Raw genomic sequence first — 72,089 nt, 5'->3', positions numbered from 1 at the left:
CTAATTCAGTTTTCTTCGTTCGTTTACGCCAATTTAATAGTGTGTTTATACCTGGGAATGGCAAATATTTGCCTCCACCTAGAGCGCTTCGATCCAAAAGAATTGCCGTATTTGACCTATTAGAATCGAAATAATTGATGGGGGCTTGAATATATCTAGATTTTACCAATGGTTGTCCCTTTATGACGATATGTTACCCCTCGCTATCGCTCAGGGTAAAATATTTGTCATAAAGGGCCAACCCGTGGTAAAATCACGATATATTCAAGCCCCCATGAATTATGTCTTAATTATAGACTCTGTGAGTACATCACTTAATGGATTGTCCATGCTGAGTACTCGATTAGTGAATGATCATTCAGTTTACATCCTTGCCATGTGGGCATTAACTGGTTTTCTGGTCTTACGAATGTGAAAGGTTCTATGATATATTTCGCCATTCTGTAAAAACGCACCAAAATTTTCTTTTTATTTGATTAGAACTGTTGGAACACAATGACCAGACCATCTGATAATAGAGTTCAGAAAGTCAACCGTACTTACAATACAGAGTACCACGAACTTATCCAATATCTAGGATAACTATATGTTAAAATGAATTTCATGATTTAATCTAGTTAATGCGATTTCTTTTTCTCAACATAAGGATAGAGAGTTATTAACCAAAATATAATTGTAAACAATACAATATTGTCATTTGAAGGAGCAGACAGAATCCTAATCAGAAGGAATAAAAAGCAAGCACAATTAAAAGAGAAAATACAATCTAGACACCTTTACACAGGAAGCTCAATCAAAGAAGTTAAATTTTTAATACCACGGAAACCTACGTCGTCAATGACATATGAAGGGTAAGCATTTTCTTCTCCAACAGTGGACCGGTCGTGTTAAAAGTGTTTAACTTAAAACTGAGGGAATATGATGACTCCTTAAGTATAATGCACATTTTAAAATTGTAATTGTATTGCACAACAAATTATTTGCGTTTCTATTTATTTAAAAAAAAAGAGCGAAAGATACCAGATGGACAGTCAAACTCGTAGATATAAAATAAACTGACAACGATATAGCTAGAAAAAAAAAACAAAAAAAAAACAGACAAACAATAGTACACAACACACAAAATAGAAAGTAAAGACTAAGCAACACGAACCCGCCAAAAACTGGGGAGGGTGATCTTAGGTTCTCCGGATGCTAAGCAGATCCTGCTCAACATGTGGCACCCGTCGTGTTGCTTATTTTATTATAAATCCAGTGAATAGTCTTATTATGTAGATTAGTGAAAAAGGAAGCGGACTGTAGTTACATAAGTAACATATCAAATATTATCTATACGATTATTCCATAACGGTAAAAAAAAATCGTGATGACGTCTATAAAAAACCACTAAGGAATGATTTCAAGTTCAAGATTTGGAACTCTTGGTTAAATGGCTTTCTTGTTAGCAGCAACGTTCAATCATGGAAAAAATTATAGTATATACAAAACCGGATATATCGTGTTTATTGGGAGAATTGTGCTTCGTATGCAGGCGCTGCTGGACCGTTGCTACATAGATATGGAAAGTTTACAATTGGCATGCTTAAATCATCTCTTTTGTCGTAAAATTTTGTTTTGCAACCTACCCTTATTGTCAATTTCGAGAAGTAAGCCAAGATATGAGACAACAACTTAGTAAATGTCATGATAGTGAAGCAGTTTTCGGGGAAAATCAATGTAACGGGGTCTTTCAGTAAACTGTATTTATATTTCAAGAGATAAAGCCTGCAATAATAGAGGACACGAAAATTAAGGAAGTATATAAGTGCATGTTGTTGTATTTCAGCATATTAGTTTTAGATCTAAATTTTCTTTCCTACTTTTTTCAAGTATGTAGTCATTTCAATTTAAGAAATAATTGTCGAATATTCGTTCCTTGGTTTTTACACTACTATACAGGGTAAACTATTGTGTCCGATGTCACCCTGACGTATACGTTAATAGTTCAAAAAAAGGTCATTACCACAATTTACATGATTATAGCAGATTATATAGATTTATTTTTTACGATTTGATTCAATCTCTGGCTTTGTTGATTCTTGCTTGATTCACTTGGAAACTCAACACATATACCCTGACGACACTTTCCAAAGAGAAAATCCTGGATAATCATATGTCTGTGCTATGTTCTTTGGAATTTCAACCTAAAATGAAGAACTTGATTTACCATCATGATATTGGATAACTAAATTAAAGTGTCCTAACAAACAACGGTTTATTGTTTGGTCTTCAAAGTGCGCAATGAAACCTCTTTCTAAATAATTATTAACATCTAGTTTATCAGTTATCAAAGCCGGGCTTCAAAGTTATTGCGAAACTGCTTATTCTAAAGGTGGCGTGAATCAGATGTGGATTCTAAAAAATTCCAAAGTTCTTTTAGAGTACACACAAGCTAAAACTCTCTCAGCTTGCAATAGTATTTAAACATTTGACTTTTCAACACCTAACACAACTATTTCCCATTCCAAACCACAAGACAAATTGAAATAGTTGGCATTGCTTTGTTTCATTTAAAAAAAAGAATGGCAAACGTAGATACAAGTATCTTGTCGCAGAGAGTGATAAATCATACTTTGTAAAGAATCACGCTGATTCAAACAAAACGTTCTCTCAAATTGACATTATCGAGATGCTTGATTTCTTGATTGACAGCATATTTGCAACATTTAAATGACGTGGGTTTCAACAGACTGTCGGCATTCCAATTGGAACCAACTGTGACCCTTTTTTTGCAGACTCGTTTCTTTATTTTTATGAGACTGACTTCATACAGGACCTTAGGAAGAAGATGTTTGCAATATCCTTTAACTTTATTTTCCGCTATATAGATGATGTTCTCTCACTACAAAAAATTGAACGCATCTATCCCATAGAACTAGAGATAAAGGATACAACAGATACCGTGAAGTCTGCCTCATATATTGACTTACATCTAGAAATTGAAAATGAGGATCGGTTAAAAACAAAACTTTACTACAAAAATAATGATTTCAGCTTCCCAATTGTGAACTTTCCATTTCTATGTATACGTAGCAACATTCCAGCAAAACCTGCAAACGGAGTAGATATCTCCTAATTTATACTATGCATGTATTCTCGGGCTTGTTTTTACTTTATAGAAGTTTGCTGCTAACGAAGAAGCTATTAAACCAAGAGTTCAAAAGGGTGAAGGTGAAATCATCCCTTCGTGAATTTAACAGACGCTATCACGAGTTTGTTGACCGTTATGGAATATCCGTTTCACAGATGACATCTCATATGTTCCTGATGTAACTACAGTGCCCCTTCCTTTTTCACGAACGTGACTTACCGAATTAGACTATTTAACGGTTTTGTAATAACATGAGCAACACGACGGGTGCCACCTTTCCGGAGCTCACGAGATCACCCACAGTTTTTGGTGGGGTTCTTCTTACTAAGAATTTAGTTGTCTATGTTGCGTCGTGCATATCCAGAAATCAACGCCACTTTGCTTATTTGAATATTATACTAAAGAAATCGGATACGGGTCACGGAAATTACTAAAAATGATAGGGAATTTTGAAAAAATTGTCTTTTTTAATTTTAATTTAAGTGATAGACAGGTTGCCGGGGCAGAAAATGAATATACACAACAATATACACCATTTAAACGAAACATTATGACTGTTGTTGCAAAAATACAGGTTCCTGAGCTATTTCAAATATCGAAGCGAGAGGCCTTTAACATTACAGTGTAAAATACAGGCTAAAATGGCTGAAACGTCAAATTTGCCAACTTCGTGTTGAAAATTGGCTTACAAGGTCATTACAAAAAAATGTTGCCGGGGTGGATTTTGAAACTTGAATTTCCAAAGAATAAGCGAGTCCAAACCTTGTATGTGTAGTCGTTGAACTCTAGGTTCCCACGTAAAATTAAAATGTCACTATTTCAAGAAGAATAAACTCACGAAAGCACGAAAAAATCACTAAATTCACGTTCATTGTTTTGATTTTGACCGCCTGACAACTTTACGGAAATATCAAAGTGATTGTAAATAAGGACTCTGTGACGGGCAACTTGTAATATCCGTGTTTTAAAGATTTTAATGATATCAAGCCTATCAAGCCAGTCCAGTTCAAACTACTATCACGTGGTACAATTCTCATTTACATATTGTGAATATTAATTAGCAAAACCACTACTCATTTCTGGCTATGGTGTACTATTATTGGTTTCTCATGTTGTAACTACAATCCACTTCCCTTTTCACCACGAATGTGACCTAAAAAATAGACTATTTGTCGGTTTTGTAATAAGATGAGCAACACGACAGGTGACACATGTATAGAAGAGTCTACTTCCCCTTCCGGAGTACCTGAGATCAACCCCAGTTTTTTGGTCCGGTTCCTGTTGCTTTAGTATTTAGTTTTGTATGTTGCATGTGTTGTGTCTTTTATTGATCTGTTTCACTGTTTGTCTTTTTATTTTTAGCCATGGCGTTGTCAATTGATTTTCGATCTATGAGTTTGACTGTCTCTCTCTGGTATCTTTCGCCCTTCTTTTATGTGGGATGCGTGTAAGAGTTCATGTTTGGAACAAGGATGTGTAACCTAGTTCCCGTCAATCGACACTTATAGCCTAAGATAAGAAAAATTTTGCATTATAAATACGTAGATTAACAAGGTAGTCTATACTAAAATACTATATATACTATATAAGGCAATGTCGTATTACAAGTACTTTATTTGTTTTTCCATTTTCGTTGTAGGGTCTTTTGCGTTTGATAAACGACTCCTTTTGAACGACCCGGATGTGATGACTGAATTGAAGGGATTGTCTTTGGAGGTACAAACTTTAAAACAGAAATCTTTTCAACTAGAACACGATCTGGCACAAAAATCAGCTGACGTTACTCAAATGAAACAAGAACTTGCCACCACTTCACAGGAGCTTGCAAACCATTAGTTGGAACTTACCAAAAATAAACTTTAACTTGCAACAATTAAACAGAGTATGATCACTTCAAACTCGGGTAAGTTTTAAATTAAAAACTTTCTTTCATTCCGTGTCCATTTATTTTGAAATACTTTGAAACATAGTGTTACATTGTGTATAGACACTTTCCGCACTGTTTAAACACTTTCTTTTGTTGTTACATAAAATTTGTTATCATCGTTAAATCAAATTCAGAAGAATAAGAATACAATAATATTTTGCTAATTATAAAAAGCCATATTTTGGTACAGTAATTGTTTATTTACCATAGTAACATTAAATATTGTGCATGAAGATTGAAATATCATGTCTACAGTATGATTGGTTTGAATCTTTAGCAATTGTTTATAAAAGGAGTAGGTCCAGTAAGGGCCGATTTTGGCCTCAAATTTCAGGTTCATCTAACGAAAGATTTTGGACACTTTTTAAACACTTAAGTGTCTATTTCAATTGATTCGATTAGTTTTTGTGCAAGATTTTAACTGATTTACGTCATTAAAAACGCTCCGATTCAAGCTTAACAAATGGAAGTTTTTAACGACCTTCACTGGCTATACAGCCCTTGCACGGTCGGTTCAAGCTTAAGGTAGATTGATGGTATACATCTTGGATTGTACAATCACATTACAAAGTCGGTCTAGGTATATGCCTAAATCTGCAAATTTGGAGTCAGATTTCCAATTCAATGATTAGACTCTTTTTTCTATATACAGAAAACTTGTTAATTAATTGTATTATACAAAATATTTTAACAAATATCATTTGTTTGGGTTAAAAAATCTTTTTTTTTTAAATGAGCCATTTAAGGGGAGATAACTCTTTTAGTACAAAAATTATACTGGACTACTAGGGATTTTTTTAAATTTTTACTTGTAGCAAGAAAACCAGTTTGGTGACACCATGTTTTCTTTTTATTTTCTTAAAACATATTATGAAACCTATCTTCTCACAATTTATTTCAAAATTCTATTTCATAGATTTTTTTTTATGCACACTAATGTGATTTTTCATGAACAAACTAACCAAATTGGCAACTTTCAACGACTCATAGCTTAAAAAATAGCATTGTGACCCATAACTTTTATCAAATTTTCGAAAAGAGCATAGCAAAATCTTCATTTTAGCAAATTATAAGAAAATTCTGTCTAAAAAAATATATACTTATGATCTACCTTAAATATGAAAAACTATCAAATATGCCGAAAAACGTCACTTTTCAGATAATTTTTTTCAAAAATTAAATTGGCCGCATCCGAGTTCATCCTCAACCTTTATATATGTTATGTATTACTATCAAATACAACTTACAATTCAATATTATGAATGAACACGAATGCGGCCACCTTCGATTAAGACGGAAACCATCTAAAATTTAACTGAAATGCTAAAATTGTGAAGATTTCAGTAATTAAGCATGACTTCATGATGCTAGTACCCGATATATGTGCATTGTATTGTCAAAAACAGCCCATATTTATGAAGCAGTACCATTATACTTTCCAATAAACAGCCAAAAGATTACATTTACACAATTTTGTAAAACTGCTATATTTTGGGGGCCAAATAGGGGTCTTACTGAACCTACTCCTTTATGATTCAAAAGTTGTATATATTTACAAACCCACATTTAAATTGATATATAACAGCATTTGCACATTTCATTTTTTTGTTTGTTAATACTTTAAATTTCTTACCCATATTTGTACCATTTATATCCAAATTTTTAATTATAAAAATACTTACATGTCCAACTTGTTGTAATAAGTTTAAGTGTTACTTGGAACAACGATATATTATATATACACGTTTAGAGAAATAAAAATAACTGTCGAGTACATTTCATACAAGTTTGATATGGATCAGAATTAAGTCAACAGTCATACTTTGGGAGAATCTCGAGTAGTTGTTCATGCAAATTAAGATATTTTTTTTTAACTTTTGGACCTTGGTAGTGATTTAGTCTGTAAAACCATATATTTTTTAATTTGATTCTATACACGACAACCTCATTACATAAACCATCTCAAAATAATACGCGAGAAGCAAGATTTGTGTATATGTCGTGTACAAGTTGCGATTTTGTACAGGTTATAACGTGTACAAAAATATTGTACATGTTATAACTTGTATAATGCAAAAATACAAGTTATAACATGTACAAAAGTACCTCGTACATGTTATAACCTGTACAAAATATTGCTTAAAAATGGTTTTAACTTGTACAAAATCGAAAAATAAGGATATGTTTCTATTATCGTAACAGACGTTATAAACCTCAATAATATTCTCATAACTTTTTTATTATTCCGTCATGTTAGTGTGTTTTGTCCTTTTTTATATAGTTAATGGCCAGTTACATAAGTGACATGCCACAATCATCATTGGATATATAGTTTAAAAATTGTGTCCGGTGACCTGGCATACCAACCAAGATGGCCGCCACGGCTAAAATTAGAACATAGGGGTAAAATGCAGTTTTTGGCTTATAACTCAATAACAAAGCATTTAGAGGGTTAAATTGTTTATCAGGTAAAGATCTATCAGCCCTGACATTTTTAGATGAATCTGACAACCTGTTGCTAGGTTGCTGCCCTTGAATTGATAATTTTAAGGAAATTTTGCTGTTTTGGGTTATTATCCTGAATATTATTATAGATAGAGATAAACTGTAAACATCAAAACAGTTCAACAAAGTAAGATCTACAAATAAGTCAAAATGGTCAATTGACCCCCTAAGGAGTTATAGCCCTTTTTAGTCAATTTTTAACAATTTTCGTAAAATTTGTAAATTTTCACTTACATTTCCACTGAAGCTATTGGGCCAAGTTCATTAACGATAGAGATAATTTTAAGCAGCAAGAATGTTTAGAAAAGTAGGATCTACAAACACATCCCCATCACCAAAACACAATTTTGTCATAAATCCATCAGTCTCCTTTGTTTAATATTCACATAGACCAAGGTGAGCGACACAGGCTCTTTGGAGCCTCTAGTTGTAGTTCTTTATGCATTGGTGAATTTAAATGTATATTTTACTTCATTGAGATTTATCTTAAATTTTGTACAAGTTAAAACCATTTTTAAGCAATATTTTGTACAGGTTATAACATGTACGAGGTACTTGTGTACATGTTATAACTTGTATTTTTGCATTATACAAGTTATAACATGTACAACATTTTTGTACATGTTATAACCTGTACAAAATCGAAACTTGTACACGACATATACATTGTATAAGACTCAACTAGCTACTTGTTCACATGTTGTTTTAAAAAGTATCGATATTTGCGGTTCGAAAGGTTAAAATCATTATTTTTGATCTTGAAACGTAGATCAGCGAGTTTCTAAAAACGTAAAAAATAATATGTATATGCATGTATAATACATATAAAAAGAAAAACAGATGAAACATTCATAAGCACGGCTGGTAATATACACACGCAGAACATTTGGAACTTATTGGTAAGATTGTTTGTTCATGTAACAAAAACTTGGCGATTTATTAATATTTCAAAATTCTTTCACACAATTTCATGCACACACATGTGTTTTTTTCATGAACAATTAAACAACATTTAGCCATCTTTTAACGACTCATAGCTTGGATATACAGATATGATTTCACGTCCCCTCACGCATTCACGATGTCCTCAATCAGAACCGATCCCCTCACGCATGAAATGATGAAAATATGAGGTTTTTAGATTTATGAAGTCGTCTATCAACACCGAACAGCGTACACGCCGCCTAAAACGACATTCATGTCCATTGACCGAAAAACAAGTTAAATTGAACTTGAAGGTCTGTTAATAGAACCATTTCAAAATTCAAATTTTGTAGGTAATTTCTCGTAGGACAACTGATTTTGTAGGAGTTCATCTCCATGTACATCAGTAAATGATACATTTATCTCTTCGTTAATGTATTCATCGCAGCATATAGCATTCTCCGATTTTCAATATTTTGATCAGTTGAATAAGAAAATTGCGATTTAGAAATTTACATTCCTTTTGAAGCGGTGACAATTACTCCACTCAAGCACAACCGGAAAATCCTCTCACAGTTTTCATTGCAGAACCAAATATTCTGCGTGTGTAGATTACCAGCCGCTTAAAGGGGGCAACAATTAAACTTTTTTAGTTTTCCGACACTATCATTCAAATCATATATTTTTCAAAGTTGAACACTATGAGGAATGGGAAAATCTGGATTTAGAATACTACTTTACTTAGGAGGGTAAAACATACGTGTTGTAGTGATGTCAACACAACATTGCTGATTCTTGAACTAGTGATATCATTCGAAATAATTAAAAATTTGTGGATTGATATTATACGTAATATAACCTGTGACATTGAAAAACGGAAATTATATTTCTTTGGAAAACTTTGTTAAATGGAAAACTTTTATCTTGCAAAACAAATCTTTCTACAAAGACCTTTTTCGTGCCTGTTAGATGGACGAAACCATATTGGATTTATTCCGGACATATTAAACATTCTATGTAAATACAATCTGTATGCATTTTTTATAACCTATATAAGTGATGGCTACTTTCCTAAAAAGCTGCAATGGAAACGTATAATTGTAAATGCAGTTGAATCAAAACCTGATAATGACTGGCTGATTCGCATTGATTCAGACAATGACTTTAGGAGGTTAAGTATATTCATAAATCCGTATCTGCAGCTCATGTGTGGAAATTCCCCTCGGACAGCTCTGAAATTCGCACTGCATTGTTTATTGGAAAACTTATATTTACCGCTCCAACCCATGTTTTCAAATTTTCACTGACATTTTCGTACATGCATGCTTTGGCTGTACGTGTACATCAAATATGCACAGCACTTGGATGGACTTAATAATAGAAAACTTTTGTCGCGACCTCTATGTTGAACTAAGTGAATGTGATGATGATTCCTTATATACAATCTGTCTAGGAAAAAACCCTTCAACCATGCTTAGTGATACCGACTTAGAGTCATTCAAGCGACTTTGCTACATCCATGTAACAACATCTGCATCCGAATACAATCACCAATTGATCAATATAGTATAATGCTAGCACATGTAATATCGACAGCACACGATGAAAACTCTTTTGCTCTTGAACTGATCTTTTTGAATTAAATGTAAATATTGCGTATTGCTCACAACTTTATCATTTATATGTTCTGTTATTAATGTTTTAATGTATTGTACGTGATTATATAATTCAGGTAATCTCTGTAAAGAGGAAATAAAGATATGAATGAATGAATAAATGGTAATATTGAAACTTGTATGACTGATTTTTAGAAAATTTTACATTATGTTAGCATTTGGAATTGAGATTTTGCAACCTTTAAATTTCATTATACTTTCATTTTGAATTGAAATTTTACACCATTAAAATTTTATTATATTTACATTTTGAGTGTTTATCTATTTAGTAGTAGGATCTGTTTATACTAGATGGGGAAGAGATGATTGTCCATCTAACGGAACAGAATTAGTTTATTTAGGTGATTAAACTAAGTAGTGAAGGGGGAGGGACATTACGGACAAATTAACCAATGAAAATACATTTGTTTTTAGAACTTCTTCTGAAATCAAATGTCCCTAGGGTATTAGAAATACAAATGGATCATGATTGGTTGGTTAGTTGGTTGGTTAGTTGACTAATGTAAATGTCTTGTCTTTTTTTCCTCAAATTAAACATAAAATAAATTTAAAGATAATAAAAATAATATTCAATAAAGTGAAGAAAGATTTAGGCAAGTTGCAGTAGCAGAATCTGCTTTCCCGAATATAAGAGGGTAAAAAACAAGCCAGTCAACTTTTGACGTCGGTTCATGGTGATATGCAAACAGATGTGCCTTTCCTGCATAATTTCCTATTGGATATTCTTGCCGTCATTATAGTAATTGAAAAGCTAAAAGTCTAGAATGAAAATTATACACATATTAAAAAACTACCAACAATATGTATCTATATTGTTAATCAAACATTCAAAAATATACATCCCTAAGGATGTACTAAGGTGAGGTTTTGGAATTTGTGTCAAATTTTCGGACTCCTTGGTGTTTTTCCATACAATACAATGTAAAATATTTTGCCCCATAACACCCATTTATTTTTTCACTTAATATCTCATGAAAGGTCAATTACCAAAATTTTAGAAGATTCTTAATTTTCTTTCTTTTGTTTTGAGACCTTATGATACCAATGCAAATATAAGGTTAAAGTCCGAGTCAGCCTTTTCCTGCCATATTTTAAATCTCAAATATCTCGAAAAGGAGGTCCATGACCTATCAATATTTTTAGCTTATTGTTATCCTTAATTGATGCTCTACCAGCTTAGGTTATCAATTTTAACTTCTTAATTTATTAATTTTCAACTTACCTCACCTAAGTACATCCTTAAATATAATTAAAACAAATGTTAAAGATACGACAATGAGACAGAAATCAACGACAAAATTAACAGCAAAACAAATCCCGCACCCGGAGGTGTACAGCAGGTTGTCCCTTTATAACAACATGTATGTACTAGTTCAGTGAACATGGACGTCATACTAAACTCCAAAACACATAGATGAACTATAATTAAAATCATTACAAGAATAACAAATCCAAGAGGCTCCATACTTGGGACAGGAGCTTAAATGCATACTCTTTTCTTTTATTAATACAGGGATAGCTGGTGGTGGTTGGTATGGTTACACAGGCTCTGCTGTAAACTATGTGTGTTTGCCTCACCATCCAGAATTTATCAAAGGCGACTCATCAGGCGGTGATGCGACGATATATGGTGCAGAATATCAAACCAATTATTTTGGTCAAGGTTTATATGATAATGATGTTCCCTGTGCTGTATGTGTGACAAAAATGCAGTTTAGGCATAAGACAATATTTGTAATTTATCGTTGAATTGTAATCCATGATTAATTACCCATTTGAACAATACGTTAACGAAAACTACATATCAAATCATCCTTTTATCCTCGGTTGTTATGAGATGCGTTAATTGTTGCTAGGGTGCTCTCTTCGAGGTCCGTGCTCATGGTATATAAAGACACCGATAGATGGTGCAAGTTCGCTCATTTATTAATTGGCCGTTGATAGTTAAACATCGGGAAGAAAATACCAGCAAATAAAGAAGTTAGAATTGAGAAGTTTGTAAACCTAGTTGAGTTGAAAGCGTCGTGGTTTTGAAGCAAGCGGTTTTTGAAGTCTTTACGATTGTTGCAAGCTACCGGGTTGTTCCGATACTGTAATTTCCCTCGGGAATGGTCGCAGTCCCTCGAACAGGTGGTTTGTGATAGTCTGGTGACTTTGGTGCTTCGGAGACTAGGTATTACAATTATTGCAAGCTACCGCGTTGTTCCGAAACTGTAATTTCCCTCGGGAATGGTCGCAGTCCCTCGAACAGATAGCTTGTAATAATCTGGTGACTTAAGTGCTCCGGAGACTAGGTGCTTCAAAACTAGTTGTCTCAGGAACTAGGTGCTTCAGAGACTAGTCATTTCAGGACTAGATGTTTTAGAGACTGGGTGTCTCAGAACTAGGTGTTTCAGGAACCTAGGATTTTTGAAGCTTGTTCTTAAGTTTAATATAATTGTTTGTCAAATCAGTTGGGACCTCGGAGTCGGTGAAAGGATCAAGGATAAATTGAGGTTATAGTTTTCAGACTACTTTTTGATACAAAGTTGTTTGTGTAAATAGTGTTATTCCTTTATTAAGTTTCAAAGTTGGTCTTGTAGTTTTGAGTCAAGCCTCCAAGTTGTAGTTAGGTTTTCGAGTTAACTGAAAGATTGATATTGGAGTATCTCAGATTCTGTGAAAACGGATACGAACATATAGTTCATAAGCCAAACACGTTACAAAATTGGTTAGCAGCGGTGGGATCTGAGAAACTTCAGTATTATATGTAAATAATCACATTGTTTGATTGTCATTATTTTCTATTTGTCATTGCAAGAAGCAACACACTGTTTAAATACATTAATTGTCAATTTGTTTAATAAAATATATTTGGAAAATTGTTAAATTTATTCTTGAAAATATGTCCCGAACATTCAGAGAAGATAAAATGTTGTATGACCCTTACAGTGTCGAAACAAGTAATTTGACCAGGGAGTTAGATAAATTAAACAAGGAAATAGAGTGCTTAAGATCTAAGAGTTTTGAAAATGCCCCTGACTTTGCTCAGTCAACTCCTTTTAGTCAAGCAACACGTCCAAGACAATCTGACTCTGGAATTGCTTCTGCTAGAATTTCAGACCCTGACTTTGGTACGGGCAGCAACATACTCCAAAGTACACACGTTGGGGTAGAGGCTAAGACAAAAGTTATGCCACGACCTGAAATACATAATAAAGATATTTCAGATTCTGTTCTTGAGACAAATTTTGTCACTGAGAGACGAAAGAAAGATCTCCAAAAACCACAAAACAAATTAGGTGCATTTAGGAGAGACAACAAAAACAAGAATATTATAAAACCCGCTACGTTTGATGGGCAGGGCTCATGGATAGATTACAAATCTCATTTCGAAGCTTGTTCAAGTATAAATGGGTGGACAGATACAGAGAAGGGTTTGTATTTGGCAGTTTCGTTGAGAGGACAAGCTCAGGGGGTACTAGGAAATCTACCCACAGATAAAAGACAAAATTTTAAAGAACTTGTCAGGTCTCTTGAAGAGAGATTTTCGCCTGCCAATCAAACGGAATTGTACAGAACACAATTACGGGAGCGTCGTCAAAAGGCTTCGGAAAGTCTTCCTGAACTAGGTCAGGACATAAGACGCTTGGCGAACCTTTCGTACCCCACGGCCCCGACTGACGTTAGAGAAACACTTGCTAAAGAGCAGTTTATTGACGGACTCATGAGTGTAGACATGAGGCTAAGGATAAAACAAGCTAGACCTGCTGACTTGAACGACGCGATTCGACACGCTGTTGAACTTGAAGCTTTTAATAAGGCCGAAATTAAGCAAGATAATGGGAAGGGCTATTCAAGGGCTATAACTAGAGACGGAACCAACAGTGACGTTAACGACAAAACAGTAGAGCTACTTAGAAACATGCAGACAGCTTTGACTGATCTACAGCAAGAAGTTAAAGCTTTAAAGCAGACTCGGGCACAATACCAGAATCACAAGAATCAAGGATGTTTCAATTGTGGAAAATTTGGACACTTCAAGAAAGATTGTCCCGATAGTAGTGTGAAAAGAGGACATTCAAACTCCCAAAACGTACCCGAATTTTCGCACGAAAAACAGAACGGTGTGATAGGAGTTAACAAATTAGCAAATGAGGCCGGTATGTTTATAAAAGCTAAAGTTAATGGTTGTAAAGCCAAGATGCTTATAGACACAGGAGCGACAGTATCTCTAATTTCAAAGAAATTATTTGACAGTATGCATTCGCCGGTTTTGTCAACAATGGACAGAGATATACTGACTACCAACGGTTCTCGTTTAAATGTATTTGGGAAGACCATTATTGACATTGAAATAAATGGTAATGTCTGTTCGAATATAGCTGTGTTAGCAGATCTTAACGTAGATGGTATACTTGGAATAGACTTCCAAAGGAGCCAAAGTTGTGTAATTGATATTACTAAAGGTAATATTTGGGTAAATGGAAGAGAGACCCGTTTACATTTTGAAGGTCAGATAGGCTGCTACGGGGCATATGTAGCATCGGCTGTACAACTTCCTCCTCAAAGAATCAAAGAAAAAGATAGTATTGTAAATACAAATAAAGGAATATTGGTTAAGAATCAGGAGAAGACCTTATCACATTGCTACCATTGTAGCAAAGTCTTTAAGAAGTCGGCTTATCGCAGACGTCATATGAAAAGGTTACATAGGCATAATGACGTTAAAATTATTGAGCTACAAATGGAACATGACGTAAACTCTAAAGACGGAGATGTGAACCGAGAAGAAGTCTCAGAAAATGACACCTCCATTAACGAAGATGATGATATTACAGAGCCTGAAACAAATGTTAAGACTTCTGATAAAGTGTGGAAGGACTTAGTAAAAGAAAGACAACACGACAAGAGAAAAATTTGGCTCCAAAGCAGAAAGAGTTATTGAAGTACAGAAAATACATCAAGTCTGTTAAAATTATGTTAAATAGAAATAAGGTTGAGGAGAAAATTCAGAAAGAATTTCAATCTCTGCTGGATTTTTAATCGGTTATTGTAGATAGCACTGTTGTTAATTTTTATTTTTTTTATAAAATAGTAATGTTATTTTTATTGTAAGTGTTGAGGTGTGTTGAAATACACTCAACACAGAAAAAAAATATATATCAATGTGAGTCCGTCGGATGGGGACGTTAAATCCGAGGCCCCATGTACAGGGACATGTCACGCCCTGTGCATGTAAAAGACCCCTTCTGCAGATTTCGTTAAGAGTAGGCTCCTTGGGGCCGCTGCAGAGGCAAAATTTGTTAGGAACCTTTTAAACTTATTCTTTGTGTTGATACAAATAGGAAATAAAAGTATGTAAGTCATGCGAGGACGCATGAAATCGGAGGCGTGGGTAATGTGACAAAAATGCAGTTTAAGCATAAGACAATATTTGTAATTTATCGTTGAATTGTAATCCATGATTAATTACCCATTTGAACAATACGTTAACGAAAACTACATATCAAATCATCCTTTTATCCTCGGTTGTTATGAGATGCGTTAATTGTTGCTAGGGTGCTCTCTTCGAGGTCCGCGCTCATGGTATATAAAGACACCGATAGATGGTGCAAGTTCGCTCATTTATTAATTGGCCGTTGATAGTTAAACATCGGGAAGAAAATACCAGCAAATAAAGAAGTTAGAATTGAGAAGTTTGTAAACCTAGTTGAGTTGAAAGCGTCGTGGTTTTGAAGCAAGCGGTTTTTGAAGTCTTTACGATTGTTGCAAGCTACCGGGTTGTTCCGATACTGTAATTTCCCTCGGGAATGGTCGCAGTCCCTCGAACAGGTGGTTTGTGATAGTCTGGTGACTTTGGTGCTTCGGAGACTAGGTATTACAATTATTGCAAGCTACCGCGTTGTTCCGAAACTGTAATTTCCCTCGGGAATGGTCGCAGTCCCTCGAACAGATAGCTTGTAATAATCTGGTGACTTAAGTGCTCCGAAGACTAGGTGCTTCAAAACTAGTTGTCTCAGGAACTAGGTGCTTCAGAGACTAGTCATTTCAGGACTAGGTGTTTTAGAGACTGGGTGTCTCAGAACTAGGTGTTTCAGGAACCTAGGATTTTTGAAGCTTGTTCTTAAGTTTAATATAATTGTTTGTCAAATCAGTTGGGACCTCGGAGTCGGTGAAAGGATCAAGGATAAATTGAGGTTATAGTTTTCAGACTACTTTTTGATACAAAGTTGTTTGTGTAAATAGTGTTATTCCTTTATTAAGTTTCAAAGTTGGTCTTGTAGTTTTGAGTCAAGCCTCCAAGTTGTAGTTAGGTTTTCGAGTTAACTGAAAGATTGATATTGGAGTATCTCAGATTCTGTGAAAACGGATACGAACATATAGTTCATAAGCCAAACACGTTACATATGTAGAGCCGTCGGAAAGTCATCTGTGCACATGATTCCAGGGAAAATAAATTGTTATGGTAACTGGCATCAAGAATGTTATGGTAGACTGGCTGCAAATGCAAACACTCATACAGCAGGTTCTGAATACGTATGTGTGGATCACGTGGCACAGTTCCGAGAAGGAGGTGGATCCAATGCTAATGGGAAACTATTTTTTAAAGTTGGAGCTAAGTGTGGTTCCCTGCCTTGTCCTCCGTATTATGACCTGGCACCCATGTCTTGTGTTGTCTGCTCTAAGTGATTCAATGCACGTCCCAGTATCGTTTTAAAAAAACATATACACGTATTCAGAATACCTGACAACAATCTTACCTTTTCTTTTGTTAAAAAGATGTTATTAAAGTTAACTTTATCGAATATAAACTAAATTTTGTTGAATATTATTGATTAAACTTGTAAAACAAATTGAAGTGTTTAACGATCTTGACTGGCTATACAACCCTTGCGGCTGTCGGTTCATTAAACTTGTATCTTGTTGTGATGCAGTACTATTTGTGATACTGCGTGTACTGCCATAAAGATCAATTGAAACTCTCCATCATTTTTCTTAGAATATAGTCACGACTAAAATATGTTTTTGTTGAAACGGTATTGCTATTTTTTTTTTTATCTTTTTGAACAGTTTCTCTCTATTATCTATATATATTATTTGCCCAAACACAAAAGTGTTAATTAAGGTCGTTATTCAGGTGTATTAGCTGCTATATACACGAAGACAACTGACAATTTCATCTACCAATACTTATGTTTGTTAGCTGACCCATTTTTTCAAGAATCTACCTTAAAGTATCTATTATAGCTTTCAAGATAATTGATAAACAATAAAAAAAAAAAAAAAGGGAAATTCGTCATGTGAGGGTAATATCCTACACACAAAAAAAACCGTCTGAGAGTTTCAATGTTAATATACAGAAGGTATTTCTCATCGTTTGGGACATGTGTGCCGTTGTCTGATTTTCCTATAGAGAGTTGTTTTCAAGATACAAAACTTACATGTTATCCCTATGTCGTTTAGTCGTGCTAGCCATATTGGTTGGCAGGTAAGGACAGATTTAAAAAAAACCTGCAAAAACCCAACGATAATTGTGGCCAAGTTTTGGTTTGGGCAATGTCATCTTTATACCAAATATGACCTTGAACTCAACTTTATCATACATCATAGAATATCAAATTGGACATATATATGATATATTTCAAAAGTGTTATTTCTAGGTTTAAGATATATCTTCATTAAAGTACATTATAGGTTTAATTTTATGATAGTTATGACACATTGTCAAACAGCGAGGATTTTTGTGTATTTTTCATCCTTAACAAGTTGAGGAAACCTTTCAACCTAGGATCCACAATGTTCGGTTGCCATAGTTCCATGCTTATAATGATGTTGAATCTCGACCTCTAAACAAAATCTTGTTCAGGGATGGCAAAATAGATTAAGTCAGAAATTGAATTATCACAAACTTGACTAGAACTGCATATATATATATACTTGAAGAGGTGCTATTTGCTTCGCATCTCGGTGCGGAGCTATTATATTTAGTCGAAATACATGTGACGCAACGTCAGATATTGCTACCATTTAGTGTAACATAAAAATTACGTTAAATTGGAAACACGCTTTATCTAATTCTTCCTGCTTTCCTTTTTGGGTAAATGCAAATTATAACACACAGGTATAAATGCCGGGAGAATCCAATCCAATATGATTTTATAGTTAACATAGGATATTCAATTTTACTGTTAGTAATTATGTGTTTTTGGAGGAATATTGCTGCATTATATATTCAACCCGAGTATGATTTTGTACAAGCAGTGGCATAGAATAGCTTATACTTGTGATACTGAAGTCTTCTTACTTTTTGACAGTCTTATAGATATGTATTTTTGTAATGTGTGCATCATTTCGTTTTGTTGAAGGCAGGACATTTACATTTATTGGAGGAAGGAACACGCAGTGCATGCCGTCCCTAGCATATTACGCTTGTATCGACGTCAAATTATGATAACGGACAAACTTGCAAGACATTTTCAATAATCCATATTTTTTATAGATAACCCTGTAATATTAATGTTATTTGGTGTAACAGCTTCAACTTTAAAAGTACTTTTTATTGGTGTAGTTATAAAGGCCGAAAAATAATCTTCACGAAATCAAATCTCCGTTTTTTTTCCGTAAAAGTTTTGTGAAGGCATGCAAGTTGAACTCGGACATTTCCGCAAGACATTGCAAATCTATTGTTTTGAATTCATTATGTAGCTCAATTTATTTTTCAGTTCGAATTTCGGGAGCAAACACTTAGTACAAAACGATCGTGCATACAATTCAATGAATTATCTTGTCAAAATTTTATTTTTGTACTGAAATGTTTTAAGTTTCCAAATTAAATTTCCGATGGGACATTTCCGTACATTACATTCTTTTGAAAATATGTATGCAAATTTTAAATGGAGACAGCCATGTTAACCAATACTGAAATATATCACGTCATAGAATGTTCATGCAAAATTTCGAAGAGTTGCGTGCACATTTCGCGAATTGTTCGAGTTTTATGTTTCGAGTTTGTTACATGGGACAACGCTAAGTAAACGTTTTTTCGGATAATCTGTGTTTTCCTATGCCTATGAATATTATATTTTATTTTTTTTCTATCATAATGTGAAAAATTAAGAATCAATCTTTATTTTTATGTATAATTTGAAATATTTATTTCAGCATTTCTATAAAAAAATTCCCGTCAAACATTTACTTAACGCTATTTTTCGCAGTGGTAGCAATATCTAACATTGCGTCATGTACATGCCAGCTTTAATCATCACTACTTATCACATCTAGATTCTGATTGGTTGCATTTTGATGCGGCTGAGATACAGCAATAGCTATTGGCTTACATGAGATAAAGAGATGTCCAGGATATAAAGAATCAAATGTCAGAAAATTAACTATGTGTATTTATGTTCCGATCAACTGTCATTAATTCATGTTCGTTTTATTTGCATATATATACTACTACTATAGAAGTATGATCTAGTATTTCACAGATAAATTCAATATCAAAATACCAATTATTAAAACGTTTTTATTTGCTTTGTTACTCTGCAATATGCAAAACTTGCTTTGCTTAACAATGTTCCTTTAAAACATGTATAATGTTTACAAAAATGCATTATCTGTATTTTATAACTTCTGACAATCTAGGCACACCTCCAGTGAGGCACACCATAAGAGTCGTGTTTATTTATAGTTGTTTAAATTTTCAACGAGCAATTTAATCTTTTTTTTAAATCATTGATGTAATAGGGTTCTTGTGGCGAATAAAAGGATTCGTCAAGTTTAATTATTCATTTATTCATACGACATAAATAAATCAACCCTGAAAGTACACAAATAACAAAACGTAAATACATAAACAGTACAGTGTACAAAGGGGTATAACTCTAAATCATAAAACGGAAAGTACATGTATAAAATACGATAAACTAGCTCTTTTCTGTAAGAATACAACCAATACTATTTAAGTGTATATTATAATTATATGAATTCAATTAAACTCAATTATAAACCAAGTCAGGATTAATTACTACATATGTCCAATTGTATTACGCTACTCATTCATAGATTTATGAATGAACTACAATTTCTTACTATAATGTTTACATGTAATAATTGACATACAGGTAACTACTATTCACAAGACACAAACAATACATATACTGAACTAAAATTAAATAGACAAACACAGACAATACAGTAAACTAAAAATACATGTAACACTGATCTTACCATGTATATGGTACAAAGGTCTATCTCCTGTTTAGAAACATCACCAGATTAATATAACATGAAGCTATTCTGGTCCTGTTAAAATACAAATATAACCTACATAAGTCTAATGAACTAACTATATCAGCATAGCATTTATATAAACAATAAGTTTAATGTTCAGCAAACATTACTTTGGACCTTTTATAATAATAAAATAACTGTACCAATACATGTATCATTAATATATCTATGATATATTATTTCTCTGAGTTCATGGAAATACTTCTTTAAAATAAAATATCTATCATTCATGCACAATCATTCTGACTTATTCAAAATACATTTTCTCTCAGATTCAAACTTAAGGAATACTGTGCAAATATTAAAGACTTAGAAATATTAGTAACTGACCTGATTAATATGGAATAAGTGTCCAGAATATAAACTATATAACTATTTAAATATGGCTGCTACATGTAAAGCTTTCTCTCAAGGTATATCAAAAAGAGTGGCAAAACCTATGAACTTAATGACTGTGACCAATAGTAGACCAGATAATATGACACATGACTGACTGACTAATGAACCAGAAAAATAGAGTAGAACTGTAATAAGAAGAAATAAGAGAATAGAAGAATTGATGAACTCTTAATATACATATAATAAAGCTACTAATTAATATTAATTATTCTAAAAGAAAATAAATATTAATGCTAAACACTCTACCACATACTCCCCTGGCATCCAAAATGACGTCCACGTCATTTCAGAGTATACAACATAATATCTATGAAAAATAAAAATGAAATAGTATTATATCTGAAGCTGCAATGTACTGATACTGCAATCACTAATAAATACAGTAGGAATCAATCAGGATAATCCACTGAAATATTATCAAATATATAAGATTAATAGTATCAATAGTAAAGCTAAAATATAAAACATCAATGATCGGTCAAAATGGCTAATAAAGCCTTCCCTGCTTCAAGCTCTATCCCTGAAAATAAACCTCTAGCAATACAGCTAGACAGGTAATCTGCCTTCTGTCTCCACTCAGCTACAGGTGTAACTACAGGTGTATCAGTAGGTGGAACTGCAGACTTCGTCACATAATCACCAGACTGTAACCACTTAGGTTGTGTCCTCTCTCGGCCTGACCGACGAGGCACAACTGGAGGTATATCATCATCATGAGCTGGATCTAGCGTCTCTGGTTCTAAAGACGACTCCTGCTCTTCATCCTCGTGTAAGGAATCTAGTTCCTGTACCTCTATATCTATGTCATGGGCGTCCCCATCTGACTCCGGAGTGTGTAGTACTTCTTCTTCGTGATCATCAAGACTATCTGTTTCATCATCACCAACACTGGATGAAGTGTTGTCAACCATTGGTCGTTGATGTACGAATATCTCATAATCATCATCACTTTCGATATCGGTATCCTCCATAGTACAGTCTGTGTTAGAGCTGATCTTCTTTTGCAATCTCGTTCTTGGTCTAGGGACTGGTTTAGGTAATGGTTCTGCCGTTGGTGGTTGACTTGAAATATATCCCACAGGTAATAGAAGATTCCTATGCAATGTACGCTTACGCCCCTCGCCACTATCTTTTTGTACAACGTACACTGGTATATCTTTATTAGGTTGTGATAATACTAAATAAATATCGTTCTCCCATTTATCACTCAGCTTATGCTTTCCATCAAATGCAACTTTCTTCACTAATACCTTGTCGCCTTTTTCCACCACTGCTCCTCTAACTTTCAGATCGTAATGTTCTTTTTGTTTCTCATTTGCCTTCTTTGCTGATTCTGAAGCAAGCTTGTAGGCATCCACTAGTCTGTTTTTCAATTCTTGTATGTACTTGGTGTGTGGTTTCCTATCTTTGTCCTTTACCAGTCCAAATGCTAAGTCGATGGGAAGCTTTGGTTGTCGGCCAAACATCAGAAAGTAAGGTGATTGTCCTGTTGCTTCATGACGAGTGCAGTTGTACGCATGCACTAACGGAGCTACGTACGCTTTCCAGTTGATCTTATCTTTTGGCTGTAAAGTCCCAAGCATTGACAGTAATGTACGGTTAAACCTCTCAGTCATGCCGTTGCCCATCGGATGGTATGGTGTGGTTCTTGACTTCTTTATCCCTGTTAGACGGCAAAGTTCCTGAATGATGTTACTTTCAAAGGATGGACCCTGATCTGAGTGAATTCTGTTAGGTAAACCATAATGCACGATGAAGTTGTTGAGCAATGCTTCTGCAGTTGTCTTTGCAGTCTGGTTGCGTGTTGGTATGGCCTGTGCATAACGTGTAAAGTGATCGGTGATTACCAAGATGTCTTGAATTCCTCCCTTTGATGGTTCTAGAGTAAGGTAGTCAATGCATATAAGGTCCATTGGCTGAGATGTTGTGATGTTGACTAGTGGTGCTCTTCCTGGATCTTTCTTTCTCTTAATACATCTTTCGCATCGTTGAATCCATTCTTCAATATCTTTATTCATCCCAGGCCAGTAAAAACGTTCTCTTATTAGACTGGTGGTTCTGTCTTTCCCTGGATGTCCCATTTCGTCATGTAATGCTTCTAATGCTAATTTGATGTGTGAAGATGGTATGATGAGTTGATGATGTATCTTTTCGTCGATGGTGATCTCTCTGTAAAGTACATCATCTATAAGTCTGAGATGGTTGAACTGTTTACTTAGTGGACTTGCTAATATCTTTCCTTTTACTGGTTTCTGTCCAGATTTCAGCTGTTTTTTCCATGCGTGGAGTAGTGGATCCATAGCTTGGACTTCTGACCAGTTGGTATCAGTTGAAACCTCTATGTGCATATCCAAATTACTAATGTCGATGGCATCTGGTGATATGGCATAAGAGTCAATCAATGGTGTATATATGCATCCACATATCGCTTTAATGGAATCTTTGCTGATAGTTGTCAATCTGGATAGTCCATCTGCATCTGCATTGGTCTTGCCTGGACGATAGATGATGTCGAAATCGTAAGCGGCTAGTGCAGCGAGCCAACGGTGTCCAGTAGCATCTAGTTTTGCAGACGTGAGTACATATGTGAGTGGGTTGTTGTCTGTGAGTACTCTAAACTTGTGGCCATAGAGGTAATCATGGAACTTGTCGGTTATGGACCACTTTAGCGCAAGAAATTCCATCTTATGTGCTGGATAATTCTGTTCTGCTTTTGTTAAACCTCTGCTAGCATATGCGATAACCCGTTGATGTCCGTCTTGCTCTTGGTATAATACGGCACCAAGTCCTTGACCACTGGCATCAGTGTGGAGTTCAAATGGTTTAGAGTAATCGACATATCCAAGTATCGGTGCTGATGATAAGTGTTGCTTTAATGTTGTGAAAGCTGTTTCTTGCTTATCAGTCCACTGAAATGCTTCTTGTTGTTGTTTCTTAGTCTTCTTTTCCCCTTTCTTTATATTTGAAGTTGGCATGATGGATGTAAGTGGCTTTGCTATCTGACTGAAGTTACGGATGAACTTGCGGTAGTATCCTACGAATCCGATGAATCTACGTACTTCTTCAGGTGACTTTGGAGTAGGCCAATTCATTACTTTCTCAACTTTCTCTGGGTCTGTCTCTACTCCCTCCTCAGATACAATATGTCCTACATATTTGACTTTTGGCTGGAAGAAAGAACATTTTGATGGCGAAAGCTTCAAGTTGGCTTGTCGAAATCTGTCAAAGACCATCTCAAGTCGCTCTAGGTGTTCCTCATAAGTTTTAGCAAATATGATGACATCATCAATAAATACGCAACATATACGCATGTGAAGATCTCTGAGGCAATCTTGCATAAGACGTTGATAAGTGGCGGGGGCGCAAGCAAGTCCGAAAGGCATACGGTTGTACTCGAAGAGTCCAAGAGGTCCTACGGTGAATGCTGTCCTCTCCTTGTGTTCCTCAAGTATCTCCACCTGATGATAACCAGACTTCATGTCTACGGTCGAAAAGTACTTGTTTCCAGCCATGCAGTCTAACATATCCTCCATTCTTGGCAAAGCATAGGCGTCCTTTTTTGTCTTTAAATTCAATTCTCTGTAATCTACGCATATTCTTAGTGTGCCATTCTTCTTCTTAACTAGAACAACGTTGGAGGCATACGGACTATGAGACTTTCTAATAATTCCTGCTCGGAGCATCTGGTATAAGTGGCTCTTAACATCTTCATACATTGAAGGCGGTATGTGTCGGTATCGTTGTTTGAACGGTCTATCATCTTCTAAGAGTATCTTGTGTTGTACTATGTTGGTATGTCCAATGTCGTAATCATCTTTGGAAAATAGATCCTGGTATGATGTAATGAAATCTTTTCCAAGTTGAAGTTGATCTGATGTTATGTTGTTGTTGGATATGTCTACCTGCTGTAATAATGGTGGTTCAAATTCTTTCTCTTTATTTAAAGGCTTATCTTGTATGAGTACAGGTTGTAGTTCAGCAATTATGGCGTTTGGTTGAATGGTGACTGTTCTTGTAGTGATGTTACAAATTCTGAGGTTGAACATGTCATTATGCTGGTATCTATAATCTATCAGTGATGGTTCAATATCTAAATCTGATGGTAATATAGATGACTTTGTTTGCTGCGTGATAGCAGATGTGGAGTGGTAAGGTAGTTCTTTGGTTGTCATAGCTTTGATGGATATCTGACTGTTTGGTGGTATAATGACTCTTTCATATTCAGCTGATTTAACTAATGCTAATCTGTTTTTCATCTTTTTAAGTTCTTTTTCTCTCAATAGTATACATCTAAACGAAGAATACCAGGGTGTTGTTAAATCTGATGTCTGAAGAAATCGGTTGCCAAATCTATCTTTGTAATCATCCATGATAGTTGTCAGTATATTTGTTCCCAACAGAACTGGAACTTTGGAGTGATACGGACTATCAGGTACAACAAGTAGTATGGTTGGATAATGCTGATCAGTTTCTTTCAGTTGAATGTTGGCCTCAATATATCCATGGTACGGTAATGAATTTCCATCTGCGCATTCAATGCTGATAATCTGTTCTAAAGGTTTGAGTGGTGTGTCAGTAAAGTGTTGAGTGTAGAATTCATGAGCTATTGTTGAAACAGTGGATCCTGTATCTAGAAGAGATGAAGTTTCAATGCCATTGATGATAATTTTTGATTCAGTTGGTTGTCCACAAAGTCCTGGTGGTATTGTTGATTTGCATAAATTCTGTTGTATAGGGCTTTGTATGTTCATGTCGATCGGCTGCCCCTTGTCGATGACATCATCTAGTTTAAAGGTTTGCCGTTGACATCAGTGTTGGCTCGGCATCCTCTGGCAATGTGCGAGTCTCTTCCACAACGGTAACATGTAATCGGTTGAGTAGACTGATGTTGATTCTGACCAAAACCTCTGCCATTACCTCTACCATAACCTCTGCCATAACCTCTGCCATAACCTCTTCCATAACCTCTATCATAACCTCTATTTCCTCTACCACCTCTATTATATCCTCTACCTCTAAACTGATTAAAAGTATCTTGGTACGGTTGTGGTTGTGTGTCTTGTTGTTGTTGATTTGATTGATCTTCAAATTGTTGCTTATTATGTTGTCTAGATTCTAAGTGCTCGAGGCGTGTGTTTATCTGCTTCAGTGTTGTAACAAGTTCAGATTCCTCCTCTTTCTCATTCATGTCATTAGCAATTGCCTGTTTTGATGTTGCTTTCACCTTTGGTAGTTCATCCAGATTATGTTCTTTCTCAATCTTTCTCAAAGCTACCCGCAAATGATCAAATGTCTTAAAGCGTTCCTTCTCATAGTGGCTAATATGCTTTATATCTGGTCTAAGTCCTTTCCAAAGCATGTCATGCATCATGGTATCTGCTTGTGGCTTACTGACTTTCCCTGAATGGATAGCTTTATCAAGTATTCCTTCCAAGCGACAACTCCATGCTGAAACATCCTCGGTTTCCTTCTGCTTTGCATTGTAAAAGTCACCCATGATGGTTTCAAGTTCATCTACATTGCCAAAAACGCTTTCCATCTTGCTCATGATCTCAGTTAATGATGCATCTGTTCCTAAACGCATTGCTACTAATCCTGCTTCCCCACGCAAAGCTCTACGTATGGCTTGGATAATAGCTTCCTCTGAGTGGATCTTATCCTTCATGAGTCCAAGTACTTCATATTTCCAAAGTTCGTATGTTGTTTCACCTCCTTTCTTTTCACCACTACCAGAGAAAAGGTTGATTCTAGGCGGCTGAGTATAATGGGATGACGTTGTTGTTGATGGTTCCTTCTTAATAGGTTGCGTCTGTTTTCCCATCTGTAGTGTTTCTAATGCGTAAGCCTCAATCCATTGTTGTAATGCCTCAGGTGTATCGGCCTTTGGTTTTATATTCATTTCCTTTAAGGTGTCGACAAGCTGTTGATATTCCTCATCGGCCATGATGTCAAAATATGAATGAATGTATAATAAGATATCCTATATCTACAAGAAATATAATAAATATTAGCACCTACAAAAAAAAACAAAGTATCTACAATAAATAAAGAAAATATGAGTATCCTACAAGAAATAGCAAATGAATGTTAATCACCTACAATAAAGAATGTGATTAAATTCCTAAAATGAATATCAAATGTATATATTAAGTACCTAAAATTAATATGAAACTAGAATTAATTACCTACAATGAATAAGAAATAATATTAAATACCTAAAATGAATATAAGCAATATTAAGTACCTTCAATGAATACAAGAATTTGTTAAGTACCTTCAATGAATACAATAATTTATTAAGTACCTTCAATGAATACAAAAATTTGTTAAGTACCTTCAATGAATACAAAATTATATTAAGTACCTTCAATGAATACAAAGTAAAGATAATGAATAGCTGAAATCAATACAAATGTATTTGACAAACCTATATAAATCTATCAGGTAAATCTATATAAATTTATCTCATACTCAAAATTAGTCAAAGTGAAAACAAATATCTGGTAAGCATATCCTGAAACACAATGCAATATGATATAACTATATGTATCGCCAGCAATCTAATATATATACTATATGATAAATATACAGCACTGAAAATTAAAGTAAAGATTAGTTTAAGTACAAATATGAAACAAAATATCAAAATCTGAAATTTAATAATAATTAATAGATCTGAAATATCAAAGTTAAGTATTAAATCTGGTACCAAGGAACTAAACAACTGTAAAAGAAGTTATGTGTAATGATTAAATACAAGTATCAAAATACAGAGAAAAAAAATAAAGTCAGCTATCTAATAATAATCTGAAATTATAAAGTATAATTAATTCCAAAAAAAAATTAATAACCTAACCTAAGTATGATAAACACAATATGCAAAGAAAGACAACTCAATAATAGTGCAGATTATCTACCCTGATGAAAAGTAATAAATAAGTTTATCCAAGTATGTAAATATCTAAACACAAGTATGAATATATATGAATTTGACACAAGTACTATATATACATAAATATGAACATAACTAAAGTAAAGATTAGTTCATCAATAGATCAAAGTAAAGTAGATAGAATATAAAGTAAAGTTAAAGTACAAGTATAAGTATAAGCAACAGTGACAACAAATACAACTAAGGTTGGACCACAACACAACTATACTAAGTTTTACTGTGTAACCGAAGCCTACTGTGTAATGTAAGTTTTATATGTATGGGCTTGGGTTACTTACATCAAATCATATCCTCGGATCAAATATCAAATATGTCTTCTTGTCTCAATCTATGAGTTCACTCAAATGTATCTATATATCGCTATCTATATCTGCTTCGCTTATAGACTATCAAGTGTATGTATGCTTTTAAATGTGTATAAAAGTGTATTAATTTACATGCACTGCAATGCACAAAGTAGGGTAAGTGTCGGGCAAGGCAAGGGAAAATTTATTAAAATGTGAAAGGTCAAGGTCAATCACAGGTTCATATCAACATTCAATCATACATACGCACACGTAGACATACAAATGAAATAAATAAACCTATACCCTCATATACTAAGTACAAGTACAAATGTATATGTAACTACCCTGTATAGCAATACACTGTCAATAAATACTAAGTACACATGTACTAAGCTAATACCAAACCAAAGTAATTTTTTTTTTTCAAATATGAAAATTAATCTAAGTACACTTTCTCATAAATAATACCAAATCAGTACAACAGTATCTCACTATTGATGTGTATGTGTGTTAACAAAGTGTAAGTGAATGTCAAAAACAAACACAAACAGATATGTAACACCTACCAATCAATAGTACACAATGTAAACAAATAAAAATGGCTAAGTACAAAACACAAAAGTCAAGTGTAAATACCAGCTGGATTTTCAAAAATTTTCTAAATTTGGACAAGCAGACCAGTTGTCAGTATTATTCAAACAAAGAAAATTTATAAACAGTACAACAATATACAATATCAACACAAAACATGCATGATAATGGCCAATTTCAAATTTTGGATGTTTTTAAAGTCAATGTTTTTCTTCAATAGTGGCTTTCTGATACCAAATATTTACAAAATATTTATATAGAGTGTAAACTATGTATATATTCTCACCATTTCATTACATAAACAATGTATACAACAGCAAATAGTCTGTACAATAAACAATTTTCAGCAACGTGTTCAATATTTTCGACTGATTTTTCCAATCTTCCGGTGGATGTCACGTCCTAGATCTTGACCTTCAGTGAGGCTCCAACAGGAAATATGTCGTCGAACGTCTAACCTACTAGTGGGCGCCAAATGTAATAGGGTTCTTGTGGCGAATAAAAGGATTCGTCAAGTTTAATTATTCATTTATTCATACGACATAAATAAATCAACCCTGAAAGTACACAAATAACAAAACGTAAATACATAAACAGTACAGTGTACAAAGGGGTATAACTCTAAATCATAAAACGGAAAGTACATGTATAAAATACGATAAACTAGCTCTTTTCTGTAAGAATACAACCAATACTATTTAAGTGTATATTCTAATTATATGAATTCAATTAAACTCAATTATAAACCAAGTCAGGATTAATTACTACATATGTCCAATTGTATTACGCTACTCATTCATAGATTTATGAATGAACTACAATTTCTTACTATAATGTTTACATGTAATAATTGACATGCAGGTAACTACTATTCACAAGACACAAACAATACATATACTGAACTAAAATTAAATAGACAAACACAGACAATACAGTAAACTAAAAATACATGTAACACTGATCTTACCATGTATATGGTACAAAGGTCTATCTCCTGTTTAGAAACATCACCAGATTAATATAACATGAAGCTATTCTGGTCCTGTTAAAATACAAATATAACCTACATAAGTCTAATGAACTAACTATATCAGCATAGCATTTATATAAACAATAAGTTTAATGTTCAGCAAACATTACTTTGGACCTTTTATAATAATAAAATAACTGTACCAATACATGTATCATTAATATATCTATGATATATTATTTCTCTGAGTTCATGGAAATACTTCTTTAAAATAAAATATCTATCATTCATGCACAATCATTCTGACTTATTCAAAATACATTTTCTCTCAGATTCAAACTTAAGGAATACTGTGCAAATATTAAAGACTTAGAAATATTAGTAACTGACCTGATTAATATGGAATAAGTGTCCAGAATATAAACTATATAACTATTTAAATATGGCTGCTACATGTAAAGCTTTCTCTCAAGGTATATCAAAAAGAGTGGCAAAACCTATGAACTTAATGACTGTGACCAATAGTAGACCAGATAATATGACACATGACTGACTGACTAATGAACCAGAAAAATAGAGTAGAACTGTAATAAGAAGAAATAAGAGAATAGAAGAATTGATGAACTCTTAATATACATATAATAAAGCTACTAATTAATATTAATTATTCTAAAAGAAAATAAATATTAATGCTAAACACTCTACCACATTGATGTATAATGCAACATTCTTAAAATACATTTGTTATATTTGTCAATCAATATCTAAAAATACCACATTAAAAATACTAAACAACATAGTAAATTTAATTATGATAGAGCGAAGCAATCCATAGCTTTTTAGAAAGCTCAAACTTGTTTAAAGTAATTTTGTATGTGATGTGCTAAAAAGAAGTGCATGCTGTGTTTTTGTAAGTTATATCTCGGATATTTCTGTGTGAATCTCAGTACTATTTAGTATTTAGCTAGTTTAAACCTTCCGTATATTAGTTTTTGATCTAAAGTTATAGGCGAAAGTTACCTTTACGCCCCTTTATCATGCCCCATGATTTACTATGGGCAATATTTTTTCTAGTCCGTCCGTTCGTTCGTCCGTCCTTTCGTCAGTCCGTCCATTCGTCAGCCTGTCCGATTTCATACTAAAGTTTTTGGTTAAGATACTTTTTGATGAAGGCTAGTGATAAAAAAAATTATTATAGGCGCCATTGAAGGCATCACATCGGGCGCAAATGAATGATCTAGTTCGCCCGTGTAACTTTACACTGGTAAGTTTTAATGTCTTACTCTTATGATTTTAACTTATGTGATTTTCAAAATTGAGTATTCAGGCCGATAATAATAATTTCTAGAACTCATAAGATCAAAACAGGCACAGAAATTAGGATGCACCGCGTTTAAATATATGATACATTGCAACTTTTTTCAAGGTACAACTAAATCGTTGCTCTCAACCTAATCTACGGAAGAATTCAGTGGTTTTAATAATTTGTGGTAACGGAATCATTGACTTAATATATGCATTGTAATTTACCGTTTACCATAATTTAAATCCAAATCAGGGGAACCAAAGAACATCACACTCCAAAAAAAAAAGGTCTATATAGCCATTTTAAGATACTGTCCCTGTTTTTATTTCGGTGGTAAACAAGGATTTGTATAGTAATATCCTTCTTCTTTGTATTTTAACAAAATAAATAAAATATTAAAATTCTTAATAGCGTTTTTAAATTTGATATTTAGTGATCAAACACAGGCACTTGTTTCTATCCAAGTGTGATCAAACCAATGATTTGTATATTATTACTATACAGCTCTAAAAATACTAAACCTAACGTGCAGTGTAATTTTTTTTAAATTTTTGATTAAGATATCAAAAAAGAAAAGGGTCGAAAAAAAAGGGGTAGGCTACCTGTAATTTACCATAAAAAAATAAATCTTCTTCTTCTTCGTATAAACTTCCAATTATGGAACCTCCGCAACAGAAATTATTCAGAAGGGAGTTAATTAAAACTTATAATGTATTGACTAAAAGTTAATTCATTACGTGAAGTTAAATCCATTACGTGAAGTTTGTTATTTTCCGGAAACTGAAATATATCCGGATGCAACCAGGATTGTATATGTTGTATCCAAACTTCCGGTTTCTGACACGACAACAATTTATTTACTTGAATTTTTGTTTACTAATAATGCTGAAAGCAATCATATTGATCGGTGGTCCTATCAAAGGTAAATATCATAAGCATTTACAAAGCAGTTGTCTCAATAAGCTTTTTTTTTAAATTGTCTTTGAACTGTAGACTAGAGACAGTAGACAGAAGCGGATAGAACTGAAATAGTTGTCAGCATATAAAAATAAGATTAAAAGATCTGTATCTGCATTTTCCCACTTGTGAAATTAGGATGGGTACGTCAAAATTCCTTTCGGCTATTTGTTTAAAGTCCATAATACATATAACAATATAGTCCAAGATTACTCTGACGTCCGACGGCTGTTTAGACAGACAAGCTGGGGCCGTGGGACGTCAGAGCTTGTCCCATATCAAAAAGTGGATATTAGCCCAACCAAAATAGATGCGCTACTTCCTCGCTTCTGGAGCCGACTGAGGGCATTGGAATTATATAAATTGGGTATCAATCTCTTCAGTTTTCATTTATCTCTTCATTTATGTAAGTTTCACCTACCTGCCAAACCTTCAATTTTCTATGTTTTAACATTTTTCACAGAGACCCATTATTTTTCCATTCTGCCTTTCATTTTGAAAGATTATCACGTGACCACGAGAAAACAGTGCCAATGACCATAATGTAACACCTTGTTCATTTACGCTGTAAGTTACCTAAATGTCCGAGAGCTGCCGATTGTTATCGTGGTCAGAACTAAATGTTATTTACCGGTCTCCTATAAAGGAGGTAAAAAAACGTGGTTGCTTCTAAATGTTATTCATCGATCTCCTATAAAGGAGGTAACAAAATATAGATATTTGCATATTTCAGTCTCGAGGCCACGAAATCTCTCGTACATGTAACTTGACATCCATTTGAAAGTGAAAGTCAAAAATGGAGAAATCATGGGTCTCTGTGAAAAATGTTAAAATATAGAAAATTAAAGGTTTGTCAGGTAGGTGAAACTAATAAAACTATGCCTTCACAGAAACATCGTCCATCTCAACTTGTGAGCGACAAACAGACGTAACCATGCTGGAAATTAATTGTGGAGTTACTTCCCCTGAAAAAGCTTAATTACATAATTGTGCTCCCAAAATATTATCTAGCACTCGAAGTAGGAAAAAATAACCAAATGAATACAAAATTATATAAGAATGAGACCTTAAGGATATTAACTGTCTTTGAACATACAAAAAAAATAATGCATTTTATTTTTGATAATCATATCCTTTGCAATCAATGTTTTATACACAATCAAGATTTGATTGGATGGTGTCATGCTATCAACTTACATAAATGGAATTGTGCAGTTATACTTTTATCACAAATAAACTTGATGAAGCTACACTAAATAATATATTCCTGGTTTAACCACAATGAAAAAAGGTTTAGAGGGCCAAGCTCTAGATGAAAATTTTGAAATACAACTACTGTATGGTAAACTATGAGATGTTTAGTTTATGTTCTTTTTTTTGGAAGGAGAGGGGTGGGGGAGAATAGTAAGTTTATTTTGCCTCTTTTGGTTAATAGTATGAATGTGAATTGCCATGTTTTATGAACATGTAGTATGAATGACTTTTCTTAAGCAAATTTTATAGAATAAATAAACTAAACAACAACTTATGCATCTTTATTAACAATATATACAGTAAAACAATATGTGAACTCATGATACACACAGGGACTTAGACAAAAGAAATGAGCAGTGCCTTCTCCTATCATAAAAAAGTGCCCTGCCCTCCACTGGCACCCTGCCCCTTTTGAATTCTAGCTAGAGCACTGATGCTGCTACAAAAATGTAATATCTGTGAAATTGGATGCAGTCTGTATCATGTATGAATTATTTTTGTCGAGCCTTCTACTTTAGTTGAAAAAGTGTTCAATTTATAAATACAAAATATTTAAAGTTTGATGGTGGACTCACCAGTTTCGAAAAATGGTGAGTCCAGGACTCATGGACTCACCTCAGTGAGAACTCTTCTGAGCTTCCACAAATATTCACTGTGGTTAAAGTTTTTGAAATTTTAATTACTTTCTTAAACTAAATGTATCCTGGATTTGTACCAATTGTGGACAGGAGCTGGTTTCTGATCATGATTTTTGGTAAAAACAAAATTCCATTATTTCTGCATTTTACTTACAAATGGACTTAAATTAGTTTTTCTGTTTGGAAACAATACATTCACTCTGAGGTTAAATTTTTAAAAATTTTAATAACTTTCTTATACTATTTTATCCAAAAAATATAAAAAAGGACCATAAGAGTTACAGTTCCGCAGCTATGCCAAAGACTGAAAGAGACAATTATGTCCGTTCTATCCGCTTCTCTACTGTCTCTAGTCTACAGTTCCGGTATACTATCATGACTATCCTTGATTTGTACTAAACTTGGACAGAAGCTTGTTTATGATTAAAAGCTAGTATCTAGAAGGAAATTTTGTTAAAATTTTGTACCTGTTTATTTATCTGTATTTTTCTTATAAAAAGGGTACAATGTAGGTACCGTAATAGGAAACATGCATTTTTTTTAATTTGGCCCAATCACTTTTCCTTTATTGGTGTGTATATATTGGTGGAACTCAGAGCTCTGAGTTTGAGTCACACACATAACAGAGAAAAAGAAGCACTTGTGTAAACATGGTAAAGAAACTCATGCTCTCTTGTAACAGTATGGTCAGACATTTTCTAATGTGTTGTCAAACAGAAAGTCTGTGATGTCCAAATTTATCATCATCACATGCTGGTGAAAAAGTGATGCAACCTCAAACAAACCCCATGAACAATGATGAGGGCCATATACCACAAAAAGCAAGCTTTGAACAAGTACTTTGTTGATTAATACATAAACATGATAAAGATAATTAGAGTAGATAAGATACAAGAACAGTAAAGTGTATCAAAATTGTTAACTTAATAGTAACATTTGTTTATCTGCTTTATTTAGGTACCAGATTCCGACCTCTATCACTGGAGTTAGCCAAACCTTTGTTTCCTGTAGCGGGCTTTCCTGTTATTTATCATCATATAGAAGCTTGCAGTAAGGTGAGTCAGTCCTAATGTACTACATGTACGATCATAATGATATATTGGTTTGTCGAAACCTTACCTAAAGGTAGGGACAGTGGGTAGCTAGGTCGGCTTAATTTATAAGCATCCCTTTCTTTTGATGGCAAAGAGAAATTCTATCAGATGTTTTTAAGTCTTCATGTTTATAAAAATTTCACATCAGGACAATACAAGATTTTGAATAGGCAGCTATTTCTTGGGAAGATACAGTCTGGGCAAATATTCTTTTTGCTGTTATTTTAACATTGTAGAATGCTAAAACCACCCTTTTTTCAATAATACTATTTAATTTGGTTAACTGGACTTAACAAGAATTGAACTTGTATTGCTTTAAACACTTTCTTCTATCATGACTGTTTTCTCTACATGTGAAAAAAATCAACCTTTTAAAATATTTTGTCTCTTTGTTTTAAATTTTGTATGAAGTCACTCCCAAATTCTTCTCTTTTTTGTAATGTATATGTATTATTCATAAAAAGTATAAACGCGATCTGTTGATTTTCCCTGACATCTTCCTGTTGGGCCTTCACTTCTCCCTGAAGTCTCCCTGTTGGGTCTTCACTTCTCCCTGTTTCACTGCCAAATTTTGCAGTGTGGTGACCCCTGTATATTAATGTATATAGATATGATAGGTTTTCACTTTCTTGCTATTTTGTTAACATTTGCCTCTCACTCAGAGGGAAGGTAACATATTGACAAAACATATCTCTGTGTCAACACTTTTTTTTACCTATGTTTTAATTTCTTTTCTAGGTACCAGACATAAAGGAGGTTATATTAATTGGATTTTTCCAGCCTAATGATGCCCTCACAAGATTTATCAATTCAGCACAGATGGAATTCAAAATTCAAATCAGGTTTGATACTGTTTTTAGATATATAAAATTCTAGAAGTATCAACCTTCAAAATCTTATTATAATGTCTATAATATAACACATTTTTATGTCTTTATATGAAAAGAAAAATGGGTGTTATGGGGCAAAATATTTTATTCTGTTTTGTACGACAAAAAAACCCCCAAGTAGTCTGAATATCTGACACAAATTTAAAAAATCACACCTTAGGCCACACCAATTTAATTTCTTGTTCTACGGATTTTTGGACTCCAAAATTTGGGGCGAGCGAGCGATTTGAAAATTTTAATAAAAAAATATTTAATTTGCAAATTTTTGAGGCGAAGCTTAAAAAGTAAAGGCGAACGATTTTTGTAACCATAAAATAGTAGGTTTTGACAATATTAAAACTTGATTTATCACTTGTACTTTGACATTTCTTTAATTTTTGAAGTATCTTTTCCCTGTTCACCAAGAAATAAATAAATCTATGTATGTGTGACTGACAATGAGACAATTCTCCATCCAAGTCATGATCAGTTTAGGGGAAACCCCTTAATGTTATAAATATCCCATTTACATGTTTTATGATGAGGGATCAATATAAGTTATAATATATTTGTTTGTTCAAAAGGTCTCATATTTTCTCAAAGAACTATTAAATGGTCAAAACATGTCCAAGAATTTTGTAATATTCCTGGACTTTAAACCATGTTAAATAAACACATTAACTTTAACAGTTTAATATTATTCAAAATAAGTGGACCCCTCTTTTAGAAAAGATGTTTCAAATATGATGTAACTTTCCTCTTTTTGAGTACAAAAGTTTAAGTTTTCAAAGGTTTTGTATAGAAGAACTGTACAAATCCTTGGTATTTCTATTTGCTTTTCTACATCAGTAAAATGACCCCTTGTCTGAGTGACCTGATAATAACAAACACAGGTAAAAGTACAACATTTTGCACAGGGCTTTGATACAGACCAAACAGCAAGCTATAAAGAACCCAGAATTATTATATATATAATTAGCGTACACAATTCAAAGAGAAAAACCAACGATCTAATTTATATTTCCTAACGGGAAAATACCAATGAACAACATCAACAAACGATAACTGCTGAACAACAGGCCCCTGAATCAATCAGGACAGGTGCATAAACTTGCAGCGGATATGGATATTTGTGTTTCCCCAGCATACAATATAACAGCAGTTGAAGGCAAATCCTTCAGAAGTTCTTTGTACTTTATTCTATCAACGAACATTTTTGGATAGGGAATATATAAGTAAGGGGGAAAGAAACCAATTTTTTGTTCTTTGCACACTGTTATAAATTTTTATGGGAGCACTTCACTTTGTATAAATAGATTTCATGCTGAAACAAATATTCTCACAGCTATTTACACAGTGTGCAGTGGGGTGCTATAAGTTTAAAATCGTTATATACAGGTTAGACTGTGATTTTAAAAACAAATGTTGATATCTTTTTATAATATTTACAAAAAAATACGGTGCAGGAAATGGACATGATTACATATCCGGATGCGGGAAGCAGGAATATATAAAAAAAAAAATCTGTTTTGAAAAAAATAGGTGCGGGTAGGTCCGTCGAACAAGGAATCAAATTGGTGTGGCCTAAGCACATCCTGAATTTAAAAAAAAAACCAAACAATTTTATGTCTATTACTTTCCTTAGTAGAGGTAAAGACAGTAACCTTTGAAGTATTAAAGTATATTTTAGACTCCCACATATTCAATTTTAAAAGAAAGATTTATAAATTAAAATACATGAACAAGTATTTTGTTTGAAAACAAAATCACTGATTTAGATACAATGTATCAAATAAAGACTTTGTAAATTCAGGAATTTCTTGTTTAAAAAATTATTATCTACTTTTTTTTTTCTTTTTTTTTTTTTTAGATATTTACAGGAGTACACAGCCCTTGGAACTGCAGGAGGTCTTTATCACTTTCGGGACCAGATATTGGCGGGGCAACCAGATCATTTCTTTGTCATGAATTCCGATGTGTGTGGAGATTTCCCTTTAAAAGAAATGTTACAGGCACATAGAAAAAGAGTGAAAGGATCATATTGTACCATCCTAGGCATAGAGGTAAACCATTTTATACTTTTTTTATCAAAAAATATTATATATCCATGCATATGGCGCTTTTATTGAATTTTTTGAAGAGAAACTTGTTCTTATTTTCAAATCCATAGGTAATGTATAATTATATGTAAACAAACTTCCATTTAATTCTAATATTTATTTCATATTAAACCAGAAACACAAACATGACAAAGAATTTTTTATTGATGTAAAATATGACATGGGTCTCATATAATTTTGCTTCAGATGACTTCAAGTTTTTTTCATATAAAGATACTTAGATGACTGTAAGATATGTGTGCAAATAAAACTGCTGATTCAAACAATTGCAGCATTATTGGCTATTTTATGGAGGTTAGTTTGTATAGTGGAGGAAGCCGAAATACCTTCAGCAGGAAAATTGTCATCCTAGTCAAAAGCACCTGCTTGATGTTGTTGTCTGGGTCTGTGTCTTCCAAAAAGACACATTTGGTGTCAGGACATTAACTTTAGTTTATGTGAATGGATCTCTTTGAAATTTAATAAGAAGGTTGAATACCCCTAAAGGACGGTTGGGATTGATTGAGGATGATAGTCCCTACCGTTTAGGAATTATGAGCCCAAAAGGGGCGTATAAAGCTGTGCCCTGTGGAGCAACTTGTTTCATAGAATACATGTATAGAGTAATAATTCATACATGAAAATTAAAACATTTAAAAAATATAATGAATTTCTCTTTTGACAGGCTACAAGACAACAGTCACTGAATTATGGTTGTATTGTAGAAAATAAAGACACACATGAGGTAGGAAACTTAATAATAATAAATTGTAGGTAGTACAATATGTTCTGGACTCTAGATATTTTTTAACCTGCCCTTTCTACAAAGAATAGAAAGCATGAAGTGATAATCCTATTAGTTTTGAAAATGAGACTATTTTGTAAGCTCTTGAATTTGAATACTTGATGTTGAAAGGAACAGCAACACAGACACCACAAGTTATTAGATTTATTTTATAGGTATTACATTATGTACAGAAACTAGAAACATACATTAGTACTACATGAACAATTATAGATAGGGTGTAGGAAACTCAATAATAAGAAATTGTAGGGAATATAATAAGAAAGCATGAAGTGATATTAATCTCCAAGGTATCAATTTTATAATCAGAATTACTGGTCCTATTGTTTGTGTTTGAATTTCCTATTAGTTTTAAAAATAAGACTATTTTCAAAGTTCTGTCTAAATGATTTGAAAAATACATAATATATACTGTAAATTTAGAAATTATTGCGAGGTTTTTATTATTGCAAAAAATTGCGACAGAGATGTAAACGCAATAATTTAAACTTGCGTTTTAAAATATTTTATATGAATTAAGCAGGATTTTCCCCCATAATCGTAAAAAATCAAATTGCATTTAAGTCTCAGAGGACCATAATCACAAAATAAATGCACAAAATAATTTCTGAATTTACAGTATACTAAATACTTGATGTTTAAAGGAACAGCAACACTAACATCACAAGCTTTAATTTATTTTTTTAGGTATTACATTACTTAGAGAAACTCGAGACCTACATTAGTACTACAATCAAAGGTGGGGTGTAGGAAACTCAATAATAATGAATTGTAGCTATAAATTTATTTTATAGGTATTACATTACGTAGAGAAACCAGTGGTGGGGTGTAGGAAACTCAATAATAATGAATTGTAGCTATAAATTTATTTTATAGGTATTACATTATGTAGAGAAACCAGTGGTGGGGTGTAGGGAACTTAATTATAATGAATTGTAGCTATAAATTTATTTTTTTAGGTATTACATTACGTAGAGAAACCAGAAACCTACATTAGTACTACAATCAATGGTGGGGTGTACCTGTTCTCACCGGAGATATTCCAGCCGTTAGAACATATTTTTAAACAGAATTTAGATAGTAAATACAGGTATGGTAAAATATAAGATGCAAACTACAAGCCTCAGTGGAACACCTTTCTCTCATTATATATTATTAGCTTACCTTCTGAAATATATCTATGAAATACTGTAAACCAACTTATTTTCACACATACTTATTTGGCATTTAGCCCTATCTAGGCAATTTTCCGACATATTTAAAAGTGCGTTAGTAGGGACAATTTATTGCATTAATAGCAACATATAAGAGAAGATCATAGTTTATATTATTTCTGAAGATTTATAATTGTGTTTTTCTATTCGCCAAGGTCACAAAAATTAAATGTTTGTAAAAGTCAGTTGGTTTACAGCATTCAAAACTTCTGTAAATAGGAAGTAGCAAACACAGCCGTAACTATAATGACCAAATATAGCAATATCTTCACAGCTATATAGTATTTCATGGAAAATCGTCCATTTTTTTATCACAGACTTTTATGAAGTTTGTTATCCATTTGTTAATTTAGATGTAGTTTAGGTTTTGATTCTGCCATTTGATTAAAGACTTTTAGTTTTGAATTTTGGGTTCTGTATTTTTGTGATTTGACTTTTTAATATCCTGTGTCCAAAATCCATTATTCTACGTTCTTTTTCCTGTTTTCTGTAGTCTTTATATAGTTGCTGTCATGTTAATTTGACCCTTTCTTTTTGATAACAGATTTTCAATCTATCAAATGCAAACACATTTATCTACGAAATAAAATCTTCTGAAAATGGAGAGTTGTCTCATTGGCACTCACACCACATCTTCCTATATCTATTGATTGATAGCTTATAAATAACGGTATATGCAGGAATTTTCCATCCCTCCTATTTGGGTTCGAATATGGGCACCTGTCCCAATGAGAAATATCAAATCAAATCAAATCAAATATGTTTATTTCCTAATCAAAGGGCCCTTATAGGCATATGAATTACAAACAAAATGGATAATAGACAAAACATAAATTAAAATACATATTTAGAAACAATATGAAATTTAAACATTATAATATGATATATATATAAAATTATGCCCTTGTTTTCCCAATTTTCAGCTCCAAAAATCCCAATTGTATATAGACTTCATTGTAAGGTTTTGTTGGTGTTGTAATGTGGTATTTTGTTTAAAATCTATTGAAACTGTTCACAATATGCAATTATAACTTATACCTTCTCAAAACACACGATTTTGCTCTTAATTTCTTCAAAATTTTCTGGGGGACCAAGTTGCACGTGGCCGGTGTGACCTATTATATTATCCCCTTATCCAACATTTCACGAACTTTTATTCCCAATTGCATGGGCCTAGGGCCCCTTCCCTTAAACACAAGGAACATCACTGATGTGATGAAAAAATGGGTATCAATTTTACATGACAGCAACTATATAGAAGATTTACAGTTATGGGGTAAATATTTCAACAAGGTAAAAAGAACTTAGTGATATGTATGTTGGGTACAGAAATTTTAATGTTTGTCTTAAATAATGCAGCTATAAGAACACCAAAATAACATGGTATATTACAAAATGTAACTGTCTAGAACAAATAACTTAAATTTATTAGACAGACAAGTAAAGAGTTTAATGTAAATTTTCTTTTTTCTAAGATATATAATTCCCCTGAAGGGAAATACTGTGTTTGTTCAGTGGTGGATCCAGTGGGAGGGTTCCGGGGCTTGGACCCCCCTTTTTTGGACGATCAATGCATTTGAATCGGGACATATAGTTGGACTCCTCCCTTTGTCCTGGGTTGGGAACCCCCCCTTTTTCAAATGCTGGATCTGCCACTGTTGTTTCTGCATGTTCTGACTGCATCAAACTGGAGAAAATGGTAAAAGAAAGGAAAATTTTAAGCTTACTGTAAACCAACTTATTTTCGCAGATACTTTATTTCGAGTTTTACCCTTTTTTGCATGCTTCGCGGCTATTTAATTTCACGATTTTCAGATTTTTTTTATGAAGTTTAATAAGGTTTTATATTCGCGTTATTTTTCTACTCGCGAAAGTCGCGAAAATAAGTTGGTTTACAGTAATTCATATATTCTAATGTCATTTATAAACTTTGGTTTCATTTGTCAGTGGATACCATTTTGATTCGTTTTAAAACAATTTTTGAATTTGAATTTTCAATGAAGTAAAAACAACTGAAAATTATCTATAGACTTGTATATTTATATACAATCATGTGTTTGCAGACTATGATAAAACCACAAAATCATATGTCAATGAAAATACAATTTTTCTCAATCTAGGACTATTTGTATACAGAAAAATAAATGAATCCACAATATTCCCTTAATGTCAATTTTAATTCAAGATACGAATTGATTATCTGCTGTTAAGCATCACCTATTGATTCAAGCGTCACTGATGAGTCTTTTGTAGACGAAGCGCGCGTCAATCCTGGTACCTATGATGAGTTTATTTATGCATATTTTTTTTACAAGAATGAATCTTGAGGTTAGGCTACCTATATCTTTTGCTGATTAAAACAAATCTCTTAGCTTGAGGTTCTCTATAAACAGTGTTCTCCCCAGGGCCTTAAATCACCATGGTACTATGGTGGTAATATTTCTGCCATGGACTGCTATTTTTGATGATTTGATTATAGAATATATAGGATCCTTGGTACTATGTATTTCTGAAAACAAGTGCTATGTTAAATTCCACCATGCTATTTGAAAATTCTGGGCAGAACACTGCTTTTAACTTTCAGCAATTTCTATCTTTCATTTCTGATATATAATTTTTTGTAATTCAAGATCTGACTTTAGTTTATTTTGTCTTTAGTTGCAAAGAAGGAAGATTTGACGTTTTTGGGTAAAACTTTTAGCATGTTGTCTTTTATTTTGTTTTCGTATCTTTGTGTAGAAATAGAATATATTGTAGGAATGTTTGCATCAATTTAAGATTAGCTGATCTCTTTATAATTCTTAAAGTGAATTTTAATAATGCCTGTATTAGTAGAAAAAAATCAGAAAAAATCAATGTTGAAGATTATTTTGTATTGTTTTTTCTTTTTAATTAATGTTGATAAGTTATTTGTTTTTACTGGGGAAATTATTTTAATTTTTCAAAGACAAAAAAGTATAAAAAAAACAATTAGGTATAGACATCTATTTTTCTGTTTCGGGACTTTGTTAAAATTCAAATAAATGAATTGTAAAGAGTTTAAAACATGTTGAAACTATTTTCAACTTGTCCCTTCAGTCATTGTCAACTACAGGAAGAATATGTTAATAAAAAAATAAAAAAACATTTCAAAATAAATAGATATTTTTCAGAGCTAAAAAGTGAGTATATCAATTTGTTAAATGTTTTTTTTTTATATTTAAAGTAATGCTAGTATAGAAATCACATTTACCCAATTGTCTTATAAAACAATACATGCATCTAAATGACATGTTACAACACTAGCACAGCTGGATATACAGTAAGTTTTATCATGTCCCATATGCCTGTAGGAAATGATATGACTGTATGCCAGTCTAGACTGTTTTCTGTAACCAGTACATGTAGAATATGATTTAATGGAATTGGTTCATTTAAGAAGAGCATGCTTCTCCAATTTTGCATGATCTTGCTTTGTTTACATGTTGTATATGAGGTGACTGTATTGTTACTGTTGATATCTTTTCACCTTTTTATAATTCAATTTGATGTCTTGTTTGCTGCAAAAACATATCTTGCTTAAACTGATTTTACCCGGTTTAAATGATCGGTACACCATGTTTAGAAATACAATTGAAAAGTGATAATCTGCATGCAGATCAGCCAATGAGATTGTACTTTCATCAATTAATCTTTTATAAACTGAACATGTGATTGATATCAGATGTTTTATAGATACAAATACAGATATAAGAAGTTATGGTATGAGTTCCAATGAGACAACTCTCCATCCAAATCATAATTAAAAGAAAACCATTTTATATAGGTCAAAGTAAATAGTTATAGAAAGATATAGGAAGATGTGGTGTGAGTGCCAATGAGACAACTCTCCATCCAAGTAACAATTTAAAAAGTAAACCATTATAGGTTAAAGTACGGCATTCAACACGGAGCCTTGGCTCACACCGAACAACAAGCTATAAAGGGCCCCAAAATTACTAGTGTAAAACCATTCAAACGGGAAAATCAAAAGAGCACTTTTTGGATGCCTGTATAAACACCTGTTAATTATTCATCTTTGTTACATGTGCAGTTTTGAATTGGATATAAAAGGACAAGAGTACTTTTAGGTTTTTTTTTATGTTTAAACAAATGTAGACTTTTCAATAGTATTTTTAGACTCTGTTTAACTGGTTAATCGGTGTCCAGATTATAGAGTTATTGTTAAATTATATTTTACTAACTGGTAAGCATGAAGAATACATATATGTTGAATGTTGAAGCAGGACTAATACAGTTGATTTATATGTTATGTTGGTTTTTTTTTTTTTTTTCAGTTACCTCCCTTTCCCTGTTTCACAGTACAAACTCTATTTGAAGGTCACTGGCAAAATATCCTGAAATCTAAAATGTGATTTTGATTTGATATGATATGTGATGAACATTTGTTTCACTGGCTAATTGGATAAAAACAAAGAAGAAAAACCGACCACTAAATAAAAATTTAAAAACAAATCGTCATTAATGTACAGAATAGATAATTTCCCACATAAATATATTTTGAATTGATGTCAAAATGACTTTTCCTGTCGTGAATTTCATTAAGGTACTGATATGGCCATTTGTTTTTACTGTGAAATCTTTACATTTATATAATCTGTCCAATTTTCTAACCTATAGAATGAAGGTGACTATGTAAAAAACAAGGTGTCAGAAAAAAGAATTATATTTTATAAATACCAATTTAAATTATTCTTGAAGTTTTACAAATTGTTGTATGTATATATATGCTACTACAATATGACAATGTGATGCTTGGTTTTACTATAAAAATATATATGCCAATCTTGGAATAGGTTATCAATGTTTTTGTTTGAAGTTGCTAGGTGACCATGCTACAGTTCATGCAATACTCCTCATTGCTTATATGTAGTGAATCATGTACTGCTTAGAAGACTGTCATCTTAAAAGTTTTTATTTGTAAAATTAGATTGTAATTCTTTTGAAGAGCCCTTATTCCAGTTTAGCTGTGTGAGCATTGAAATAATTTGACTTTACCTTGATATGGTATGAATTCCAAAGAGACTACTTTCACACAGAGATCAAATGACTTAGGCGGTTACAACATTAACTGTACTGCCTTCAACTATAAGCAGCTTTGTTTTTGAAAAATAGGTTGAACTATGATATATTTCTGCTAAGTGAGAATTTCAGAATCCTAGTTCTTTAAAAAAAGTGCTTATGCCCTATGTTTGATCTCAGAAGTAAAATTATCATATATTTGTCATTTGTTGTCGAAGTATTTTGCAAATTTAAGTTTTTATTTTTATTTTGGACCACATTACTCATTGTTATATTTATAGAGAAAATTGTTGGACTCAAATGAAACAATATGTTAATATTATGTTATTCAAATAATGTGGTCAGCAGCTATACAAAAAAAACTTTCATTTTCTACTTTCAGTTTTGATCCAAATGTATCCACGAGTGAGGTAATAAGATTAGAGCAGGATATTTTTGTACCTTTAGCCAGTTCAGGGAAGCTGTTTGTTTATGATACGAAACGTTTCTGGAGTCAAATTAAATCTACAGGGTAAGTCTGAGAAAGTAAACATTCCTAATTACTGTGGATTCATTTATTTTTGTGGATTGGAGAAAACTTACATTTTCGTGGATATTTGAATTCGTGGTTTGCTTATTTCTGAGTACAAAGCCTATTGAAAATGTTCAATTTGTAAGAAAAATGAATATGTGGTTCACCTGAACCCACAAACCCACAAAAATTGGTATCCAATGAATCATAATGAATCCACAGTAGTTAATGAATTCAGTACCGATTACTGTGAATTCAGTAATACATGCATTCATTGGGATTTAAACTTGTATGAACATAAATGCAATTCTAATTCTTTCAATTGTCTGCCTGTCAAAAGACAAACAATTGCAAAGACAGTGTGGCAGAAAACTTTCATAGGGATTAATTTAATAGATATACATTTCTATCATGGTTATATTTATAGAGAAAATTTCAGACAATTGAAAGAATTAGAATTGCATTTATGTTCATACAAGTTTAAATCCCAATGAATGCATGTATTACTGAATTCACAGTAATCGGTACTGAATTCAGTAATACATGCATTCATTGGGATTTAAACTTGTATGAACATAAATGCAATTCTAATTCTTTCAATTGTCTGCCTGTCAAAAGACAAACAATTATCAAAGACAGTGTGGCAGAAAACTTTCATAGGGATTAATTTAATAGATATACATTTCTGTGTCCACGCTTTGGCTAACACTGTTCTGACAATGGTCCATTATAATTTCTGATTTAAAAACCCTTCAGGATCATCAAGTGTGGTTATATTGCTACACATGCACATGTTAAATTTGGAGGCAGAAATTAGTTTATTTAGTTGATTTATAAATTACCAGAACAGAAAATAGAACTGTGTTTTTATAGAAATTTGTGAGCAAAGGATGAAACCAGGTTCAATATTTTAATCAGATTGAATAAATATTTTCATTAGATAATCCATTTTTATGTTCTCTTGACATTGCAGTAATCTGGTAATTGTAAAACTTTTAAAATTTTTTATTTAATATTGCCTGATTTGGAACACAGCTTTTCTTAAACCCCTTGCCACAAAGTATGTAATTAAATATATAACTATCATGACTATCAGCCTGAAAAAATAATAAACAAAAATGTATTGTACATATTTTTAATGAAAGAGTGGATTTTTTTCACCGCTCTACGTTCTTTTAATTTAAAAATGTTTTTGAATTGTTTTTCAGGGCAGCAATTTATGCAAACAGACATTATTTAGCTATTTACCAAACAACTCATAAAGACAGATTAGCAGCTAATGGTGAAGGGAAACCTAAGATAATTGGAGATGTAACTATACATCCTACAGCTCAAATTCACCCTACAGCTGTGGTAAGATTAAAGCACTGGGTCATGTTACTGTATTATTTCAATATCAATGTGTACTTAGAAATGAAATTAAGGTATGTCCAAGCCAGCAATGACATAAGAATAAGCAAAACTTTTACTCTTCAACTTCGTACTTTATTTGGCCTTTTTAACTTTTTGGGATTCCAGCGTCACTGATGAGTCTTTTGTTGACGAAATGCGCGTCTGGCGTATATACTAAATTAAGTCCTTGTATCTATGATGAGTTAATTTACTATGTTTAACTTAGTATCCCAAAATCCTGTATCTTTTTCTGGATCAGAACCCAATCATTTCAAAAACAGGGATGAATAGATTGACCAAAAGGGACCTATATAAAAAAACAAATTCATCTTAAGGGTGTTTGCCCCTCTACTTTTCAAATTTTTGCCAGATTTTCAGAATCCTCTGGTTTTATCCTTGTTTTAACATTAAAAGAAATTGCCTACTAACCACTACTTTTCTTTTCATATTTTTCATGTTTTTATTACATATTATTTTAAAAGCCATATTTCAAAATCTTATGAAATTCTGTTATTTTTTAATAGTTTTTTAAACAAAACAGGTGCCAATGTTAAGTTAAAGAAAAATCTAGAGAGAACTATTTCCCGCCAAATTTTCAACAGCTTATATCTCAAAAACAAGCACACAAACCCTCAATTTTTTTCTGCTTTTTAGCTCACCTGGCCTGAGGGGCCATGTGAGCTTTTCTCATCACTTGGTGCCGTGGTCCGTCGTCGTCTGTCATCGTTAACTTTAAAAAAATCTTCTTCTCCTCTGAAACTACTGGGCCAAATAAAATCAAACTTGGCCACAATCATCATTAGGGTATCTAGTTTAAAAATTGTGTCCGGTGACCCGGCCAACCAACCAAGATGGCCGCCATGGCTGAAAATAGAACATAGGGGTAAAATGCAGTTTTTGGCTTATAACTCTTAAACAAAGCATTTAGAGCAAATCTGATTGGGGGTTGATATTGTTCATCAGGTGAAGATCTATCTGCTCTGAAATTGTCAGATGAATTGGACAACTGGTTGTTAAAGTGCTGCCCAGGTTATTTAAGGAAATTTTGCTGTTTTTTGTTATTATCTTGAATATTATTATAGATAGAGATAAACTGTAAACAGCAATAATTTACAGCAAAAGTAAGACCTAAAAATAAGTCAACATGAACAAAATGGTCAATTGACCCCCTAAGGAGTTATTGCCCTTTATAGTCAATTTTAAACAAGTTTCATAAAATTTGTAAATTTTTACTAACATTTTCCATTGAAACTACTGGGCCAATCATTATAGATAGGGATATTTATATGCAGCAATAATGTTCAGTAAAGTAAGATCTACAAACACATCACCATCATCAAAACACAATTTTGTCATGAATCCATCTGTGTCCTTTGTTGAATATTCACATAGACCAAGGTGAGCTACATTTAGTCTCTTTATTTAAATACTTTCAATTTATTACAGTCTTTTAAAAAGCTTGTTATTTTTAAACAGAGGAGTGAACATCCTAAACTTAACTTTACCTAATGAATTCTTTTGTTTAATAGCTTGGACCAAATGTATCCATTGGCAAGTATGCCAACATTGGTGAAGGTGTAAGAGTTAGAGAATCAATTGTGTTAGAGGGAGCCACTTTACAGGTAGGACATACTCATGATACTATAGAGCTTACATTTAAAATAGAATAGGATGTCAGATGAAAGTATGTCTTTAAAGTCAAATTTACAAGAGATAAATATATAATAATATATATTTTTTTTAAATTATAGGATTATTGCATGAATATTAGGGAATATTTTCCCCGAGAAGAATTTTATATTGAAAGAGCTTGTGTTAATATAAGAAGCCAGTTGAACCCAACCAAAAACTCCTTTCTTTTGTATTTTGTTGAATGCTTGAATTTCTGGATCACAAAAAAACAGTCTAGCCAATTATTTTCGTAAGAAATTTATTTTCATGACTTCTGCAGGACACATAACACATAATTGTAAATCATCCTAAAGAAATACGGTAATTCACCAATCTATATTTTTTATGAATGATTTCCACAGGTTGACCTCATATCAATCAGCATAAACAACATCATTAAACAATTGTTTCTTATTGTAAGGTAATAACAATAACAGTATAGCATTTTGACATCCAGAATATTTACAGGAACGTGCATGAATTTGCCTTTATGCGAGAATAAGTATTCAAGAAACCAATATGGCGTATAGTACCCCTGGAAAACACAAAATTAAGAATCAATAACATTTAAACAAATCCACATTACTTGGGAGTAATATTTAACAATATAAGTGTCGGCCATGTATACAGATTTTTGATTTTGTTTTTATTTTATAAATATAAAAAAGAAGATGTGGTATGATTGCCAATGAGACAACTATCCACAAAAGACCAAAATGTATGCATGTAGAAAAAATATATATTGGAATATTTTGTTTTCTTATAGGATCATTCATGTGTATTGTATAGTATCATTGGTTGGAATGCAGTTGTTGGTAGTTGGACAAGAGTAGAAGGTACACCTAATGACCCAAATCCAAATAAACCATTCGCCAAAATAGAAGTGACATCTATATTTACAAATGATGGAAAACTAAATCCTTCAATTACAGTAATAGGTAAGTCTAACTGTGATTCAGAATAACATAGAATTTCAAAGCCAGTACAGATTTAATTAATGAATAATTTTTTGTATCATGATGTTTGTTGCTCTTTTAACTTGGGTAAATTGTAAAGATATAAGAAATATACATATTTCATAAGATTGAGAATGAAAAGGTGGAATTTGTCAAAGTGACAACAATCCGACCAAAGAGCAGACAACAGCCAAAGGCCACCAATGAGTCCTCAAGAGAAAATCCGACAATGAGGGGGGGGGGGGGGGGGGGGGTCCTCAGCTGGCCCCTAAAGAAAATTATGTACAAGTTCAGGGAAAATGGACGTCACACTTAACTCCAAAACATATAAATGAACTAAATTTAAAGAAAATACAAGACTAACAAAGGCCAGAGGCTCCTGACTTGGGACAGATACAAACATATTGCAGGGTTAAACATTTCAGAATATTCCTGCATTTCTCAATATGCTTAGAAGGACTGCTTTCATTTTGCAATATCAAAGTTATAAATAAATAACTTTTCACTGTTTATTTAGAAATTAGTTAAAATATTGTAATTATACTCTAAATTATATGAATAATGATTATGTTGTAGAAACCCAAATATCATTATGTGTTTTGCCTCTTGTTACACATGCATTTAAATATGTGTCTGAGTGTTTCAAAATAAAGTATATTGTATACTGTAAATTCAGAAATATTTGTGTGCATTTATTATTGTTTTTTTTTCATTTTAGACTTAAATGCGATTTGAATTTTTGCAATAGTCAGAAAAATCCTGTTTGATTCATATAAAAATGCGAGTTCAAATTATTGGGATTATAACCCAGTTGCATTTTTTGCAACAATAAAATCATCACAATGATTCTGAATTTACAGTATTGTTTTGTATTATATTTTAGTATAAGGCATCAGGATTATTGAAGTATTTACACTAAGCATGATGACTACTGATGTTAAAATAAATATAGAGCATTTCGATTCTAATGGAAATACTTGGAACTTTTTCACTTTGAATCTGGCCTAAGACAAATCCAAAACCTAGCCAATTTGAATAAGGGATACAAAAAAGGATAAAATGTTACTATTAAAATATATTATAGGTTGTATTTCTGTATATATAGACAATGCAATTTCCCATAGGAACCTCTTTATGGCTTAAACTGTGCCACTTATACTATGAAGTTTGGTAAACAAACTATATCCTAGAATGGAAAGTTGATATGCACTACCTTTACATTCAAGGGTCAAAACATCAGGCTGTGTGGAATATTTTCAACATTTATATGTCCCAAACTTCAAAGAATTTAAACTTATACTTTTAAAAATTCTGTTCTACCCCTACCTTCTCTTTGGGTCTTCCTTATAATTCAATTCCACTGCAACATTCCCAAGTTATGTTTCTATCTAGTACGTAAAGGAAACAGAACATCTATGAATAATATTAATCTCCCCAAAAGAGGGATGGTTTGTGAAGCAGCTATATTTACAATTATTAAGTGCAGATTGGGATCTATGATTTTATGATTTTTGTCCTGATTGTCTGGTTATCCTACTTTAGATATTTTTATGCCCCGCCACATTAAGTTTTATCCTTTTCAGTCTGTCTGTCCATACATCCCAAAATTGGTTTCTGTTAGATCTAATTTTTGTTAAATTGCCTCAACCAAATATTATGAACTTAGAAAATGTATACATAATGCTTTTTATGGCAAATCATGCATAGATCAAGTTTGAATTTTGGTGGCCTTACTTTTACTGCTATAGAATTTTGATAATTTCTAAATGGAATAATTGTTTAATTTTTCATTTTTATGCCCAACCTACGATAGGAGAGGGCATTATGTTTTCTGGTCTGTGCGTCTGTTTGTCCGTCCGTCCGTCTGTTCATTCGTCAGTCTGTTACACTTCAGGTTAAAGATTTTGGTCAAGGTAGTTTTTGATGAAGTTGAAGTCCAATCAATTTGAAACTTAGTATACATTTTCCCTTTGATAAGATCATTCTAATTTTTATGCCAAATTAGAGAATTTCTTCCAATTTCACAGTCCAGTAAACATAGAAAATGATAGTGCGAGTGGCGCATCTGTGTACTGTGGACACATTCTTGTTGTTATCTAACTGAAGTTGATGCTTATTTTATCGACATACTCCCAATTTATTTACTTTGAATTATTTTCTTTTGTATTGATTGATAACATATATGATATGTAATTTTTTCCATTTCAGGTTCTAATGTGCAAATACCATCAGAAGTAGTGATCTTAAATTCCATTGTTTTACCAGATAAATCTCTAAGTGGGAGTTACAAAAACCAGATCATCTTATAATATAGTGATATAAATTGTGATTTTACAGTAGAAGGGAGATAACTCAAATTTGACTGAAACTTGTATTATACCAGATCATTGTGGAAAAGTGCAATGCATGAACATATTGGAATGTGTGACTATTTTTTAATATTGAGTGAAAAAATGCATTCTTAAAGTTGAATTTCACAATTTGACCAATCAAATATTTGTGATAGACACATTACTGAGACACTCAAGTTCACAACAGTAAATTTTAAGTTATAATTATATATAATTAGAAGTTATGTCAATTTATGTTAACACAGCTGGGGTAGATTTTGCTTTTTCCACCAGCCCACCCGTGCCCACTCCACTATAATCTCTTTTTTGTAAAAATATTGATTACAAACGCTTATCTGCTATTTTCAATTGATTGTTTTTGCAAGTCTTTTGATAAAACAAAAGAAATTGCATGCCCACTCCTATGGGTGGGAAGAGTGGACAAACTAGAAATTTTGCCCACCTGGTGCCCACTCCCACTGTCGATGGGTGGTCAAAGCAAAATCTACCTGAGCTTTAGTGCTCAAATATTGACCATTAGATGGTCATGACTTTAATTCACATTCAAAAGTGTCAGTCTTCCTATGATACAGAATGCGGTTTAAACACATTGAGAAACAACGTAAGAATTTCTTTGAATTATGTATTTTAAGTTTCCACATTGGAAGATTAACAGAATTATCCATTATTTATTTATTTAGCCATAATTTCATATACTTGTATTTCTAATATTTACATAACTTGTTGTTTATTGTTTATGAGGGATTTTATAAATGTTTTTGGTATTTTATTCTCTGTGTTCTATTTCTATAAAATTGAGAATGGAAATGGGGAATGTGTCAAAGAGACAGCAACCCGACCATAAAAAAAATCCACATCAGCAGGTCACCAACAGGTCTTCAATGTAACGAGAAATTCCCGCACCTGGAGGCGTCCTTCAGCTGGTCCCTGAACAAATATATACTAGTTCAGTGATAATGAACGCCATACTAATTTCACGTTGTACACAAGAATCTGAAATTAAAATAATACAAGACTAACAAAGGCCAGATGCTCCTGACTTTGGACAGGCGCAAAAATGTGGGGGGGTTAAACATGTTTGTGAGATCTCAACCCTCCTCCTATACCTCTAACCAATGTAGAAAAGTAAACACATAACAATATGCACATTAAAATTCATAATCTCACCACTTTCAGGTATAAAGATGTGATTTTTTTACTGAGACAAGTGCTTATCGGACCATCCACTTGCGGTCTCTGATGTTCAGTACTTCAGTACTTTGATTAGTTTTGTAGTCACCACTGTTGTACAGGGAAGTAAGAAAGCAAATAAGCATTATACAGATATTGTCCATTTTCTTTCCTGGGCAGCAATTTTAGGAAAACACATACAATATAAAAAAGAAGATGTGGTATGATTTCCAATGAGACAACTTTCCACAAAAGACCAAAATGACATAAACTTTAAAAAAACATGTGGTTTGTTGAACACTCAAAGTTGATGTAACAGATATAAAAAAAAATCTGGGACAAGTTTGAGAGGCAACCATCATTTCATTCTGTATTAATTTAAATATTTAACCAATATCTTACACGTCTGTCCTTGTATTTCAAGGGAATAACTTTTGCTCCCCTTAAGATTGTTTATGCCCCATCTAAGATAGTAGTTGTGCATTTTATTTTCTGTTCTGTGTGTCTGTCCTTTCATTAGTCCGTCCGACTGTTCTTCCAACTGTTCTTCTTCTGGTTACAGTTTTTGGTCAAGGTAGTATTGGATGAAGTTGAAGTCCATTCAACTTGAAACGTAGAACACATGTTCCGCATGATATGTTCCTTTTAATTTAATGCCAAATTAAAGTTTTGACCCCAATTTCAAAGTCCAATGAACAAAGAAAATGATAGGGCAAAGTTCAGGTTTAAGTTTTTGGTCAAGATAGTTTTTGATGAAGATGAAGTTCAATCAACTTGCAACTTAGTACTCATGTTTCCTATGATATGATCTTTTTAATTTGAATGGCAAATCAAAGTTTTGCCAAATTATTTCAATTCTAAAAGGAAATTTTAGAATTTTTGTAGTTTCAATGCGACCTATAATACACTCTTGGAAGGCAGCCGATTTGATTTGATGAACCAAACACATTATAAAACAATCAACAGTTTAGCAGTAAAAAATGAATAGATACATTTAAACTTAATACATTTTTATACAATTAAGAATTGTTTTATTTAATTTCTTTGCAAGCAATACCAACACCAATGTCCAGTTGGTCACCAGTGCTGTTCAAAATTCAACTGACATTTCAATTTCAATTGTGACATCAATCACTTGAAGCCCCTGTTTTATTTGAATTCGAATATGGCTTTGTTTCCAAACAAAGAAGAACATCATATTATAATCTTAAAACTAAGACTTTCTTATATATTGACAAAAGATTGTACACACAAACAAATGTGAACCAAACACTTTTGTTGAAGGTCATATTAGACATCAAGAATCAGAGCAGCTTTGAGCTTTTTAAAAAACACATTATTCTGTTTATTGTTTTAACATGTATAACATATCTTTTTACTGCTTTTGTAACAATTTTGATGTACCCAATAATTAAGCAAACAAAATGAACATGAAGTTTATTGAAAACTAGAGGCTCTAAAGAGCTTGTGTCGCTCACCTTGGTCTATGTAAATATTTAACAAAGGACACGGATGGATTCATGACAAAATTGTGTTTTGGTGACAGTGATGTGTTTGTAGATCTTACTTTACTAAACATTCTTGCTGCTTACAATTATCTCTATCTATAATGAACTTGGCCCAGTTAGTTTAAGTGGAAAATGATAGTGAAAATTTACAAATTTTATGAAAATTGTTAAAAATTGACTATAAAGGGCAATAACTCCTTAGGAGGTCAATTGACCATTTTGGTCATACTGACTTATCTTTAGGTCTTACTTTGCTGTACATTATTGCTGTTTACAGTTTATCTCTATCTATAATAATATTCATAATTTCCATAAAGTTACCAATTCCGGGGCAGCAACCTAACAACCGGTTATCCAATTAATCTGCAAATTCCAGGGCAGATAATGTAAGACCTGATAAACAATATCACCTCCCGTCAGATTTGCTCTAAATTCTTTGGTTTTTGAGTTATAAGCCAAAAACTGCCTTTTTTACCCTATGTTCTATTTTTAGCCATGACAGCAATCTTGGTTGGTTGGCTGAGTCATCGGACACATCTTCAAAACTAGATACCCAAATGATGATTGTGGCCAAGTTTGGGTAAATTTGGCCCAGTAGTTTCAGGGAAGATTTTTCTAAAAGATTACTAAGATTTATGAAAAATGGTTAAAAATTTACTATAAAAGATGGACGAAAGATACCAAAGGGACAGTCAAACTCATAAATCTAAAACAAACTGACAACGCCATGGCTAAAAATGAAAAAGACAAACAGAAAAACAATAGTACACATGACACAACATAGAAAACTAAAGAATAAACAACACGAACCCCACCAAAACTAGGGGTGATCTCAGGTGCTCCGGAAGGGTATATATATATAAAGGGCAATACCTCCTAAAGGGGTCAACTGACCATTTTGATCCTGTTGACTTATTTGTAAATCTTACTTAGCTAAACATTATTTAAAGTAGATACCCCAACGATGATTGTGGCCAAGTTTGGTTAAATTTGGCCCAGTTGTTTCAGAGGATAAGATTTTTGTAAAAGTTAACGACGACAGACGCCAAGTGATGAGAAAAGCTCACTTGGCTATGTGCCTGTCCCAAGTCAGGAGCCTGTAATTCAGTGGTTGTCGTTTGTTTATGTGTTACATGTTTGTTTTTCGTTCATTTTTTACATAAATAAGGCCGTTAGTTTTCTCGCTTGAATTGTTTTACATTATCTTATCGGGGCCTTTTATTGCTGACTATATCCGGTATGGGCTTTGCTCATTGCTGAAGGCCGTACGGTAACCTATAATTGTTAATGTTTGTGTCATTTTGGTCTTTTTTGGATGGTTGTCTCATTGGCAATCATACCACATCTTCTTTTTTTTTTATATTAAAAGGACTGATTAATTATACAATTCAGCGTACATGCATTTAGAAGAAAAAAATATTGTTGCTTTTAAAAAATATATAAACATAAGAAGATGTGGTTAATTGCCAATTAGACAACTTTTCACCAAAGTTCAAAATGAAGTGGACGTAAGCAGTTATAAACAACCGTATGGACTTCAAATTTAATAAGCCGCCGCGTTTCGTCCACATAAGATTCATAAGTGACCCTCATTTCAAAATAGTTCTTAAGCCAAACAGGTACAAAGTTGAAGAGCATTGAGGACCCCAAATTTTAAAAAATGTGCTAAATACGGCTAAGGTAATATATGTCTAGAGTAATAAAATCCTCAAGTTTACGATTTTTTTTTTTAAAGTAAACACTTTGCTTATTGGTTACCCTTTGGTACATTTGCCGACATCACATTATTTGAATGTATAAAATAAAGGGAATTATTTTTGACTATAATAATATCTGTCTTCTCCAAAATGACATTATATGGTTAACCTAATTAAAACAAGTTCCTTAGAAAGGAGCAGGTATACTACTTGTGTACTTATCTATTACAATGAGGTTAAGCAAACATGACATATATCTGAATATTTGATTCTTATATAAAAAGTAAAATCACAAATACAAATACTGAACTCCGACGAAAATTCAAAAAGATAAGTCCTTTATCAAATGGCAAAATCAAGAGCTCAAACACATCAAACTAATGGATAACCACTGTCATATTCCTGACTTGTTACAGACATTGTACTATGCAGAAAATGGTGGAGTGAACCTGGTTTGTTGGGTCTTCAAAATATTCGACTAAACATCTTTCTTAAGTACTGACTACTATTCTTTCTACAGTTAACGATGGGCTTCAAAAAATATTGTGATGAGATATATTCTACCAGTGGTGTTAACCAGATGTGGATTCTCAAAAATTCGAAAGATCTACTGCTTAATCTTTGATCACAATCTTTGCAATTTTGCAGCAACATAAAAACTTTTGTTTTTCTACGCTATATACTACTATTCCCCATGCTCAGTTGAAAGATATACTTCACCATCTCATAAAACAGAGCTTTCTACAAAAATGGGAATCGTAGATACAAGTTTCTTGTTTTGGGTTACAAAAAATCATATTTTGTGAAGAATCACAATGAATCTTCCAGGAAATACACTGAAGATGATATTATCAAAATGCTGGACTTTTTAATCGACAATATATTTGTTAAGATTGGAGGATTTATATTTCAACAGACAGTCGGTAATCCTATGGGTAATAATTGTGCATCCCTGCTGGCCGATTTGTTTTTGTACTCGTATGAAGCAGAATTCATTCAGAACCGTCTAAAAGACAAAAAGAAAAAGCACCTTGCGAAATTCTTTAATTTTACTTTCCGATATATTGATGATGTTCTTTCATTGCATTACCCATATTTCAGCCAATACTTACATCTCATATATCCGAATGAACTTGAAATTAAGGATACTACTGATACTAGAAGGACTGCTTCATACCTTGAAATTTTCCTCAATATTGACGCAGATGGACGTCTCCACACGAAAATCTATGATAAACGGGACGATTTCAACTTCCCAATTATCAATTTCCCATTTCTCAGCAGTAACATACCCTCTGCCCCTTCGTATGGTGTTTACATATCACAATTGATACGTTATTCACGTGCTTGTTCACACTATACGGACTTCATATACAGGAGTGTGCTCCTTACGCAGAAACTGCTTCAACAAAGTTATGAGTTATACAGATTAAAATTGACACTCCGTAAATTTCATGGACACCATCACGAATTGGTGGATCCATACGATGTGTCTGTGACCAAACTAGGTAAGGACATTTTTACCATATGGTAGAATATAGTTTGTCATTACGTCGTCTAATCTTTTAATTACCAAACGTGACTTATTGCCGATTGTGACTGTTTTGCTGAGTGTGAATTCGCATTACTATAAGACGTGTTACGGTACTTATCTATCCCAAATTCATGTATTTAGTTTAAATGTTTAATGTTGTATTTGTAATTCTCATCGGATTTTGTCAAATGTGTTGACGTCTTTTTTATTATATATATGTGTTATGGTAGAGAAAATTAATCCCCGCCTTCATTTATTAGATTTCATTTTGTTCAACGTAAACTGTATGATGTTTTACATGTTTTACGTTTGAAGTTAGATTCAAAACAAACCGGACATAACTATATACTATTGTTAATTCCTACCTAGGTTGCTATTAATAAGTATTGAAATGTGCATTGTTATTAAATGTAATATCTGTATTTAGTTCAAATATAATCTATAAGATGGAAATGTTGTGTTTGATTTACTGTAGACCAACTTATTTTCCCGGATACTTTATTTCGCTTTTTAGGCTTTTTTGTTCACTTCGAATTCGCGCCAATTTAATTTCGTGATTTTGTAATTTACCTGATGTAGTTTAATAATGAAAGATCCAAGCTTTATATTTTCGCGCCAATTTATATTCGCGTTTCTTTTTCTACTCGCGAAAGTCGCGAAAATAAATCGCTCGCGGAAATAAGTTGGTTTACAGTATTAGGTAGACTTTAAATCAATTGTGGTCTTGAAGAATCAGTGGAGAAGACTAGCTCTCCAAGTACAGTTAAGACATTTTAAGGAGTGAAATTTGACACTTCGGAACTTACAATTTCAGTAACAACTGAGAGAGTGGAAGAGATTTTAATGTTTGTAAAGACTTGGTTAAATTTACTGGTTGCTACAGTTGGACACTTACAGTCATTTTTAGGTAAATTACATTTTGTATCGACCTGTGTAAGACCAGGAAGGCTACCGAATTAGACTATTTACCGGATTTATAATCACATAAGCAACACGACGGGTGCCACATGTGGAGCAGGATCTGCTTATCCTTTTGGAGCACCTGAAATCACCCCTAGGTTTTGGTGGGGTTCGTGTTGTTTATTCTTTAGTTTTCTATGTTGTGTTATGTGTACTATTGTTTTTCTGTTTGTCTTTTTCATTTTTAGCCTTGGCGTTGTCAGTTTGTTTTAGATATATGAGTTTGACTGTCCCTTTGGTATCTTTCGTCCCTCTTCTATTTGTTTCTAGGTTGCTTACTTGGCTTCGTAGTTTACCAAATGACAAATGTGACCATATTATTTCTTTGTATATAAGTAAAGATTTATCATGATGGTATCATTTTTTAAAGTCTTACAATGTTGTTTCTATGATGGCTGTAGAGGATTGGTCTCAGCCAGATGAAATATTGGAGACGGATGCTACTTTGGGTGGATGTAGAGGTTCAACTTGTTTTCTTGAAAAAAAGAGAGTTTTTACATGTTGAGTATCCTTCCTTTTTGATGGATTTGAATTTGCATATAAATCAATTTGAATTGGTTGCTTTGATGATTAGTGTTAAAATATGGAGTGTATATTTTGTAAATACAAAGGTTTTAGTGAGATGTGATAATCAATCTATTGTGTTGGTTTTGAATTCAGGTTGTACTAGAGATGCATATACATGTTTGCAATGTTGTTTAAGAGAAATTTTGTTTTATGTTGCAAAGTATAATTTTGTAATTAAGGCGGTTCATTTTCCTGGAGTTGAAAACAGAACAGCAGATATTTTGTCAAGATGGCATTCTGATTCCAGATTTGAAGACTATTATGAATTGCATGTTGTAAGAATAGGTAAAAGTTTTGATAAATTTGTCTATTCAGCTCTTTTTCAGTTTACTCATGATTGGTAATTTATTGTAGATTTACAGCTGAATTTTGTTGTATTTCATGTGTTATTATAATCCATGATCCTGTGTATATTAGGTTTGGTAAAAGTGAAACTTAACTACAGTAATTTTTACTATTAATGTTAAGTTTCGTTTGTTCCATCCTTAACATCTGAAAAATATGATATTAATGTCTTTGATTAAAAAAGTTTTGAATAACATTGTATTTTTTTTTTATCCTTTATTTATTCAAAATTTAAACAAAATAATATATAAAATGCATTTATAATAACTCATTTCAATTGACGTTATAAAAGAAGAAACATGTGCATTTAAATGCAACGCATACACATTGTTAGTACCTTTTCCTTGACATTCAGTATAATTTTTCTGCATACATTATTTAAATTCTGATAAAAAAAATCTTATCTTCAGGATTTTGAAACAACAAGTAAGAAATATCATTTCATTTTTTTTCAAAAGAAGATTAAGCATGCAAATAACATGTTTGTATGTTTTTACTGATATGCCAGAGAATATATGAAAAATAACCAGCCCTCAACCATAAAAAGTACAAAACTCCCGTTTCCATTAAGTAAAGATATGAATGAATATCTATTCAACAAAAACCAAAAATGTTTGCATATTTATCTTTCAATTATTCACATCTTGTACACAAGTACGTATCTTAATGTATTTATGATGACTGATTGCAATTGACTTTGCATTATTTCTGAAATGAAAGAAGACAAATTTCATTTTTAAGCAACACGAACAAAAGTATTTTCCAATTAATTTCAGCATATTTTATGAAAAACAACTAATCCTGATGTAAATAAAATACTGGAATTAAGATACGATTTGTTTATATAAATTTACATCATATAGAAATAATGAAAAGCAATATAATTCCAGTATTTTCTTTACATTTATTTTTTGTTAAGACCCACAGGGAGAGGACGTAATTAATGTTTCTATAACTTGTGCCCAACCCCTTTTACTACTTTTGCAAATACAATACGTTTGAACCACTATTGGGACCACCACGTACATATGTTTTTCTGTGTAACATATTCTCATTGTTGCATAATATCAATTTCTATTACAAATGATTTTTACTTCATTTGAATTTTAAAATTATAAGAAAATTGATTTCTTGTTACGAATACCGTGTGTTGCATTTTAAAACATTTCTTTCTGTTTCAAACATGCTAATTAATCAAAAGATGTTTATACTTACAAGACTGTATGAATATACAATCAAACATATGATGAATTACATGTATTACTAATTTGTTAGAAAACATGCACATAGAGTCGGCTGACAATAACTCAAGTCTTGTTTTTGAATTCTTTAAAATTTGAATCAAGAGTGGGGGTATAAAAAGTACTGTAACGAAAAGTTAGATTGTAAATTATTAAAAACTTCGGAGTCTTCTTTTCGATATTTCTCAATTTTATATTCTTATTTTTCTAAAATTCTTTAAGCACACATATGTCGATGCCATTAAAATAAAAAAAAGATATATCTAATATCGGGATTTTTTTTTAGAAAATAAGAAATATTGATCTTTTTAAACGGAGACATGTTTATACATGTATGTCTCTGTTTAAACAATTCGAAGAACTTTTTTCCCCTGATATTCTTTTATTTTCATGAAAAAACATCTTATCTTGGTGTACAAAAAGTACTGAAATTAGAAAGTGGCTCATTATTTCTATAACAATGAAGAATTGTTTGCATTCATATTCAACACAAACAAAAATAGTAGAATGTTCGTATCCCAGGCAGAGATTATCTTAGCCGTCACTACAAACCAGTAAAAGTCTGAAATGGCCTATATTTGTACTATACTGTGCTGATTTTTACTCGACCAGTCTGAATTGGTCTGAAATGTACTTGGGTAAACTCGACTGTAGTCTAAACCGTACTTAACAGTATGAATTTGAACTTGACCAGTTCTTAACCATTTTTTACGAGTCTGAACCATGTTCGACCTAGTCTGAACCATACTCGACCTAGTCTGAACCGTACTCGACCTAGTCTGAACCATACTAGACCTAGTCTGAACCATACTTGACCAAGTCTTAACCAACCTAGATCTATTATTTGTATCTATCAACTGAATTTGATCAATTTAGAAAATATTTATAATAAAAAAGAAATTTGAACAACAACTTGATATTAAAAGTGTATTCAATATAGTATTGAAATTAAAATTTCACAATAATCAATCATAATATAACTTCAACACAATATTAATCAACACTTACATAATGATATATATCAACCTTAAAATACAAATTTAACAAGCTGATTAAATTATCTAAAACATTAACTGTGACTCATATTTTCAATGTTATTCAACATTTTATGAATATTTCTGAAGTATTTTATGCTAACTGGACTATATTCACCATTCACTTAAGCCTAGCATAGATTTATGTTGTCAGTTGACTTTAGTTAATAATGCAGTAAAGTTTTTTTTTAGTTAATATTAATATAAAAAAGTAAAATCACAAAATACTGAACTTAGAGGAAAATCATTTCGGGAAATTCCTAATGACATGGCAAAATGAAAAAACAAGACGCATAAAAAACGAATGGACAAGAACTGTCATATTCCTGACTTGGTACAGGAATTTTCAAATGTAGAAAATGGTGGATTGATATAAAAAAGAAGATGTGGTATGATTGCCGATGAGACAACTATCCACAAAAGACCAAAATGACACAAACATTAACACCTATAGATCACTATACGGCCTTCAACAATGAGCAAAGCCCATACCGCATAGTCAGCTATACAAGGCACCGATAAGACAATGTAAAACAATTCAAACGGGAAAACTAACGGCCTTATTTATGTAAAAAAAATGATCAAAAAACATATATGCAACACATAAACAAACGACAACCAATGAATTACAGGCTCCTGACTTGGGACAGGCACATACATAAATAATGTGGCCTAATTTTGGGAAATTTTAAATAATACGTAAATAATAATCCTGGTTCTATAGCGCGTACCCTCTCACTTCAATGACAGTCTCATCAAATTCCGTTATATTTACATTGATGCGTTAAATAAACAACCACAATAAATAAAATAGTCAAAATATGAATACATATAAAATAGTATATAAAACAACTTAATAAATTTATAAAAAAGATACCTTAATTGTTTTGTTTTATTAAACCAAGAATTGAATTATAATCATGATAATAGAATTTCCATAGCGATCCTTGATAACCTTTTTAAAAACGGAAATGTGTTCCAAAGTAACAGTAAAAAATTATTTCAATTGACTTAAGCATTTTTGTCTAATTAAAGACATGGCACTCATTAAGCACTCTAATATGGTCTAATTGCCTCAGTACATGTGTGTTTTACCTGTAGGTAAAAAGAAAGCCCTATTTTCTTAAATTCGTGTATAACTTATCTTGTATATTCGAAAGGCCTTGTTTTTAAGTTAAACAGGATGTTGCAATTTTGTATAAATGTTAATTAGAACTTAATACCTTTGACCAGGTATGATCTTATCTATGTGTTTGCCCCAAACAGAGGTTATACTTTATATTTCATCACTACTCAGAAAAACGATTTTATTTATTTATTTGTTTTTATCCCTTTTTGATATAAATGATATAAAATATATTATTTTTTTTATTCTAAATAAAATAATAGATATATTTCTAATGTAAGGTTAAACAATATATAAACTTTATTCGCTGTTGTTATATATGTCGGTTAAAAATAAGTTTATTTTAACAGTTAAAAAAGTAGAGGTTATTTGGTCTAGTATAGTTCAGACTGGTCGAGTATTGCTCAGACCTTTGGGTAAGTATGGTTAAGACTGAAAAAAAGGTCGAGTACAGATCAAGAATGGGTTAAGACTGTTTCAGACTGGTCGAATTATAGTTCTCAACGGCACAGATAAGGCTCAAGTACGACTCAGTACACTCGAGTATGGTTTAGACTGGGGTCGAGTAATGTCAAGTAAAAGTCAGACTGATTCAGACTGGTCGAGTAAAATTCATGACAGTCGAGGACATATATAGGCCATTTCAGACCTTAATGGTTTGTAGTGCGTTTTTGGCACAACTTTTTGGAATTTTGGATCTTCAATGCTCTTCAACTTTGTACTTGTTTGGCTTTATAAATATTTTGATGTGAGCGTCACTGATGATTTTAAGTGGACGAAACGCGCGTCTGGCGTACTAAATTATAGCCCTGGTACATTTGATAACTATTTAAACCAATGGGTCGATGCCACTGCTGGTTGACATTTCGTCCCCGAAGGTATCACCAGCCCAGTAGTCAACATTTCGGTAATGACACGAATATCAATAATGTGGTCATTTTTATATATTTTCTGTTTACAAAGCATTGAATTTTTCGAAAAACTAACGATATCCCAGGCATACATTACCTTAGCCGTATTTGGCACAACTTTTTAAAAATTTTGGATCCTCAATGCTCTTCAACATTGTTCTTGTTTGGATTTATAATTATTTTTATATGACCGTCACTGATGTTGAAAGTGGACGAAACGCACGTCTGGCGTTCTAAATTATAATACCTTTGATAACTGTTTACACCACTGGGTCGATGCAACTGCTGGTGGTTATTTCGTTCCCGAGGGTTTCACCATACTAGTAGTCAACATGTCGGTGTTGACATGAGTATCAATAATGTGGTCATATTTATAAAATTCCTGTTTACAAAACTTTAAATTTTTCGAAAAACTAAGGATTTTCCCATCCCAGGCATAAATTACCTTAGTCGTATTTGGCCCAACTTTTTGGATCCTTAATGCTCTTCAACTTTGTTCTTGTTTGGCTTCATAGATATTTTGATATGAGCGTCACTGATGAGTCTTATGTAGGTGAAACGCGCGTCTGGCGTACTAAATTATAATCATAGTCCCTTTGATAACTGTTTAAATTTACTTTATTAAAATTCTTTTTATGAGGACCTTGTAACCATCAACTAGTTAAAAATAACATATTTTTAGCAAACTAAGAAAACAATGTAATTTTAAACGTTCCGACCCATATTTTAGAATATTTTATCTGATATTTTTGTTTTTATTTTTATGAAAAACAACCAATCCTTCATGACAAACATCCAATGGCGGTTAATATTTCCATTAAACAAATAACAATAAATTCTTATTCAACACAAACAAAAGTGTTTGCATATTTTTCCTTCAATTTCTCAAAATTCCTTATCGAAAGGCATGTATAATGACGAGCAATTGACGTTGCATTATTTCTGATACATGAGAAGAAATATGTGCTTTGAAAAATAAAGAGAATAAACTCATCATATTAAAAATTAGTTTTTGGTATCTTTTACCAACATGAAAAATATGCTATGCAAAACAACCAATCCTGGTGTAAAAAAAAGTTCTAAATTCAGATGGTGGTTCATTATTTCTATCAAATTTAGAAAATTTATGCATTTATATTCAACACAAAACAAGTTAAACGGATTTGGCTAAACTTTTAGGACCTTTTGGATTATAGCTCTTCATCTTTTATATAAGCTTTGGATTTTAAATATTTTGGCCACGAGCATCACTGAAGAGACATGTATTGTCGAAATGCGCATCTGGTGCAAGAAAATTGGTACCGTTAATTTTATTACTACCACTGGGTCGATGCCTCTGCTGGTGGACTATTAGTCCCCGAGGGTATCACCAGCCCAGTACCCAGTACTTCGGTACTGGCATGAAAATACGGATTTTTTGTGTTATTAAAATTTACTGTTACAATATATTAGAAATTATTATAAATTAAGGAATGTATCTCCCTCATGCAAAGCTCTGATTCCTTTCACGGATTTGGCTAAACTTTTAGGACCTTTTGGATTATAGCTCTTCATCTTTTATATAAGTTTTGGATTTCAAATATTTTGGCCACGAGCATCAGTGAGGAGACATGTATTGTCGAAATGCGCATCTGGTGCAAGAAAATTGGTACCGTTAATTTTATTAAAGCGTTATTTCATGTACTTTATTAAAATTCTGAAAAAAACTTTTTGACATACATGTATTTTTCTGTGATGGTTGCATATGGTGCTTACATATTTCTATTGATTTGTGTTTTTTATTTTCAATATTCGTGTGTATATTAAGTGGAGAAAATTGATAGCATTTGCTAAGTTGGTATCACCAATTTTTGGGACAGTTTTAATTGTAAGTATAGATGTTTTTTTCGCAATAAATACTATATTATGAAAATTGTTTGATGCAATGTTTGGTTATGTACATCGTTAGTCGTTGTAGCCAATACATTGTTAAAATTTATAGATTTTCAAATTTTTTTTTAAAGGCAGTGGCTAAGGGGGCTATTTTACCATGTGTATCTCCTTGGTGCTATTTTACCGGTTCCTGTAAAATGGTTTTGTTATTTTGCCCGTCCAGATTATGTTTATAAATCAAGAAAATAAAGAATAAAAAAAAAATTCAAAAATTATACCTCATTTGGAATATCTCTTAATAAATATGTTTTCTGGTATACAATTTTGTTTGTCAAATGTGCATATTAAAAAAAAATGTATATAATAAGATACAGGTTTAAAATAAAAAGTAACATTCAACAACGTCAAAATGATTTTTAAGTATTACAAAACCATTGCATTGCTCCATAACACAATTTTTAAAGATGTTAACAGTAAAAACCAAGTCGGTGACATATCTTTATTTTTGATCATTTAAATGTTTATTTTTTAATCTGTGGAGAAGTAATAAAAACAATTATGATTTAAGACGAATTTTAGAAGGTTTTTCGTCGATTTTATATGCTTTCTATATCAATTTGGTAAGCATTCAATCAGTTATATTTCAAATGATAAATGTGATAAATGCATACTTTTGTTCGATTATCAGTTGAAGTTCATGAAGCCAACGCCGTATGCAATTGTTTTACTGAAATCTGTGACATAACCCATTTACTGTATAATAAGCTAACGCCTAGTCCCTAGGGAGTAGGTCTATTGCCTTAATAATGTTAGGCATTACTCTTATATCCTATTGGAGTGAAACTTAAATCTTGAAAACTATGTCCAATCATTAATGTTAATGCCTAAAATGAAAATTAAAAAAAATAAAAAAGAAATAAAAAAAAAAAATATTCAAAGTTAGAAAAAAATTTGTACATAATAAAATCATCAGAAATGAAGTATCCAAAACCTGCTGTAGCTCTTCATTTTATTCATATGAGTCGAACTTTAATTCAAGTTTGTTTGATAACAAAAATTCTATGTTTGAAAAACTTCAATAAAATTTGTATTTCAAATAGTCGGATTAAAAATCCGTAGCAAGACCGGCAAAATACCAACACTTTATAAAGACAGATAAAATATCCCCTAAGATTTTTTTTTTGCAGGAGCCGGCAAAAAAGCCACTGCCTTTTTTTTAAAACGATATGATATTTCTCGGCTTAAATCTCTTCGTAAAGATACCATAACTGTAATATGACCCTTGGTCAGCTTTCTAAGGTTTGATATTGCTTTTTTTTTCTAAATCAAAATGCCTCATTGTATAGGTTTGGGGAATTTAATGTTAACTTATAGTTCAGTTTCAGTATGACGCATTTGCGCATCATTCCCAGAGAAACTTGTCAGAATATATATGGAAGTTTTTTTTTCTGCATTATTTTGGTTGTTTTTTGTTTTTTACGATTGTGTTTATTAATGATTTCCCCCTTGGTATCCTCTCTATAATTAAGGTATACCCCGAATCGTTTCTCACATATTATGAGACTTAGCTTTTTACAAATATAGCTGCATGTAGATCGAATGAGTAATGTTTGTCCAAGACTGCATAACATTGGAATATTCGAGACATGTTTTGAAATAAACATTACTTAAACTTAAGAAGATGAGGTGTGAGTGCCATTGATACAACCTTCCATCCAAGTCACAATTTGTAAATATTCATTATAGGTCAAATTACGGTTTTCAATCACAGTCATAGGCTCGAGAGGGTTCACATCTGGAGACATTGATGACCAAAAGTTAGTTTCAATGTCTTTTATCTTTTGGTATTCGGTTACAATGATTGCCATGTGTGGTTTCGCATTGTCGTCCATGTACAAGGGTCTTGACGCATGTGTGGTTTAGCATTGCCGTCCATGTACAAGAGTCTTGACGCATGTGGGTGATTATCAACATGAGAGACTACAATGTTTCTAAGCACAAAATCCCCTTTTCGCAATTATAGTTAAACAAATATTGCTAGGTATATTTAGGTGGTGCTAAACTTTTGGCGGACTGTATATTATCACTGTACTGCTAAAGAGGTACAAAAAATAAACACGAATTGATATAAAAATGTGCATGCAAGATTTGAATTTAAAGAACATCTGTCTATACGTTTTAAACAGTTTTATCTTCTTACTAGAACATTTACTGTGAACAAATGACACATTTATAAAAATTGTCAAAATCCATTACTGAAATATGAATAAAATGACGAATTCATTTGCCGATGACATTTGTTTTTGATATTTTGTTAATAAATCTATAACAAAAGATAAAAGACCAAAATTAATAGACATGAATATCCTCGCTATCCCTATAAAGACTTTGAACTCTTGATTTTTTTCAAAATTTTTTGTAACCTTGGTTCTGGATGCCTTACCATGGATTTATCTGAGTTAAGAAAATTGACTTCAATGTATTTTTTTCTGACAAGTGTGTATTTTTAAATTGTTTTTTAACAGATTTTAACATGCCATTGAAAATATCAATAAATAAGATGCACGTGTTTGATTATAACCAAAATAAAACATATCTGTTTCCTGTTTAGAGAAAAAAAATGAATTCAAATTATATAACTTTCGACTGCTGCGGCGCTTCTTTCTTGATTGTTATGTGTGACGTCATGACGTTGAGTAATCTTGGATCGGAACGACTTGAATCTGGGTCTAAATTTGGCAAGATTTTTAATATTGACCGTCAATTCACATATCAATGGAAAAATAGCGTCAATAGACTTAAAATCATAAAACAAGGCTACAGATATATATATACTTGAAATAACATTTGAAACACGTGATCATAATAACTAATGAAAGAGTAGAATGCTACACCATATGTACTATTATGTAATATGGAGAATGTAATTTAAAATGTGCTACAGGCAATATGGAGAATGTAAATATTGGATTACATGCAACATTGAGAATGTAAATATTGTATAATATGTAATATGGAGAATATAAATTTTTCAGCACCATGTTTAATTTTTGTCACGTGATTGTTATTACCCTCAGCATTTACCATGTATCGAACGCAAGACGTAAGTTTTTTTTTAAATATTATATATATGAATTTAACATTGTAAAATTTGGTCACAGTGCGTTTAAATACCCAACACTGACTTGGATTTTTATTGTTTATCTTACTATGATATTATTGTGAAAAGCGTTTCAGATGCAAAAAGTAAAATTACAAAAATACTAAACCTCGAGGAAAATTCAAAACGGAAAGTCCTTAATCAAATTGCAAAATCATATGACAAAACACTTTAAACGAATGGACAACAACTTCTACAGTTTCGATTTAAATTTAGTAATGTTTTCAGTGGCTTAGACATATTAAATTATTAATAACATATACGAATGCATCCATTCGATTTTCTTTCAAACCAAATACATTTTTCTTTACAGGTTAGCGAGAAACACATATTTAAATGTTTGTTTGCGTGTATCGTTATTATTTTTTAAACATATAGTTTATTCACACTTTATTTTCTGTTTCACTTTATTGTCGTACGAAACAGATTTAAATTTTAAGCATAGAAATCATCGTGCTTTCACACTCTCCATGAAACTATTTTTTCATAGTGCAAAAATGCATAGTCAGAAATACCAAACGTCGCATGACATATATATTTCATAATATACAACTGAACTTTTAAGAACTCACCCGTCAATGTATGGCCGACAAGGGAAGATGCGGCAGCAAAAAAGGCTCATCATGTGCTAGCGTGTTCGGATCTGGGTGGAGGGAAAAAGGGAAATGTTGTAGAAACAAACCATGTTGCGTGTGTAAGTTTACTTATTTTAGGTCATCTAGTTGCTTAGAACATTTAGAAACTGAGTGATATGACGCTAACCATGTCAGTGTTCCTGCTAAAGTGCCTGTATTTCAACACACTTTGATATTAACTCCACAGCTTGACTTTTTCAGACCAGACATATGTCTTACCATTGGATGCTTGTATTGACGTTGTCTCTTTAATTATGATATAGCAAGTTGTTAAACATGATTATTTTAATCTGACGTCTAGTGCGCTATTACAGTCATTTTTTATTGACGTTCAAACACAAACCTAAAGAATATCAGTATATTCTTATATTAAGATGAACAGTTTCTAATTAAAATAGAAGACGAAATAAACAAGAACGTTGTAATGAAATATGAGATTCTTTTTTTTGTTTTTTGTTGATTTTGATATTTCATAAACTTCATTGTTTTCTCTGAAAATTATGTCAACGCACTATAAGACAATTATGCTGTAACGCACTTTTATTTTATCGTATCGGACATATTTCTTTAAAATGACTGTTTCTCTTTAATTTTGAATGGCATAAATAATTGAACATGTTTTTCTCGTAAAAGAAGATGGTATTCAAAATTGATGTTGAGTATAACAATTCTGATGTGTGCTTCGAACAATGAAAATTTTGAAAAAGTCAGTTTAAATTTATATAATAGAAAATAAATTCATCATAGATCCTAACAGTTTTGCCAAATCCAGCTAAGGTAATCTATGCCTGAGGTAAAAAAGCCTTAGTGCTTCAAAATTTCAAAATTTTGTACACATATAATTTATAAATTAACAATATCAATGACAATTCATGTCAGCAAACAAAGTGCTGACTACTGTGCTGGTGCTGATTTATTTTCCCCTCGGGGAAATAAATCTCCACCATCAGTGTTATCGACCAGTGGTAGTAAATAATCTCATCATAGATACCAGGACTAAATTGTGTATGTATGCCAGACGCGGGTTTCGTCTACAAAAGACTCATCAGTGCCGCTCGAACCCAAAAATATTAAAAAAGCCACATAAAGTACGAAGTTGAAGAGCATTGAGGACCAAAATTCCTAAAAGTTTTGCCAAATCCAGCTAAGGTAATATATGCCTGAGGTAGAAAAGCCTTAGTATTTCAAAAATTCTTAATTTTGTAAACATATAATTTATAAATATAACCATATCAATGACAACTCATGTCAGCACAAAAAGTGCTGACTACTTTGCTGGTGAAACCCTCGGGGGAATAAATCTCCACCAGCAGTGGCATCGACCCAGGGGTAGTAAATAAACTCATCATAGATACCAGGACTCAATTTTGTATATACGCCAGACGCGCGTTTTGTCTACAAAAGGCTCATCAGTGACGCTCGAATCCACAAATATTAAAAAAGCCAAATAAAGTACGAAGTTGAAGAGCATTATGGACCAAAATTCCTAAAATTTTGCCAAATCCAGCTAAGGTTATCAAGGTAATCAAGAATAGATGATAACATTTGTTGTTGTTGTTCTTTTAGTTGCAACTATCTCGTTCAAACTTAAGAACATTTTTTTAGTTCATTGTGACGATATCCAGCAGGATCAGCTTCAAAACGGACAAACAGTTAATATTACCGGAACAGAAGTCGGTGACACTGCAACATTTTCTTGTAAAGCAGAATATGTTTTTCTTGGAAACCAATCTATAGAAAAGAAATGCCAAGAAACAGGATGGAGTGGAGGTGGCATCCTAACATGCGTTGGTATGGACAACATTGATTATATTCTTACGTTTGATGACTGTTGTTTGTTTAAGGTGGTACCTTACACTACAGGGAGATAACTCTGTAAAGTCAGCTAAACGTTTTAATTATGTTGTGTTATAAAAAGGAATATTTAACTTCTCAATGATTCAAATAAGTGTCAGTCAAACTGCTCTATAAACATTGTATATTCTCTGATAAAACATTTGGTTCAACATTTTTGAAATTTGTATATTTTTGTGAAAGGGTCAAAGTAATTCCTTTTTTTTCAAATTTGATGAAAATCAAACGAGCCAAATAAGTTTAAGTGAAAGTTTTTGGTACTACCTTAATATATATAAATATAATATGTTCCCCTTTGCAAAGTCAAATAAAATGTTACGTTAGAATAAAAACACTAAAAGAAAAATATATATATTTCTTATTAAGTTGGTTCAGATGAGAATGCAAAGTTCACTCTCTTACATAATATACTCAAATACTAGCTTAACGCGGTCATTGCCTAATACAAATAACGCTGTAAACTTGATTATTGCAGGTTGTCCAGAAACGGTTGTTAACTTTAATGGATCAACGTACAAGTTAAACTGTGGTGACTTTGGATTCAACCAAGCTGAGGTATTCCTTTACTTCCGATAAGATACGAAATTATCAAAATAGCTTTTCTTCTTTACCGATGTGTGTCCGTAGATGCTGGTTAGGTGTATTACTCAATATGTTAATG

At 32.5% G+C, this 72,089-nt stretch overlaps 1 protein-coding gene and 1 long non-coding RNA gene across 4 annotated transcripts; one reads left to right on the top strand and one right to left on the bottom strand.

The window, feature by feature from the left end:
- Positions 1-19,923: 19,923 nt before the first annotated feature.
- On the bottom strand, positions 19,924-30,134 carry LOC134700118 (uncharacterized). Of its 2 annotated transcripts, XR_010103780.1 has the most exons (5): positions 30,027-30,126; positions 29,634-29,708; positions 28,953-29,223; positions 20,375-20,449; positions 19,924-19,964 (listed from the first exon to the last, which is right to left on the bottom strand). It is a non-coding gene; the product is annotated as an uncharacterized LOC134700118 (long non-coding RNA). The 2 variants fall into 2 exon arrangements; XR_010103779.1 differs by lacking the exon at positions 19,924-19,964 and having other exon boundaries at positions 20,029-20,449; positions 30,027-30,134.
- Positions 30,135-31,749: 1,615 nt separating this feature from the next.
- On the top strand, positions 31,750-52,583 carry LOC134700104 (mannose-1-phosphate guanyltransferase alpha-A-like). Of its 2 annotated transcripts, XM_063561476.1 has the most exons (12): positions 31,750-31,864; positions 34,749-34,846; positions 35,624-35,727; positions 37,625-37,817; positions 38,539-38,598; positions 39,618-39,748; positions 42,531-42,560; positions 45,316-45,444; positions 46,653-46,797; positions 48,366-48,458; positions 49,274-49,445; positions 51,672-52,583. In XM_063561476.1, the coding sequence occupies exons 1-12, from the start codon at positions 31,756-31,758 to the stop codon at positions 51,770-51,772; spliced, it is 1,365 nt and encodes a 454-aa protein (XP_063417546.1). In that variant the 5' UTR covers positions 31,750-31,755; the 3' UTR covers positions 51,773-52,583. The 2 variants fall into 2 exon arrangements, with proteins under 2 accessions (XP_063417546.1, XP_063417547.1); XM_063561477.1 differs by lacking the exon at positions 42,531-42,560.
- The last annotated feature ends 19,506 nt before the right edge of the window (positions 52,584-72,089 follow it).

Source organism: Mytilus trossulus, unplaced genomic scaffold (assembly GCF_036588685.1).
Source record: "Mytilus trossulus isolate FHL-02 unplaced genomic scaffold, PNRI_Mtr1.1.1.hap1 h1tg000122l__unscaffolded, whole genome shotgun sequence".
In the NCBI taxonomy this organism is placed as follows: Eukaryota; Metazoa; Mollusca; class Bivalvia; order Mytilida; family Mytilidae; genus Mytilus; species Mytilus trossulus.
This window is presented reverse-complemented; position numbering and strand designations above follow the sequence as displayed.

Excerpts from the sequence above, each read along its gene's own strand:
- LOC134700104 (XM_063561476.1), top strand. The coding sequence starts at position 31,756 with ATGTTGTATCCAAACTTCCGGTTTCTGACACGACAACAATTTATTTAC. Across the intron at positions 38,599-39,617 it reads AAAATAAAGACACACATGAG|GTATTACATTACGTAGAGAA; the intron begins GTAGGAAACTTA and ends TTATTTTTTTAG. Across the intron at positions 49,446-51,671 it reads TCCTTCAATTACAGTAATAG|GTTCTAATGTGCAAATACCA; the intron begins GTAAGTCTAACT and ends TTTCCATTTCAG.